The following is a 69,929-nucleotide window of genomic DNA, read 5'->3' as shown; positions in this document are numbered from 1 at the left end:
CTGATGCACTCTTCTGGTGTGTCTGAAGACAGCTACAATGTGCTCACATAAATAAAATTAAATAAATCTTTTTTAAAAGATGCAGACTCAGCAGGTTGTGTGTGTTTATACACCATATTATATATTAATATAAATTGTATAATATATATTTGTTCATACACCTACTTGCACACATATATACATAACAATAAAAAAGAAATAGCACCTTGAGAGTGGGAGACATGGGAGTGACTGGAAGAAAGGATAAGTGATGGAATTTTATTTCAATTCAAAATGTATTTAAGGAGGCTGGAGAGATGGCTCAGCGGTTAAGTGTACTGATTGCTCTTTCAGAGGTCCTGAGTTCAATTCCCAGCAACCACATGGTGGCTCACAACCATCTGTAACGGGATCCGATGGCCTCTTCAGGCTACAGTGTACTCATATAAATAAAATAAATAAAAATTCAAAACAAAAGGATTAAAATCTCAAAAAAGGAAAAAATATTAAAATTAAAATTAAAATAATAAAAATAAAAATGCACGTGGAAAGCTAAGACCAAGGGAGGGGAACTCTAACCATGGTGGCAGTGACAGTTCCTGGGAGATACCAAGGCTCGAAGGCCAAGCCTCCTGATATCTGAGATCGACAATTCCTAAGCTGGTCAGTACAAACCCTGAGATTCTCAGAGCTTGGATAGTTAAGATTCTAAGTCCATCGATGACCTCACAGATGCCTTTATACTCAAGAGCCCAGGTCTCCCTGTCCCAGAGGAGCTTAATCAAGGTTGCCGTCTGAAAGCGGTAGAAGATCCCAGACCAGTGCATTAGCAGAGATGCTTCATTCACCTCCCTGGGAAGCCCCGTGTCTTTTAAAACAGAGTTGAGGTGTGTCTTTGAGGTCAGAGCCACACTTGTTTTCAGGAAAGCAGAGTGGCAGGTGCTGGTAGGTGTAATTAGGAGAGAAAGTTGTTAGAGTCAATTACAGAAACAGGTGCATGCGAGGCTCCTTGGTTCTGCTATGTATAGGAGTGTTGGTTTCGTCTCTAATTGAGGCTGACAACCTAAATGATGGCTCCACCTTAAGTGAGGCAGTAAGTGGATTTGGCCCACTGTGTGTTAAGCTGGGCTCCCAGTATCCCAAAGAGAAGACGAGAGACAGAATTGCAAGGTCATTTCCAACTGTGAGGAGCCCATTACAGCTTCTAGTCATCATATCACATTCCAGCCTCGGAAGCTCTTGGGACTTGCACTTTCCAAATACATACAAGGCTGAGTGTCCGAAGCCAAGCATACCTGGCTGTGTTACACCTGCAGGAGCAAAGGCCTCTGGACTGGGTGAGGGATGAGGTTGCTGGTTATAAATTGCAAAAGCCTGATTCTGATTGGATGAGCTGGGTCATGTGCTGGGCTTTAAATCTATCACTGGGGCCCAGAGAATTTCAGGTGCTCACTGGGTGAGCATCCCTCAAAGGGGTTGCATTCCTGATGAACTTCTGAGACCTGAGGTGGATGTGCAGATGTATATGTTTATGTATATGTGTAATATAAGTATGTATATACACACACACATATATACGTATATGTGTATATACATGTGTATGTATACACACACACACACACACACACACACACGTATGTATGTGGGTCCCTGTTCCAGAGGGCATCCCATGACGATCTCCGGCCTGGCCGGGGGGGGAGGGGGGAAGGGGGGCAGGGTCTGGGCCAAAGGGAGAGAGTAGGAGCAGAGAGGGAAGATTGCCTCCACTGCTGCCTCTTCTCACATCTAGGGTCCTGAAGGCGCTTCGGGAGAGCAGATCTCTTCCAAGTGTTACAGCTTCTGTGACAGAAACTCTCGCACAACCGGATGATTCTCGTACACCTTTACTTCTCCCGAATAGGGCTCTTATATACAGTTGTGGGGTGGGTCAGGGTCTGGCAGCAATAGCACCTATTGGCTTGGTCTGAGAGCTTGGAGACACCTCATCTACATGTGGGAGAGTCTGAGGCACTGTTCCTCATGACTGATGGCCTTAGACTTCTCTGTGGGAGGGGCTGTGGAGGGCTGAAGCTAAGTGAGGAAACTAGGGCCTGGGAGCAGAGCTGAACACCTGCTGTCTGATTAGGGTCTGGGGTTCGAGGCCTGCGATCGACTGGGTGCCCAGCTGCCTACCGCCCCACATATGTATATATTTGTTTATATATATGTATATGCATATGTATATATTTGTTTATATATATGTATATGCATATGTATATAGCCATTTCTTCTAAGAGGAAGGCACATTTGCAAACTAATGAAACAAATACGCTCACTTGTTTTTACATAAAGAATGAAGCCTTGCTCAGATATTTTAATAGTGCAGAATGTTGAGGCCCCTCCAACGTTTTTTTTTTTTTTTTTTTTCAGCGTTGACTGATAATTTGGCCTTATAATCACAAACGCCGAGAGCACCATTTTGCATAAATAGTATCCTGTTTGGGGCTATTTCCAAAACTGTTGGAATCCTGTTCTAATCCCAAACTAAAATTCATTTAGTGGTTCTGTTTGTTTATTTTTTCTTGTAAAACTCAAGCCAGCCATGCAGACAGCAGTTTTTAAGATCATATAGTCTAACACAATCTAAAACAGCAGCATACTAATTTGATACTCACATCCCGATGAAGGATGGGAGGAAAAGATTAAAAATTTAAAAAAAATTAAAAGTCTGATTCTATAAGAGCAAAAAAAGCTGTGTATGTATGGAATAACATGACATGCATTACATACAGTATTTAAAATCTGAGTCCAGGAGCTTCTGGCTGTGTTCAGTCGTGTTGTAGGAGGGATAGCATGCATAGTGTCTGTGTCCGGTCATGTGTTAAGAAATGAGGCTTCAATAGACAATCCACAGAAACAAGAGCAGGGGCATCAGCCAGGTGGCTGCAGAGGCAGAAGCATTATTAGCAGCTGTACCAGTAATGTCAGTAGTACTGAGAAGGTGTCTTAGGAGTGAAACAGTGGCTGAGGGCAGATGTTCAAGGGAAGGGACTGGAACCTGGGTGCCTCATGCCTGGGGTTTTGAGTTGATTTTTGGCTGTTGCATAGTCAGAAATCTCAACTGCGCACTAGCCTTCTGCAAACCCACATTCAATCCCATGATCCCATGTAGGGTCACAAGCATCTCTTTAGAAAGATGTACTCTACCATACCCTCCTCAAGCCAACATTTGGATGGCAAGGTGGCAGGTGGTTCTGGGGGCTTCTGGTATGTAAGAAAATAGAGGTTGTTTCTGGTTCCCAAGGAGCTGGAAGCCAGTGAAACTTGCTTGTGTGAAAGACTGTGTTCTACCTAGGGAGCTGGGAAATGCATGTCCTTGCTTGAGACTTTGGTTTAAAGAGTTGCTTTGGGTGCTGGGAGGCTGGTGGGATGTTCACAGTCATTAACTGTAATGTCTTTCTAACTTTCTGCCAGCACATTAGAATCACATTGGATTGTAACAAAGTGGCCTTTGCAAGCTAACCTTAGTAAATTTAGTCATGTTAAAATGAGATGAATACTTTATCAAAAAAGAACAAATCATGGTATAATCTCTCTTGGTGTGATTTTATAAGTATCTCTTTAGAATATCTTAGGCTGGGCATGGTGGTACCTTTAATCCCATCATTTGGGAGGCAGAGACAGGTGGGTCTCTGTGAGTTCAAGGTTGGCTTGGTGCACAAAGAGAGACCCTGTCTCAAAACAATGAGACACCAGCCCATTAACAAAAAGCCAAGGGACAAAATAATAATAATAATAATAATAATAATAATTAGTTTTTCAGTTTATTTTTTAATTATGTGTATTTCGCTTTCTGTATGTGCACCACGTGGGTGCAGTGCCACCAGAGGCCAGAAGAGGGAGTCTGATCTCCCAGAACTGGAGTTAAAGAAAGTTACAGGGCACTATGAGTGTGTTAGGAACCAAAGCTGGCTAGTAGCCAGTGTTCTTAACACTGAACCACCTCTCCAGCCCCTAAAAAGCATTGTTTTGATATCCACATCACTGTCCACAGAAGCGTATCTCAACTTGTGGGTCATGTGCAACACCCTTGGCAAATATTCAAACATATTTCCATTTTGATTCATAACAGTAGTAAGATTCCCGCTAGGAAGTAGCAACAAAATAATTTTATGGTTGGGGATTGTCACAGCATGAGGGACCGTATGAAAGGGTGAGAACCACTGCATTACAATGATAGCTTAGCAGAAAAAAGGTGAGACTGTGGTTCTTTATTGAGACTCTATTTGAAGTACTTTAGTGAGACTCTGCTTCTCGCTCTGTGTTGCTAATGACAAAAATGTGTTTTGAAAAAAAATGTGGTTGCAGTCAGATATGCCCTTGAGAACATGCAACCATCTTTAGCTGTATTAATATATCAGCTGATATAATCGATATAATACATATCTATGTCTATACCTGTACATATGTCTGTCTATCTATATCTCTACCTAATCTATTTATATCATCTTTATCATCTCTATAGCTTTATCTCTACTTCTACCTGTATATCTTGACCTTATTTATATCATTTATATTCTCTCTCTCTCTCTCTCTCTCTATATATATATATATATATATATATATATATATATATATGCTGATATTTCATTTCTAGTATGTATGGGAACTCACAGAATGTCCAGAATCAAGGACCCAATGCAAACATTGAGACTTAAGCCTCTATAATAAAGTGTGATATTATGATTTAACACCCTGATACACCAACACTTCACACAACCCACTTAAGTTAATGAGAATTATCACATTCCTGTCTTGTTTCTAGCTTTAGACCACTAAGAATTAGGTGTTTATAAACATAGAATAGGTAATTTTATATGAAAAATTGTCATTGTCATCTTTTGGTTAAATAAGGAATCATCCCATGGTCTGTAAAAAAAAAAAAAAAAAAAAAACAATGTTTGTATTTTCTTTCTCTTTAGTTTTTAGAGCTGTTTTGAGAAGAAAATGAGCAAAAAAAAAAAAAAAAAAAGAAAGAAAGAAAGAAAAGTCCACACACCTCCTGTTCTCACAGATATATACCCTCTTCATGTTAATGTCCCTTACCAGAAACTCATCTGAGTTATGACTGACTACATATATGTATAATTACCACCAAGGGGAGCAATTCACAATGGTGTCATTGTGGTGCTGTATTGTTTTGGGGGTTGGGACTTGGATGATGACAAGTTCACACCATTGCACTGCCAACATGTTTCTATTGCTATAGCTTGCTTTATGTCTGTCTGTCTCTCCTCTCTCTCTCTCTCTCTCTCTCTCTCTCTCTCTCTCTCTCCCTCTCTCCCCGCTCGTGTGTCCTGGTGTTTATGCACTTCTGTGTGCACACAGTGGAGACTGTGGTGGTTTGGATAGGAACAGCCCCCATAAGCTCATATATTTGAATGCTTGGTCATTAGCGGGTGGCGCTACTGGACAGAGATTAGAAGATGTGGCCTTGTTTGAGGAAATGTTTCACTAGAGGTCTGCTTTGACATGTCAGAAGTCCAAGCCAGGCCCAGTGGCTCCCTCTGCCCGCTGCCTGTGGATCAGCTGTAGAACTCTCAGCTACCTCTCCAGCTCCATGTCTGACGGCATGCCACCACGCTTCCCACCATGATGATAATGGACTAAATTTCTGAAACTAAGCGAGCCCCAATTAATGCTGCCCTTTAAAAGAGTTGCTGTGGCTATGGTGTCTCTTCACAGCAATAGAACACTGACTAAGACAGAGACCATAGGTCACCCTTGGGTCTCATTCCTTAAAAGGCAGCCCCAGGCATCTGCCTGTGTCTACCATCCTGGTGCTGTGATTACCAGCTCTCATCATCACATCTGGCTTATTAACTGTGAGTGCTGGGGTGCAACTCAGGCCCTCATGTTTGCCCAGCAGCTACTTTATTGACTGAATCATCTGCCCGGCCCCTGCCATAAAGCTTTCTATGTGTGATCTATTCCTTCCTCCCACACATCCTAGAATGACACCCATCTACTTACCATTTCCCCTGCCTTGCCTTTTCCAGATGCTTCCTTGCTGAAGCCATAGCCTTTCAGACTGTCTTCTTTTACTAAATAATAGTCAAGCTTCTTCCACGCTTGGGTTTGACAGCTCATTTCCTCCCAGCATTCAGTGTTCCATCGTCTGGAGGCACGGCCCTCTCTCCATTCACCTACTAAAAAATATCTCTGCGATTTGCAAGTTCTGATGGTTGTGAACAAAACAGCTCTAAGTCCCCCCCACCCCCTTTCAGGTTCTCGTGTGGACATAAATGTTTAATTTCTTTTTGTAAATTCTATAATCATTTTTGCTGGGCAGAGCACTAAGACTGTTTGGTTTCGTAAGAAGCAGCAGTACTGTCTACAGTGTTGACTGGGCCATATGAGTACCAATGGACACTGACTGGACTGGGGTGTCCTTTTGGCGTACACCCCCCTCCATCTTTTGGCATTCCCAGAATTCTTTTTTGCCCGTGTGATGGGTGTATAGCTGTATTTCGTTGAGTCCCTGATGACAGGTGACATGAAGCACCTCCTCAGAAGCTCATTACCTTGGGTAACTTGGAAAGTTTCTGAGTAAGTTCTGTACCAGCAAACTGTTAAAAGTCCACTATAGGCTCCCAGAGGGTACGCACACATCTCTGCACTTGCCCATGAGTTCTGGATTCACGAATGAAAGACATGCACATGCAACCTTTTTATTTTAATGTCTTAACTAGCTCAGTGGCTGGACCACTCCTGAACCTCCACGTGGCTAGCACACTCTCCCCTCCAATATTCTTGTGTTATTACTTTCTAAAATATATACTTTATCTCTGACCAGACCCAATGGGAGAGTGGTCTCTGGGCTGCTTTTCCTGATTCTTACATGGTTGGTTCTACGTTTTCCACAGCTCTCATATTTATATCTTCTTCCTTCCTTCCACCCTGGTGATTATTATTCTCCCTCCCCTGTGTTCCCTTCCTGGGAATCCTCAATGTCCCACCTCTGTCCTCCCACCTAGCCATTGGCTGCTGGCTCTTTATTGACCATTCAAAAAGCCAACTGTTGGCAGGGACCTGAAGCGGACATGCGAATTCCCATGTAAGCACAAATCAAATCCCCAACAGAGTTCTGCATTAATTAAACCTTATTTGAATGACGAGCACATGCTATTTATTTTCTTGGAGAGCTGCTCTGAGGATAGAAGCAAGGCTCCTCCTGCAGGAAGCCTGATGGCTCTGGGCCTACATCCCATCACTCGGAGGAGGAAAGAGAAGGCGAGGGTGCTATTTTAAACTCCTTGTTATTGCAGGGAACGCCCCTAACTGGAACACCGTGGAGCAGCTGTCATCTGTTCCAATGAGAAAAGGCCTCGGGTCAGCCTAGCATTTCTCCATCCCCTGCAATACTGCTCTTGCTGTGCATGTAAGATGGTTGAAAATCTGCCCATCTCATCTCTCCAAATCATGTGCTCTTGCTTTGTTGTGAAGCCAGGCAGAACGGAGAAACTTGGATTGTGTGGCTCTCTTACTAGGTCAGGGGGGACTCCATAGTGGGAGGCGTGGGTGCTCTTACTCACAAAACACCCATACCTGCCTGATGTCATCCCGGGTGTTGAAAAGTCTTGGTATTTACAATTAGTTTTGGGGATTTGGATCTTAGGAGGCTTCACCGACCAGGCTGAGGAAAGGTACTCTGCATGTGTATATTCTGTGCGAGCTTGTGCAGGTGGCTGTGTGCACAGTGGCTCCATCTCTCTCACATGGGATATGAAAAACTCGACCAGATTCCCATAGTTCTTCATTCCTATACAACCAAGGCTTTCTTCAACAAAAGCACACACACTACCATCCGGATCAGATCTCTGATGATTCGGGGTATAAAGGAAGGTGCTGACCCATTTTGCTGTGTTTGGGCCATGAGAAAACTCACCAATCAAACAAGCTAAAGAAATTAAAAATCATCTCTGGGAAGGGAGGGAGGCAGGGTTACCCTCTGATTCTCCAATGGTGCTGTTATAATTTTTGAAGTTTTATGTTTTCTGAATCTGTATGTAACCAAGCACATCTTCTCTAGCTTATCAGAGGTTGGAATTTAACTTTAGAGTACACTTCTGTAGGACCCTACATGCTACCTTGGGTTAGCTACTAAGTATCAAATAGCATCCAGGAAAAAAAAAAAAACTGTAGTAAGGAGGTCGTGTTACATGTCTAAAAGCCCCATGACATGCTGTCTTGGGGTTGGCACAGGTTCTCTCATGTCTCTATGGATATAGACTTTCCCCCCTTTACAGCCTGGGCTCATGAGATCACCTCCATCCCTTGCTCCTGACAGACTCACACTATTCCTTAGCTCTCTGACAGATCCAGCTCTGGCAGGTGGAAGAGAAAATACTGCTGTGTGAAGGAGGAGGTTGAGGTGTTGCTTTTCTATCTCTGGTCCAAAGAGAAGAAATAAGGGAAATGATGTTTGACCCCTGTGTCCCCGTGAGATGAATCCTTGAGTCTCCATCACCCTATGAAACATTCTCATGAGTGCTATTTATAGATGAGGAGACTGAGGTGTGGAGAGGTTGGACCACATTTATTCTTTAATAAGGAGCCCTAATTCTGACTGTGTAGTTTTTCAAGCTATCAAGTCCTGTGGGAGGGGCCATTCCAGACTATCATAAAGAACATCTGATTCTGGCCTATGAGATGTGAGCATGGCTGAGCTGGGCTAGGAGCCCTGTGCCCCAACAGCTCTGCTTTCAGGACAGTAGGGGCAGCAGGCATATGAGATCAGGGAGTCTGTACTGTCTGATCTAGTCTGGCACCTGCTTCCTCCAGAGCTTTCCCATCCACAAAGGTGCCATAGTCTCACCTTGTAATTTTGATGAACCAGGCAATGAAATAGGCAGTGACATCAGTAGAGCAGGGCTCCATCAGCACTGGGAGATGGATCCTCCTCTCTCTAGACACATCACCTATTTGTGGTTCCAAATTCCATCAACCCATCGGTTCAGTCGTCTTGATAGTATGTTCATGGGCCACAGAGGGGCCACAGTATAAGTTCATCAACTAAGTATTTGGGAGGATGATCCCAATTAGCTGTATAAACAGGAGTAAAATAGAAGAAGATGAGGGGCTGAAGGGATGGCTCAATTGTTAAGAGCACTGGATGTTCATGAAAAGGACTTGGGTTTGAGTTCCAGCACCTGCATGGTGGCTCACAACCACTTGTAGTGCCAGTTTCTGAGGATCTGCTGCCCCCTTCTGGCTTCCATGGGCACTTCACACCTCAGGTGGGCTTACATACATGCAGGCAAAACACCCCCACAAGTAAAATAAAATAGATCTTTTAAAAAGAGTAAAAAGAATGGCAACGTCTTAGGAGAAAAAAAATGTTCAAGGAAACATTAAAAACACAACCTTGTTTATATTAACCCTGAAGGATAATGATGGCAAACTCTTATTAACATTTGAAAGGGTGACTTTTAAATGTACAACCTTGTCCCACTTCATTTTTATTTCTATGGTAAAATCATGTTCATTTCATAATTTAATTTAAACTTGACAGTCTTCAATTCTTCTTAATTAGTCAGCATTAAAAGGATTGAACTGAACTTTTGAGCACCCGGCGATGTTTTCTTTGTAAAGTAGATATGGGGTCTTTGCAAAGAGAATTACCACATCTATCCTTATGAACTGACCGGCACCTGTCACCTGGCTCAGAAGGATACATTATCTCTCTTTTAAAGGAAATCTTTGATGTTAAAATAGCAGAAGGCACTTACTATCATAGTCTGATCAGACTCCTGTGATAAAATGCTGTCCTAGTTAGGATACTATTGCTGTGATAATCCCCATGACCAAAAGCAACTCGGGGAGGAAGTTACAACTTACATTGTTCATCACTGAGAGAAGCCAGGGCAAGAACTCAAGGCAGGAACTGAAGCAGAGGTCATGAAGGAATGGTCATTATTGACAACCCCCCATGACTTTCTCAGCTTGCCTTCTTATAGAATCTAGGTCTAGTACCCCAGTGGTGGTACTACATACAGTACTCTGGGCTCTCTCATTGACCAAGAAAAGGCACCAGAGGACAATCTGAGATAGGACTTTGCTCAATTGAAGTTTCTTCTTTCCAAATGACTCTAGTTTGTGTCAAGTTGACAAAAACAAGCCAAAAATGTAAAACTAACCAGTACATTCACTGTTAACAACATAGCTTAAACACACACAAAAAAATATGTTACCTGCAATTCTGGAAGCTGGGCATCTGAGATGCAGCCTGTTGAAGGGTTAATGAGAACTATTTCCCACTCATGGGTGTAAATTCCTTCACTACAGCCTCACAAAATAGAAGGGACTCTCCAATGTCTCATTTAAAACCACTAAACTCATCACACCCTTTTTTGGTATTCCACCCAGAATGAAGACTTCTTAAATTCTTATTTCCACCCATGGTTCTGTATGTGAAGCCAGTTCTGTTTGATTCAAAGAAGGTCTAGTAAATGTGTGAGAGGAAATATTTTCTGTCTTCACAATGAGCCATTCCCCTTTGCTGTAATGGAAAGGACTGGAACATAATTGAAAGGGGAATACAATTTCTCACTCTGTGATTGTATGCACTAATGTCCTGTCTGGCATAGCCTAAAATCATACTGCACACCCATCCCATGATGCCTACATTTAGGTAAGCACTGCCAGAGTATAGGGAGGGGAACTGACATTTTCATGATACTGAATATTTTAATTGAAGAAGATGAAGATTTCATAAGGCTGTGCAGAGCTGTAGCCTTAGTGAAAAAGACCTGCACATGAATCACACACAAAAGTTCACACAGCACATGGCTTCTGATAGTTTAATGCATTTTAACACATACTTTATATGTATTTATTTACTTTGTGTGTGAATAGATGTGTGCACATATCAAGGTCAGGGAACCAATGCAGGAGGTGCTTTCTTTTCCTCCACTGTGTGGATTCTGGGATTCAAACTCAAGTCATATGACTTATGCCCAAGCACCTAAGCTGTGCAATCTTCCCATCCCTCTTCTGCTCTTCAATGTCAATCTTTTTTTAAGTCAAGAAATAATTCAGTCATGATTCTTACTGTCTTTACTCATTTCAGAAACCAAGACAATACAAAATCAATCAGCTGGAGTCCATGAACAATGCCAAGGTTGTATTACAAGAATGTTGAACAATTAGTATTAACCAAAAATCCCATCACAGCTATGAGTTTTGTTGGCAGAGCTATAGTGAGAATATCTTCTCATTAATAAGGTGTTGCTTAGTCTCTCTTAATTATACAATGCTGATATTTTCCTTCCTTGTCATAACGTGTATAGCACTATTTATTAAAATGTCTCTTTTAATTAAATATAAATACATGTGTTTTAGAACACGACTGAAAAAAATGCCATGCAGGGGGAGAAATGTTTCATCCGAAACTGAGTGAAAAGCAGGTCAGTCTACACAGTGCTTGTCATGTGTTTCAGTTTGCTTTCTCAGCATCTGTGATAGAGTGCTGATACCTAACAATTCATGGTCCATCAATTTGGGGGAAATCAGAGTGAGAACTCAAGGCAGGAACCTGCAGGCAGGAACCGAAACAGAGAACATGGAGGAATGTTGCTTCCTGGCTCTCCATATGTTTTTCAGCCTGCTATCTCATGCTACCCAAGACCACCTGCCCAGGGATGGTCCCACAGTGAGCTTGGCCCTCCCACATCAATCACCAATAAAGTAAACGCTCTATAGATAGATCTGATGAAGGCATTTTCTTAATCAAGGTTCTCTCTTCCCCGATGACTCAAATTCATATCAATTTGATAAAAACTAACCAGAGAACTATTCCAACCTGAAGACTCAAGTTCAGCCCCCAGGACCCATATCACAAAGTCTAAACAGCAAGCATGGTGATGCATGTGTTATAACCTCAGTGTTGGTAAGGTCTCTATAGACAGAAAGATCCCTTGGGATCAAAGACCAGCAGTGTACCTACCCTATTGAGTGAGCTCACTGAAATTCAATGACAGACCTTATCCTCAGAAAAACAATGTAAATGATATCTGAAGAACAATAGGTAAAGTTAATCTCTGGCCTTCAAATGTACCTACACACACATATGCATATGATACACATATGTACTTGCATGCACAAAGGGATATGACACACAAGTGTGCTCGTATACAAGAAAAAAAAAAGGAAATAAACTCAACAAAAGGAAACCACTCCCTTACACCTGGCACCTGCATCCTGCTTCCTATTGCTTATGAAGGAGGCTAAGAAGGACCAAGGGAGTGAAGAAGATGGTGGTGATGCTCTGCTTGCTGTCACTGAAGATGTCTAATGAGTTTCAGACAGGAACTGCACACAACTGCATCGGATGCTAATCCACGTGCAGCTGCATCTTCTGAAGATTGTCCAAGCAATTCTAGAACTATGCACCATCACTCCTTTGCCACTAGGTACTGGCAGAGGTGGGGTGATGTCAGCTGAGATAATACTCTGTCGAGGCAGCTGATTCATCCTCCTGAGACAGTGGTTGGTCGAGGCAAGGGACAAGGACCTATTTCTATTTCTGGCTCACTATCCTCCTGCTATACACAATAATGCTACAGGAATCACAGGCTTCTTTGGTCAATTCATGTGCTAAAGATGGAGGACCAGGAAGATGGGAGGGTTCTGAGACCTTTGTGACCTTCTCTGAGTTTCTTGGCTGAGCTCACATCCAAATATCTCACTGAGTATCAGTCATGTTTATGGTTTAAGAAAACTTTGGTTATAATGTGTTGCTTGCTTGCCACTGAAGGTGCATACAGCCGTGCAGCTTTAAGCCCTACATAGCTGCCTAGATCAGGTATATTAAATCCAGGACTCTCTCTTTCTGTAGAACTGATGTTCAACAAAGGGGCATGAAATACAGCAGACAATTAAAATAATTGAAAAAGGCAAAGGGAAAAAAATAACTTTCCCTAGCTTTTTTTACTTTCTTAGTTACTAATGTTTGATGTTTAAGTCAATAGATTTTAAGACACAGATGGGGCTGGAGAGATGGTTCAGGGGTTAAGAGCACTGGCTATTCTTCCAGAGGATCTGAGTTTGATTCTCAGCACCCATATAGTGGCTCACAACCATCTGCAACTCCAACTTCAGGGAATCTATGCCCTCTGCTGGCCTCCAAGGGTACTGCATTCATGTGACACACACACACATGCAGGCAAACACTCATACATATAAAATAAATTCAGAAAAATAAAATATGCAGAGTTATTTTGAAAAATGAACTATAAATTTTTTACCCTGAAGAGGGAATATAACAAACCTTTTGATTTTTTTTAAAGGCCGGTAAATGGAATGGTTTTCATGCCCCCTTCATGTGGGCTCACTGACTCATATAAGCTGTCTGCTTCCTTCTCTCCAAATTATCACCTCTAGCTGGAGAGGGGTGAGGCCATGGTACATGCTAGAACCTCTCACCAGGGGAAATGCAATGAGGGATGTTTTATAGCTAACCCATGTCTGATGGCTTTCTGCTTAGAAAGGCAAGGCAAGGGGGAGCTCATATCTGGAGTAAGCTCACATTACTAAAAGAACTGAAGTCAGGGAAGGAGTGCAGTAGAGACGGAGGAAATATGGGGCTGTGTCTTTCAGTGCTGTGGGCACCTCAGGCTTGCTCATGTCATCCCCATTGTGAGAGCAGGTGGGCTAGCCCACAGCATAGATAGAAAGCACATACAACTGGGAGGGCAGTGTTCCTCAGTGAATCCCAGGCTACTGAATGACATGAGATATTGTGGTAAGTCTTCAATTGGAGGACTCTGAGCCACCTTCTATTTCTCTGCCATTCCCATGCTAAGTAGACACAAGTAGGTCCAAACTAGGACAAATGTATGTTTGTGTGTGTATATGTGTATGTGTGTGTGTGTGTGTGTGTGTGTGTGTGTGTGTGTGTGTGTGTGTGTGTGTGTGTGTGTATTTTTTTCTTGTAAAACTGTATAGGTTTGAGCAGTGCGACTCAAGAACACCTGACTAGGAAGCAGAAGAGACAGAAACAAGCTTGTTGCTCAGTTGAAAGCAATCTCAGGGAGGTTTTCTTAGGAGGTTTCTGAAGTCTTCATTGGTGTCTTGTGTCTGGAAGGACACATTTAAACAAAAAGGCAGGGGAGAGGAATCAGACATGGATTTGGGCACATGTGCTCCCTCCCCTAGAACATCTTACCCTGGAGGTTTTGATCTTCACTCCATCACGACAGTGCACTGGTCGTATCTAAACATAGACCATTCTCTCCAGTGTTGCTGGATTCTTGGTGAGTCCTTCTACACTCCAGGAGCCTCATACAACACCCTCAGGATGATACCAAAATAGTCTCGATTCTGGTGTGCTTTAGCTTTAGAAAGGATGGGTTCTCCTCCACAGGCCCCTGGTGATGCATCCTGGTTGCCAGGCACCCGTCTATATGTGAAATAGAACACTCTGTGGGGTTCTACCCCATCTGTTCTACCCAGAAGGACACTGACAGCTAGGGTGCTATGACAGCCAAGCTTGGGCCCCGTGGTGGGCTCCTTTCCTGCTACACACCAGTGCCTGTTTTCCCTGAGGAAGAAAGGTCTTCTGTGGTGTCTGAGGGCTCCAGTCAGGCCTGGGATACTGGGGTCTCTCTAGGAGATTGGCTAAGTGTTGCTGTTATAGTTGTCAGAGTAAGTCAGTTGACTGTAAGGAGGAAACTGGGATTAACATGTTTTAATTAGTATTATTTCCCAAATTAATGGAGTCTGTGACAAACACTGTTGATCTCAAGCATCTAGAGATGATTGAAATTACCCCTGGCCTTTTGGCCTTTTGAACAACGTGAAAACAATAAATTTGCAGCAAACAATCAGACCATCTTATGTCTTCTTCTTCTTCTTCTTCTTCTTCTTCTTCTTCTTCTTCTTCTTCTTCTTCCTCTTCCTCTTCCTCTTCCTCTTCCTCTTCCTCTTCCTCTTCCTCTTTACTAAAAAGACTAAGCCTAATGCTGTGATACTCGTCTGTAATTCTAGCACTCGGGATGTGGAGGCAGGAGCTCCAGGGGTTTGTGGCCCTTCTTAACTGTATGAGTTCAAACCCAGTCTGGCTTATATGAGATCCTGTCTCAAGCAAAGAAACAAGCAAAACAAACAAAAGCACTAAAGATGGAGAGAAAGAAATGGAGAACCTCATGGACTTTCAATCAAAGTATATTTGTGGCTCACAGGTAAACGTGGCTGTAGCCGTCAGAATGTGTCAGAATCCTCCTCCTTGCACCTCCATGAGTCAAACATGAGGCTCCTGAAAACTCAGCTCTAAAGACGGAAGAACTTGAAACTGTGGTGACAGATGGTGGAGTTTTACTGCAGCTCGGTAACAGTTGGAGCCCGCGTCCATCACCCGCTCACAGGCTGAAGGAAAACTTGTCAGTTGAGAGCAACCATGTTCACAGGGCTGAGACACATTCCGCTGACAGACAATGGCAGCCCCGGGGTTGGGGGTCAGCTGCCTGCAGCATGTGGTGCTTTCCGCTGGACTTCTCCGTGATGGTGGTGTGGCTTAGATATAAAGGGTATGAGTACAGAAAAGGCTGCTGGCCTGGATGCTCATTTCCAGAGTGACCAAGCACTCCACAGTTAGAGCTTAGTAGGGGCAGGGAGGAATGGAATTCACAGGGTATGAAAGCAGAAGGGGGAAGTGTTGGGGACCCAGAAGAGTACCAGAAAGGGGGAAGGGAGGGAGGTAACAGAGGGCAGCGAAGGAGGGGGCAGAAGTAAATAAAAGTAATCAAATACAATGGTACAGATGTGCAAGAAAACAGCGTAGCAGCAGCCCTTTATATTTTTACGAAGTTAAAAAGAATCCACGACAAAACGCATGAATCTGAGCCAGGCTGGAGGTCTAAGTCTGTTCCCCACCCCACCCCACCCCACCCCTGCACTTGCGCAGTGATGACTTGCGGGGTGAGGGCAGCAGGCAGGTGAAGGATTGAAGCAAGCTCTAGCTACAAGGAGAGACACTGTATTGAGAATACAATAGAAATAAATAAAGGACAAGAAGCAAATGCACAGCGGGGACCCAGATGTTCAGCAGAATCTCCACAGGCCTCCTGCACCAGCTTGAGGCTCCCTACGGTGACAATCACAAGTTTCAGTTTGTTCTGACCTGTGTCCTCTGCCAAGGGATTTCCCCGTGTGGAATCCTGTCGTTCTAACACAGCCTTTGTGCAAAGGGACAACTCATTGTTGATGAAGCCAAGAGCCTGATAGACACAGAAGTGTAGCAGAAGGTGAGGTGCGTGAGGAAATAGACTCCCATCCGCACAGGAATACAGAGAGGAAGCTGCCGGCTGCCGAGCCGTGACAGGAAGCTGGGCAAGAAGCAAACCCTATGGGTACAGTTTAGAGGACCAACAAGCTACAGGGGCTCGATGACCACCCGCTCCCAAAACAGTTCCCTTAGATGGGAGTGTTGGGAATAAGATAGACTGAGACACAAAGAATGGGAAAGTCAGACCGGAAGTGCTGCTGTCTATAACTTGTTACTGACATAAGCAAGAGGCTTAGAGGTGAAGCCCCAGGACCCAGGGTTTTAGTTACTTTTCTGTTGCTACGATCTCACACAAGGATCAAGGCAACTTACAGAACAAAATGGTTATTTGGGCTTATGGTTCCAGAGTCCGTCATGGCAGGAAGGCGTGGCAGCCAGCAGCGGGCATGGTGACTTGAGTGGAAAGCTGAAAGCTTCTGCCCTCAGCTGCAAGCATGAAGGAGAGAACGAATTGAAAGTTGTGTACAGCCCTAAACTCTCAAAGCCCAGCTCCAGCACAGCACTTCCTACCACAAGGCTACACCTCCCTATGACCTCTCCAGTCAGCTCTATCAACTGGGCACCAAGTACTTAAATACCCAAGCCTATGGGGCAATAGTCCTCATTCATACCACCGCCCCTAAGTAAAGAAACAAAAGTTAAAATCTAAGTGTAGTGCCTTGGTTATAATTATAATCCTAGATCTGGAGATGATAACCAGGGGGCTGCTTAGAGATCATTGGTCAGCCCAATTAACCTAAATTGGTAAGCCCCAGGTACAAGTGAGAGACCCTACCTCCTGAGGAAGGACACCTGTCTTCACTTGGGTGCACATACATGTGAGCATGCATACGCACAAACACACACACACACACACACACACACGCACGCACACGCACACGCGCACACACACACACACACACACACACACGCACAGGAGTATAAAAGTCTGAGTCTCTGCATAAGAAAAACAAACGGCCGCCACTGTACCCAGAATCCTCCTCCCAGGCTCTCTCGCTGGCTCTTTTATTGGTAAAACCATCAGTCTTGTTAGCTTTGGCAACACGGTCCTGATGACCGGGCGTGTTTTCAGTGTTGTTATTATTCTAACATAATCACTATTGGAGGCATCTGTTGTTAAACACAGTACTGTGTGCACAGTCTTGGTTGATTGGTTTCTGTTAATTGCATCTATAAATTATGCATTAAAGCGGAGGCTGAAGCAGAGGGAGTGTAGCAGGCACCGGGGAATACTGAGCCAGCCATCTCCCTAGGAAGTGGCTAGAACTCAGACCCTTCATTTTTCTCTTTCTCTAACTGATTCCCTCTCCTTTCATTTGTGTGTTCTTTATATTTCTATAACTGGTAGAAAATATAGAAAATAAATGTCTCACTGGGGATCCAGGATAGACCCCCTGAGCTCCCCAGGATAGGTTCTACAGGTAGAGTCTTGGTTCATGCTTATGACTCTGCTAATAGTAACCAGCTGGCTCCAAAATCATTAGCCACAGATAGGTTTCCTTGCCTGGGCAAGGCCAACCTCAGCAGGGAGCTCCACGCAAAACATCTCCTGGGACTTGGAAGGAGACTGAAAACACAAGTGCCTCCATTCTTCCTTCTAGAACATCTTCACTTCAGTGGCTCCTCCTCCAGCACCGTGTGTCCCTCCAGACTCTGAAGCTAATGTCAACAGGTAGGCAAGAACCTGGACATCCTCTAGTAAAAATTATTCAATTCCTGGCTTGGGGCTTCTTCCCACCTTTGACCATTTATGTTCCCAGATGAAACACACACACAGCCTTTATAGTTTTAATATCCCTTAGCCGGCACAATAGCTGCGCAGCCACTATTAGAATCTGCTTTTATATCGATAACCCCAAGTTATCACTTACTATTTACTGTGTTCCATCTGGGCAGCTCTGAAACCAATTGAGCCACCCTCTGGGCCATGTTCTCTTAGCCCTGAGCCCATGGTGGCTCTCCTTCTCCATCTTGCACGTTCTTTTTCCATGATGCCTTCTCTCTCCCCCTTCTTATGGTCCTCTCCCTCCAAGCCTAGGAAACCTCAACCCTACCTGTTTCTTCTGCCCAGTTATGGGCTGTCAGCATCTTTATTCACCAATCAGAATTAACTTGGGGGCAGGGTCCCAGGGGCTACTTGCAGATTCCAGGTCTTGGGGGCCCACACTTAGCAATACAATAGACAGTAAAAGACAAAAACCTCAACAACATCCCCATGTCCAGTATGCAATTCACCTGTTTCCCAGGAGCGTTGGTTGAAGTAGCCATTCCTCTTCTGGAAGCTTCCTTTCTTGTGGCCTTGGGTTCTCCTGTAATGGTGTCACTTTAGAGCTCTTCATAGACCACCACTGGACATAGGCCATGGGTTCTCAGGGTCCCCATTTTTCTCACTGTCTCTGTATTGTCCAATACAGAGGTGTGGGCATTGCATGAGTCCTCTTACCCTCCACTTCTCCACCAGTGAGTAGGAGATGCAATGGACTTGTGTTGACACACTGAGGAGTGAGTGACTGAAAACTCAGAGTAGTGCTCAGAGAAGATTATCACCATCAAGATCAGGGTGATGGGCTCCTTGGGCTTTGACCCCACAGGTTGCTAATGATTACCATGTTTTTCCTGGTGGAGGGTGTTTTTTTTTTTTTTTTTTCTTCTCCCAGGACATGAACATCTTTTTCACTTGAGCCCTCAGAATGAGCCTAGGTCCTTCACTTACAAGATTGTCTTTTTCCTTTGTGTGTACCTGGAGGCTAAAGTCCTTCATATTAGATTATCTTTGTATCACCATGACATAGAAATGAAAGTTTTCATTAAGGTTCATGGTTTCAGGAGGTTTGGTTCACAGTTGGTAATCCCTATGCACTCAGATTTATCACACTGGAGGATGGAGAGACAGGGATGGAGTTGTTTGGTCACCTTTCTCTACAGCCCACATGAAGCTACCACTCGAATGCAGGGCAGGACCTAACCTATTACCTAACCCTCTCCAGAATCACTCTCACAGGAAAGCCTACAGTCTCCTGGGTAGTTCTAAGGCAAGCCACATCAACAATGGAGATTAAACATCTCACCTTATCTCAAAGATCTGCTTGGCATCAGTAGCCATTCACCTAAGAGAGTGGGTGTAACACCTACTGTGTTTCAGGGCTCTGTCAGACCTGCTTCTGACCACTCCTCCACCCCTGTGCACCCCTGCCCACCTCTATTCCCTGTAGTATCTGCCTGAGTGCTACCTTCCAATTCATTTGAGTCTCCCCTCTCTCACCAGCTCCACAAGACCTCACACTGAAGCAAAGACTGGGATGTAACAGATTACATCACCCTCCATATGTGTCCTTTCCCAGCCCCTCAGCATGTGTCCGAGAGTAAAGTCCCTTCCAGATCTGTCCCCAAATCTTACTCCTAAATTTTCTTTCTGCCCAGACTGGAGTTTTCTGACCTTCACATAAGATTTTTTTTTTTTTTTTTTTTTTTTTTTTTATCATTCCAGTCTCCAAATTTCCTCAGCAATTTCTCGTCTTGTTTATATTTCATCTTAGACAAATTCTCCTGACATGGAAACTGTCCCTGTTACCCTATGCTATATCATCACTACCACCACCAACACCACATGTGTACATGTACACACACACACACACACACACACACACACTGTTGGGATAACATGATACTCTGAGTATGACTAAAACAACTTAAGTCTGTCTGCCTTATGACTTATTTAGCAACTTTTGGGTCCTCAAAAAGTAGTGGCTGGATAGTTTCTCTAGCAAGTGTTCTATCTCTCCCATGTATATAATCCTGAAAAAAAAAAAAAAAAAAAAAAAAAAAAAACCTCAGAGAATCTGTATCTTTTTTTCTTGTTAAATCTGCAGAGCAATAGGTAAAAACTGAGTCTTTCTGAAATAGTTTGTTTTTTTCTTTAACCATCCTTGTGTAGTTAGTTGATACCAAATTAGACTGTACACTGAATTATTTCTCTATTTGTGTATTCCTTATATGTGATTAAGCACACCACTCTCATGAAACAATCTGGTGATCTTTCTGCAGATCTGAGCTGAAGTTTCAGATACTCAAATATTTGGAATTGTTGGCCGGAAGATTCTTAACTGGTTATCTCATAACTGTCAAGTCCATTTTCCTGGAATCAACGTTGATAACAAAGTCAAGCTTAATCCTGGTATAATGTCACTGAAGGCTGGCTTCTTTGCTTCACAACTACTCTGATATTATAAACAACAACTAACTGTATATAACAAATCGGGTTTTAAAATATGTCAGAAGAAAGTCTGTTAGATTTTCTTAAGTAGTGTGAGCTCTGAACACAGAAGTGATTTGGGAAGGCTTACAAATAATTTGATCTCTAGTAGATTCTCTTGTTATTATAACAAATTTATGCTCAGTTCCAATGACTTTCATTGAGATGCAGCTTCCATGCCTGAATTAACTTTTCCATAACCTACACTCTGAAAAAAGTAGAAATATCTCTTTATAGAAATCACCACTTAAGTGGAAGTGCATTCCTGTTTATAATTCCAGCTTTCATGAGGCTGAAGCAGGATTGCCATGAGTCTGATGACTATTGGAGTTACTATTGAGGAACAATTTTTCTCCCAGATGAAACATTCCACACTGCAAGGAAGCTCATTAAGGCCAAGAAACTAGACAACTCAAAAAGTCTCAGGAAGACCCTGAAACTGACAAGTTGTGCAAGGCTCTTCCTTCCATTCGGTTATGCCAAAAGCAAAAACTACTGAGGAGAGGAGACTTTCCTAAATGTTTAGCTGCCTCCAAATTGCTTCAGATTTTGTGTGTTGTCATTCATAGCGGGGTGAGCTTTGATGCAACCACCTTCAAGCCCTTTTGGATTGGATCGTGACTATATTTTTGTGCAGCCACCACCATTGGCCAATTCAGGGAAGTACTTCAGTCTGCAAGCCTAAATCTTTGCCTGAAAAGATTATGATATAAGCCAAATTACCCAAGAGCAAGGAGCTTGAATGTATATGTACCAGGAACTTCTTACTTTCTTTATGGGAGGCAAGACACCTTTACCATCTAAAACAAAGGAGAGAGCAGTTAAGGGTAGAGTTGAGGATGAGAGACAAAGAGACAGAGACAGAGAGACATACAGACAGAACAAGAGTCACATTAGATCTGGAAAACTTGATGAAAGCAAGGCTCATCCCATTACTCTGCATAGCAGGTGATGCCCCTGTAGTTAATGACTGGGGAATAACTACGACAGTAAATCTTAAGTACCACCCCTATGACCCAGAGGTTAATGGTGACTTGTGTTCTCTGGCATTTGGATTGTTAGTTTCAGAGGTGGCCAGGCAGCAGATGCACAGCCTGACATTCCCAGCATGAAGTGTGGTTTCATCCTGGTTAAAGCAGTTATTCCCACTTTGCTCATTATTAATTAAACTGTTTCTCGGTACTGAGCAGAAAGCAGATGGCTATAGAGGGAAAAAACCCTACCTTGTTGTGAGAGCAGCAACCTCACTGATTTTACTACAGAGGTCTGCCTGCATCTACGCAACATCACAGAGGCTGCGATGCTGGGTATGACCTGTAGGGGTCATGAGAATATAGAGATCCATGTGCATTCTGTATGAGTGTGAACAACACAAGGTATTACTCTTACTAATTGGAATCCAAGCTGTATGGGCAGTTCGCTGAGTGGTTCAAACGCAGAGAGGCTGAAGGATATGACTTCAAGAGGTATGGACAAGGGCTCCAGGAAGCTGGAAATACTAGGAAACCATCCCAATACCTAGTGTTTCAGATGTGTCATGACAGCCATTCCATCTTCAGTTTTTAATATTTCTAAGTCTGAAGACCACCTCTCCCAAGTGAAAGGAAACAGTAAATTGGCTTATAGTATTTCTGAGTCACTCTTTTTAAAATCAAACCTGTGGCTCAAAGCAATGACTCAGTGCTGGGCCATTTTTTCTCCTGGGTTCTGCTCTAGGATACAGCTGCAGGGTTGGATGTTCTAGATTGTCCAAGACCTTCTTGTTCCTATGTCAGGATAACCAGTCTGCTGTTAGCAGAAGCACCTAAAGTTTCCCCTGCTGGGCACTTCATCTTCTCATTAGCTGGGTGTGCCCCATGAGTGGGATTCCCATCTTTGGCATTCAAGAATGGTGGAGATGGAAACAATGAGGTCTTTGTCACTTCTGATGCAGGGCCGATGGTGCTCGAATTCAGCAACTGGAGAATCGATTCTTTCCCTGGGTGGTAAAACTGCAAAATTACAAGGTAAAGAAGTGAGTAGCCAGAAAGACAGATGGCCATCCCACCAATGAACACATGTAGTGAGCATTACACTATTATGGGGGAGTTTCTCTTAGGTGTGAGTTTCATCTGGGCACATCCATTTACTTCCTGGTTACAGGAACGTGTATGGGTCATATTACATCTTGTATTGGAATGCATGGGCGACTCCTTGGATTATGTCAGAGTCTAAGTGTAGTGGGTTGGCCTGGTGCTGTTTATATTCTGATGCTAATTTGGGCCCCCAAAACTGGTTGTCCCAGAGATGAGAGAGTCCACTAGCTACGTGACTCTTCCCCCAGTTAATTGTGATTGGTAAATAAAGATCCCAACAGCCACTAGTTGGGCAGAAGACACAAAAGTGTGGTTTAGGTTTCCTGGGGCTTGGGACCATGAGGGGAAGAAGAACCTATAGGAGAAGAGAAAGGAGAAGCTGTCATGAGTTAGCGGAGTCATAACAACCTGTTCCTGAGGGCTGCCCAATTGGGGTTAAGAGCAGCCCTGATGGAACATAACAAATAGTAAGTGATAACTTAGGGTTATCGATGGGAAAGTAGATTCTAACAGCATGGAGGGCAGGCAGTGCCCAGCTACTGTGCTGCTTAAGATATATTTTAAATATAAAGGCTGTGAGTGTATCTTTCATCTGGGAACAAAATAAGCAAAGGCAGGGTGGGGATCCTAGGCCAGGATTTTAAATATTAAATACTACATGCAAGTAATTTCTTTGTATCAATGGTGACCTGGAAATGTCAGCATGGTGCGCGCGCGCGCGCACACACACACACACACACACACACACACACACACACACAATCAGACCCAGGTTAACTGCAAACATCAAAAACTCATTTTTTGAAATTGTTTATTTAAGAGTGGGACTCTACTATCCTTTGAGTCAAAGATAGTTTGTGAATGTGGGCTGTTTTGGGGTGTGTGTGTGTGTGTGTGTGTGTGTGTGTGTGTACATTTGCTTGGGAAGTTTCTTTACCCTTTTATATATGTTTTTTCTGGATATATAACTTAAATATAGAAAATAAGCATACCAAATATAAGATATGCTAAATTCTCAGCAAGGAAGCGCTGTCTTTCCATTAGCTCTGAAATAGAAAACCAGACCTGGAGCCTCCCCCAGTTTTCTTTCCATCCACAAATGAACCCCTCAAGTACCTACTAATTTTAATTTTAACAAAATAGATTAGTTTGGGTTATGGTAAGTCACAAAGAAGTAGGCCCCCCAAATGGCAGTCCTATTCAACCTAATCTTGGTTTTCATAGGGAATAAAAACTTAAAGCATTTCCCATTTTAGTGTCTATGCTGCCTCCCCTCACTGCCCCCATAGACCCCTACAAAACCCAATAAGCTTTTGCAGCTAGGCACTGTCCTCCACTATCAAAGGTGGCCAGTGGTTTTTCATTAAAAACTGTTCTATTTTCATGGAGATTGGCTGTATTCAATGGTCTCTTGTTGCGCCTACTTACAGCCTGGTGCAGAACTTTCGTCAGTGAAACAATACAGCTATATCTATGGTGTATTGATTTCTGTGACACAATGTGATTTTTTTTACAGAATCCACTCACAATGCTTGTTACTCATGGCTTATATTTCACTCGTTTCTCATTATGAGAAAATGTCTCTGCATCTCTGGCCATTATATGCTTAGAAAACATTTATATGGTTTTTATCTTGTAAAATACTCTTAAACATAAACCCTGCTGGACTCAGGAATGTATGGTTCACTATGCTTTTTTTTCCTGAATATTAAATATTTATTTGGATCCCTCACATCTGGGTCTACAGCATAAATAAATACATAATTCTTCTTGAGCAATGCACATTCCCCGGTCTACACTATTTCTGAGCACTTAAGGCTAATAATGTATTCATTAGATTGCAATTTTTGAGCATCACATATGCCGTTGGTAGATGTCCCTTTCAGGAAGCAGAAGTATATCTGTGAATGCAAATGAATATTCCTGTGTATATAATCTTAAGTATGGGTTCAGTTTTGAGCAGTAGTTAAGCTGAGGGTGAAGGCAGCTTTCAGAGTCCATGACTTCCAGACTTGAAGCTTACCAGGGCAGACAGGCAAGACTCTGAATGACCTTGAGGTCACATAGTTGACCACTGGAAATCACCGGTAGTGCCTGTCTCTTGGATTCACCCTCTACAGCTTTGTGCTCATGGGATTCATTCTTGCAGGTAGTTTCCCATCTCCCCACAATGATGTTTCCTTGCTAAATGCCTTCCTCCCTGTTTGGTCAGCACAGCAGATGTCATCTCATGAAGAACTGACACTCGGTAGAAGAATAAATTTCACCACATACCTTGTTCTCCCTCATCCATGGGAAGATGGTCATGGTGAGGGATAGGAGGAAGAGAAATGAATGTTTCTTTGACTAAGGGACCCAAACTTGAGGTGCTTAGAGAAAGCTTAAGGAGACATGTGTTGGAAAGTCACTGTTTGTTGTTATTGTTGGTAATGCTGCCACAGATGCTGCTGGCATTGTGTTGGTTACCTTTGTAATGATGGAGATGGTACTGATGACGGTGGTGATCATGATGACAGTGATGATTATGATGTTGGTGATGATTATGATGGTGATGATGATGGTGGTGGTGGTGGTGTTGACAGATGTGATGACGACAGTGATGACGGCCGTCATGATGATCATCCTACTTGTATTGGAACTCTTCCTCATGTTTGACAATAGACAAGTCACACAGAGCAGCTGGGATGGTGATTGTATTTTACTAAGGAAGAAATGAACTCATTACTTCTAGATAAAGACCATCTCCCTAGTGCTTCTCTTAAGTATGTTCCAGACACTGGGCAGGATCTAAGTTCATTCCCCATTTCTTAATTCCCATTTTACCAACACTGACTTAACCCATACTGCAGAATACCTTGTGTCTTGTGATTCGCACCACTGAACCATCCAGGAACCCTTCCCGGTAATGAGTTATCTGATGGTGAGCATCCCATTCATTTCAACACTCTCTCCTGACTGGTATAACCAGAAACCTAGCTGTCAGCCTTTACTCCGGCACTATCAGGAGTCAACTGCAGCACGAACAGTCCTTTACCTTAGGTCTTAGGCATCTCAGTGGTAAATTCCTTTCCTGATGATAGGAAAGATGCCACAGATCTGGGACTAGACTTGGACCCTGAGCTCTGCCTCCAACTTGCTGTGTGACTTCACGCATTCCTTAGCCCCTCTCTGGGCTTCAGTGTGCATCTGACGATGTGTTTGGTTTCTAGTACCCCACAGAACTGCTCTCATTGCATTCTTTAAACCCTGAAGTTAACACTCACCCTGCTTCCCCATTTGGCTTATGGAATCACAGCCTCTCCTGGATCCCCATCTAGGTCTCTGTGTTTTTGGTTTTTTTGTTTTGTTTTGTTTTGTTTTCTCATGTATTCTACACTATTGGCTTTCCTCAGTAGTTCTGTATGTGAACTCACTAAGCCCCCAGTTTCCTTAAATGCACGGTTTTACAGTGCTCCATGCAGTCATCATCCTGTTTTACTCATGACTCATGAAACCTTCATCTCTATTCTGAGTTCTTGATGCAGCCAAATGACCACATTTTAGACCCATTAAACACTTCATCCAGTAGTTATGGCTCCTGGCTCCTCCTTACCATCCAAGTCCAAGGCTTACCCACCAACCGTCTTCTTTAAGTCGCTCCCACCCACCCCTGACAATACCGGGAACTCGGTAAACTCCGCGGTAACCCCTCACTGTCCTGATTCACTTCTCTGCATCTCTCTCCTGCTCTGAGATATCACCTCCCTAAGGGTCACAGGTGCTTACTCTCAGTTGCCTTCAAAAGCTGGACTGGTGATTTTCCAATTCACAGTTTGGAAGATGCCACTCTTTCATAAACTCTCTATGTACTTCCACCTCACTCGGGATAACAAACAAAGTCTGCCAACCATCTGTCTCCTCTTTTCCTGGTTTGTTTTCTTCCCTTCTGCCTCTCTCCCATTTATGCACCACACTTTCACTAATGCTGCTTTTATTGCTTTTCCTTTATCTTGCCCTGCAAACCTCCCTACCCAGGGCAAGTGCCCTCCGCCACCCCCAGCCCCGCCCCCAAGTACTTTCTATATGCAAATTCTGCAGCTCCTCCCTAGGAATGCCTAGTGATGCTGCTTGCAATCAATCCCCCTTTATCACAGGAAGCACACACACCTGGAGCCAGTGGGGGAGCACACCCCATCATCTGCTCACCTGAGAAACTGCCCTGCATCTGTGAAGCATCATTTCCTACAGACTTTGATGCTACTTTTGGCTAGAAACACTGTGGGCATTAAATTCTGGCTCGCTGCACTTCCTTTCAATTCCACCCACTCGGCCATTTATGCGCTAATTGTTTAGGGAATGTGTCATTGTTCACAGGCATTAGAGATCAAGACGGACACATCTGCTGGGAAGCATTGAAGATGAGAAGACCCAAGACCAGACCCAAAAGAGGCACCAGGGACCCTGGCTTAAAAAACGTCGGTGAGAGCCAAAGCTGGGGCTATGAGAGCAAATGCAGACTTCTGTGTTGGAAAATAGCGTTCATATTTCCAGCCTGCTAAAGGGACTTTGAGAGTTCTTCACAGCCGTTGATCAGGCCGAATGAAGTTTCATTACTTATCTGTTTTTCACGGTTGATTTTTTTCTAGAAGATTTGGGGGGTTGGTGACTGTCTCTCTTCTGAGAAATAGTTATAAAACCAGTGAGGGTTAGCTCAGCTCTGTCATTCAAGCTTGCATCTCTGTGGTTTGACTATGTTTGGCTTTCTTATGTTGTTGGCTACATCTCCACTATAATTCTTGGTCAATTCTCTGAACTAGAGGCTTTGATGGTATGGGCCCTCTTATTGGTATGTCTCTTACAGAGGACCCCAAGTTCAGTTTTTACTACCCAAGTTGGGTTGTTCACAACTGCCTGCCATTCCAGATCCTAGGAATAAGATGTGTGTGTGTGTGTGTGTGTGTGTGTGTGTGTGTGTGTGTTGCAGGTACATTCAATGGAGACAAGAAGAACCAATGTAAAATGAGTGGCACTACTAAACACTGTGCTACAATAATGACACCAGTCACAAAGACGACCTACAATGTCAGCCTATTAATGTGAACTCACCAGAACAGGTGTACCAGTCATCTTTAACCATCAGTTTGGCACAGACTAGAGACTCTGAAAGTCTCTCTATCAAGGGAAGCCTCAACAGATAAATTGCCTAGATTAGACTGGCCTATGGACCTGTCTTTGGGAGACTGTCTTGATCTTGATTGGTGATTAATATATGTGGGCCCAGTCCACCGTGGGCAGTACCATCTCTCGGTATGTGTGTGTGCACGTATGTATATAAAAGCTATGCATTAGCCTGTCTGTGTGCCAATAACCAGTGTCCTTCATGGTTCCTACTGTGCTCTCAGGCTGTTTCTTGGTGAGAAGTAATGTTGTATGGAACACCAAGCATGCTTGTGTTCATATTCCTGCCTCCTCAGTGATGGACTGTGACCCGAGAGAGAATAAACCAAATGAACCTCTTCCTCCTCTAAGTTGTTTCTGGTTGGAGTGTTTTATTACAGCCACAGAAAGAAAGAAAAAAAAAATTGAACAGGAAGGTCCATAATGACAGAAACCAGGTCTGTGATTGACAAGCTGGGAGAACCGGGGCATAGTCAGTAAAGAGCAGGAATGTGTAGAACATAACAGAAGGTTCTAGAACTATTTCACAGTGATGGTTACATAGCATAGCAAGTGCGTTTAGCGTTTCTTGGTTATCTTGTTGACAGTGTTACAGCTGGCAGTACGCTGTGTGGATCTGATGGTTTAAAAAGGGAAGGAAATTAGATTTAACATATTTATTTATTTACTTACTTAGTGTCTGTTTCAGGTGTGTGCACAGTATAGTGTGTGTGTGTGGAAGTCAGGAGACAACTCTCAAGACTTGATGCTCTCCCTCCCCGTTATGGAATCTTGGGATCAGGCTTATCCTTGGGCCTGTGTACAAATGCCTCCACCCACTGGCTTATCTCACCAGGCCTGACTTTGGACCCTGGCCACTGGTTTTGTCTTTTCCCTTCATTTTAGAGTATCAGGGTCCACTGGCAGCAAGCTCTCTGCCCCAGCACACTTGCTGTGCTGAGAGGCTTGGTTTTTCACCATCAGGACCAAATGCTGGGTGATGCTGAGAAACCACTGGGTGTGCTTTGATGGAGGGAAGCCGTTTCCCCGCACCTTCCAAGCTGAACGGCAGAAATCGGATCCGAGCATTTCTCTGTGTCAATGAAGGGAAGTAAATACAAATTTTGAGCAGGTTTTCAAAATTGCTTTGACAGCTTTTCTATTATAGTTCAGCGACTCTGGGAGTGAAGATCTATATTTTGTTTGGATTAAATTGTCGGAGGGGTAAGCTTCTCAGCCGACAATCCTCCAGCTTTCAAAAAAGGTTGGCAACCCAATGGATTTGTGTTACCTAAGATTTTTCATATATATATATATATATATATATATATATATATATATATATATATCTTTGAGAAATTCATGACACAACAATTGGGGAGAGATACATGAGAGCAAAGTAAGCATCCATAAAAATTGCCGAGGTGGGAGGCTCTGCCATTGTGTGATTTTTTTTTTTAAACAGAAATGTTACCATTCTTTTGCTTCCGTGATTTGTCAGGTGAAATAAACAGGTGAGCAGAGCAATGCCTGAAGATGTTTTCCTTATTTTTCTCCCATTTTCTCCCAACTGCTATAGATCTCCTGCCACTCAAAGTTAGAGATAAATAACCCACCAACAGGAAAACAAAAGCAGGCTATGAACAGAAAGCGTTCTGGCCTCAGAACAATAACTCTAGACTCAGGAAAATGTGTTTAGCTCAGAGAGAAAGCTGTCCAATTGCTTGATGCTTGGCTCATGGTACAGCATGGACCAAGAGGACTGGGCTCAAGCTGGGGGTCCCGCTTAACGATGGTAAGAGAGGTCCAGGATGGAGGAACTTAGCTCCAGGGACTTAGTTGTAAGGATCTGTGCCCCCCAGGGGTGTTAACAAATTGAAATATATTTACATTTCCTGTCCCTAAGAGAGAAGGCATCTCAAGTCCTGAAGTTAATTTGTAAGCAATGGTAAAAAGCAGACTTCGGTCACTTTCTACTCTGGGGTTGTAAAGCTAGTGACTAAGTCGATATGTGCTCCCAGAGGGCCATTTTGGTGATGTTTGCCCAGCATATAAACACTGCCAGTAAGGATTCCTGTCTTCAACTGAATGTAGTTTCCAAGAAGAGGCAGCCTCATGTCTGTCTGAGGACATTCATTCAACCGTAATGGCCCCCCTGTTTGGCTAACAGACACAAACCCGTAATAGCAAATTAAATTTAATTCGATTTTACCCAAGAACAAGCTGATGTGGAAAGTCCATGAAAGGAATGGGTAAAATGGCATACCTAGGGTCTCGTGAGGTGCAAAGAACAGAAGGTAGGACCTGTGAGACACAGATTAGCAAAAAGAATCCTTTACAGAGCACCAGCTTGTTGTGCACAAAGCCCATTTCTCCGTCTGCACCAAGGGGAGCTATTTTTGATTTCCAGTACAAGGTGGTTCTTTTTTTCAGTGTCTTAACTAACAGGTCCAGGCTGGGACTAGAAGTTGAGTTTTACTAAATATACTAGGTTCTTAACTGAGGCACAGATCTCATTCTCAAGGGCTGGACTCTGGTCTAAGATCCTATCAGTGTCTCCACCTCTGAATACCAATGAGATTCAGAATTAGGCAGCTCTCTTGTGATGTCAGATGCACCTGTTTGTCTCTGGGTTGTCCCGCACGGAATCTGAGCATCTCTGACAACCCTAGAGACATTACAACAACGCAGGAATCAAAGAGGATGGGGTTCAATGGCCATGTTTGTGAAAAAGATGCCTATGTATGAGATCCCTGGGAAGCGGGAGACTATAGAGTCACTGGGAGTTGTCAATATCATGCTGAAAGAATGTATGAATGGGGTCATGCTTGAAGCATTTCTATTTCTACAGCTAAAAATCGCTAAAACAAAGGTCAAAAGTCTGAGCACATTACTGAAGGTTTGAGTGTATTACACAAGATGTATACAAGATACGACTGAAATAATGTGACTCATAATTACAATTGTTCAGATTTGCTCATACACCAAACACCAACTTACAGGATTTTTTAGGTAATTATTTAAGGATATGACAACGTTTTGGGCACCCACATGCCTTCCTGGCCACTGTAGCAATTTCAGTCATTGACCCCTGTATAAACTTGGATATAGTATGAAGCCTAGAGGGACGGGAGGGTATTTATGACTCTCCATTCTACAATGGATGACATAAGGTCCCAGAGTCAAGCCAAGCTTGATGGTGACCCTATTTTTGTCCTCCAAGTCCCTTCATACTTCAGTGAAGTAAATAGAAGTTTCTTTTGCAATGCATTTTCTTTGGCTGGATTTTGAGATAATCAAATAGCCAAGGAGCACATTTGTAACCGAACCTCACAGCTTGCTGAGTTTGGCCAAGCCAGCATGTCCTTTGTCTCAACATTTTCAGTGGATATTCAGTGGAGTTGTATTGTTTGAGCTGAAGCCTTTACTTGGCAATATTTACTGATGAACATTAAATGGGGGAAGATAAAATTAAAGTTGTGTGAAAGATTAAAGCTGCTTTGAGCTGAGAGACATCTTTTACTGCTTCCAGTCAGTGTTTGCACTCTGTAGACCAAGTGTAAAAACAAATTTAAATTAAAGGAAGGAGTCACAGGTCTGAACAAAGTTGCTGTCCTTGGCGGGACCTGATGATGTCTTATTATTCTGAAGATAGTTGCAGATCAAGACATCCAAATTTCTATTCTGTAGGTATATGTCACAAGACTCACAGTCTTTCTTTGACCCATACAATTAATATCCTCAGTGGGTGCCTACCCTTACAGTGTTCTGTGTGAGGTACAAAGAAAGCCATGGAGAGCTGGTCCCTTCTGCCGGTGACTCAGGACCTGAGACATAGTCTCATTAACTAGAAGCAATGACCACATGTACCTTTAGATGCATGGAATTTTTTTTCTTTATTCTTATTCTTTAATCTTATTTTCCTTTAAAACATTTAGAGTGGGGGGAGAGCTAAGGAGACAACTCAGTTAGTGAGGTACTTAGCATGCACGCATGACTACTTGAGTTCAAAGCCCAGACCTCGTCTAAAAGAAGTCATGCTCACACTTGTAATTCCAGTACTGGGAAGGGGAGACAGGCAGATTCCAGGCACCGAGCTTCAGGCCAAAGACAGACATTGTTTTAAAGAAAAACAAGGTGGGTCTGTATAATGTTGCTTGTGTGTGTGTGCTTTCAGGGCTGACCGTTTGGCATTGGATAACCAATTGGTGTGTGTGTTTCCTGGTAAAGATTATTTCTCCCACTCTCAGCATTCCATATTTGCCCTCCATTTTCCGGGCAGGGAGACAATGGATTTGGGGTTAATTTGGTTGGGTGATATAGTGAGATTTCATCTCAAAAGGAACAGAGGAATATGCTTTTTAATCAAAGAAATTTGTGGACTTATTTTTTTGTCATTAAGGAAATAAGATATGTGTGTAAATGTGTGGATATGTTTTCTAGTAAACCCATAAGATATTTGAAATAATGTAAGTATTGCAGAGTGGACAATGAAGTGATTGTCGGATGTATCATCAAACTAAAGCAAGAGCTGTGGAAGGAGGAGCCATTATCACAAAGAAAGCATGCAATCAATTTGCCCTATAATGTCTCTCCTTCTCTCCCCCTCTTCTTCTCTTCTCCCTTCCTTTCATTTTCTCTCTTTCCCCCTCTCTCTCCTTATTCTTCTCTCCTGTCTTCCTCTTCATCTCTCTGCCAACCCCTGCTTCTGTAACTTGACTTGCCCTCTCATCTTTACCACATATGAGTCTTCTTGCTCAGTCACCAGCTTTAAATCTCATCAAGCAGGTCCACATACACATCCCTGGCCTTGAGACACAGGGCCAAGTCTGACCTCAAGGGAGGTTGGGAATTCAATTCTACTTCCAGAGACTTTTTACCTCTTAACAGATGCCTTCTTTTCCCATTCAAGGGCAGGTAGGGTGACATCACGTCCTCAGCATCTGTCTGTGCTTATCCTCTGCACAGCCATCATTTTTGTTTGGTTATAATCCTCCCTTCTCACAGCGATTTAGACATCTGAGGGACTTGTCTTTGTATCAATCATTTTGTTAATATAATTCCTTTATGCAGATAGTCAAAAATACTTTTTTTTGTTTTACAGGATAAGAATATCAGACATATATCTTTTCACTCAAAACTTCACAAATTGGATTTTGAAAGCCTTGAATGGATTGCCCATTATTTCTATGAGAATTTTAAGTCTTATCTTCCATTATCAGTTTTTAAAGCACTAAAGGCACATTTGGATGCTTTCATTTATCTCCAGCAGATCCCTCCAGCACTCGGTAGTGTCTATATTTCAATCTCGAGAACAGGACTCAATTTCTCCACCCTCTCAATGCCTAGGAGCCCATATAACCTGCACAGATGTCTCTGTGAGCTGAAGCAGTGGAGGGGATGCGCCTCCTCCACACTTGTTCTCTCTTCCATCGACAGGTTTCCATAGAGGAGGGATCCTAAGCACAAGGCAGATATGCAGGATGCCAAGAGCTGGGGTCCCTAGTAGGTCTGAGAAGCAACCAGGACAGAGACATAACAGCCGGAGGCTGGTCCCTGCAGGACTCAAGAGCTGTCAGGACTTGTGTCTTACTGCTTTAATCCCTACTTGTGTCTAGAATGGTCGGAGGCAGAAGTTGCTCAGAAGTCTGGCTGAGCCCCCAAACTGGACCTAGATAATAAATGTTTGGTTTATTCTTCACTTCTCTAACAATCCTAGAAGTTTTCTGTAATCAACTTTCCTGATTCTCTTCATGACTGGCAGAAATATAGCTGAGGGTAAGAACCAGAGTTTCCATGCCTGACGAGGCCCTGAGTACACCTCTATCTGTAGTCCAACCTTGGAACAAGTATCGAAGGAAGAAGAGAGCTGTGAGAGGGTCAGTGGGGCAGGGAGGAGACATTTAGATTTATTCTAAACCTCAACCTGAGAGGAAGAGAACGTGGGCTCACATCAGACTCATCCTATAAGCTGATGTGTCATGGGGTTTGCCCCTGAATGTTCTCCTTAAGAGTTCCCGTGGTACCAAAAACTAGTCTTAGTTAGATTTCAGAGTGATTGGATCTGTGGATTTTGATAAGCAAACGTGTTCTGAACTTATGTGCCAGCAAAAAACAGGGCTGAAGATAATTAAAAGTGAACTGTTGGATAACATATTTTGATAATATCTGACCCTCCCCCATCTCTACCTTCTCCAAGACCAGAAAACACACCCTGCCCCAGTGCCAAGTTCCTATCTTTTTAAACCCAATTAGTGCAGCACCTATACACATGGGTGTGGGACCATCCATGGAGCATAGGCAACCTACCAGAAGAAGTAAATTGCTTATTCTGCATTGAAAGGACCTCCCCCCCCCCTCCAACCACCCTGTGGAGAATTCACTCACATGCAGGTGGCTTGAATGTATAATCCCAGCAAGGAAGACCTACCCCATTGTTGCCCAGCCCCAGATTTTGGTCCTCTAAGAACATACACAGTAAGAATGAATGACAGTATCTGAGACTGAATCAAATCAGAACATCATACAGGAAAGTTTAGATGTTTACACTGCCTTTGCTTTGGAAAGAGGTATTGTGAAGAAAAGCAGCATGAGATAGGAGGGTGCATGTGTATTTTGCAAACCTAACAATTTTAAAGGCTTCTTACACCTTGAGAAAAGGGGATGGGGTGCTTTTTTCTTTGACTCGCTTAGAAACACCAACTGGATCATTTTGGGGGGTAAAGTCCCAAGTTGGACGATCTGATAGGCTGCAGAAATGACAACAGGCAGGGGAGGCCTCAGCCTGGAGGATACATGGTTCACTGGGGATTGAACTCATAGCTTCATACTTGATAACAGCTCTACAAACCAAGCTGTGTCCCCATGTGTCAATGGCAATAATTTTATGTTACCTATTCTTTCATTAAAAGTACCATAAATGTAGTACTAAAACACCCATTTAAAAAAAAATAGTCTTCCTGTGCCTGCTTTGGAAAAATCTCCAGAGTTCTCTGTGTAGGGTCTCATGCATAAAATAACAAATATTTCCATTGTCTATAAGGAATCTCCTTTTTTGTTTGTTTGTTTGTTTTTGTTTTTGTTTTGTTTTTCGAGACAGGGTTTCTCTGTGTAGTCCTGGCTGTCCTGGAACTCACTCTGTAGACCAGGCTGGCCTCAAACTCAGAAATCCACCTGCCTCTGCCTCCCAAGTGCTGGGATTAAAGGCGTGTGCCACCACCGCCCAGCTTATAAGGAATCTCCTTAGAGGGAAAATATAATGTAAATCATGTGTGAAAGCACCTAACTGCAGTAAGTAATCATTTTCCTACTCCAAAGTCACTGAGCAAATTAGATAAGTATTCTTTTTAAAAAAAATTAGATGCCACAGGGGTGCAAAGAACCTATAAGAGGCTATACCACTCTCCTAGAAAAATCCAGTTCCTTCTGAGCTCATACCCAGGTGGAACAGCCTACAAACATCTGTAAATCCTGCTCCCAGGAATCCTATGCCCTCTTCTGGTCTCCAAGGACAGTGCATGCACACAAGTACACAAAATACGTCTATACATACATAAAAATACATCTTTTAAAATATTTGAACAAACAGATGAGCTGCCATGATGGGGTGTTATGAAGATGAAGGGGAACAATATTGTGTGCTTTCAGCATTATTAAAGTTCGGGTTTCATATAGTAAAAGTGCAAACCTGTACATTCCTGACTTCACAAAGGCCTGTCACAAGGGAGTTCCAGCCTAATGTGCCTCTTGAGACTGCAGGATAATGTCCTGAGTATGGTCACACTGACTGTTGGCCACTCCTCTGTGTCCAGCAGGAATGTAATGACCATTGTTGAAGGTCTCAGTCCCAGCTCACGTGTCCCTGAGTTAAATGACATTTATCTTTGAAATCTCCCTGTCCTGGTTCATTTTCACTGTCTAATTGACAGGTTAGAGTCACCCAAGAAGAGAGCCCATTCCTAATGGAGGATTTAACTGAATTAGATTGGCCTGTGGGCAAGTCTTGGGGGAGGTGTTTCTTCATTATTCATTGATGTGGGAGAGTCCACTGTGGGTGGCACCATCCCTAGGCAGGTGGGCTTCAGCTGTAAATAAAAGTGATGAGACAGAAACAGAAACAGAAAGCAGCACAAGAACCCCTATGGTTCCTGATTCTTTCTTGAGTACCTGCCATGACTTTCCTCACTGATGAACCGTTACTTGCGAGTTGAAATAAAGCCTGTGTTTTATCACAGCAATAGAAATGAATCGGAACGGTCCCCCTTCACTTCAGCTTGTTCTTATTTTTAACTGATAAATATTTTATGTATTATGAAGTATTATGTGATGTTTCTGTGTACCTTAATATATAGATAGACATACATAATATGTATAACATACACATGCATAATACATACAGGCACATACAGTGTGTGTGTGTGTGTGTTTAATATGTCATTGTTACAGGAGTCTAGGGCCAGTTGCCTGATGCTGGGGAAGGGGATTCTCAGTAATTCAAGTCTAGCCACAGGCCATGTAAACCAAACAGAGAAAGCAACAATAAGCCTATGACAAATCTTTGATCAGAATAGGAAAGACATGGAGACACAGACCCTTAGCTCTCCCTTTGGAGGTGCAAGCGTCCATGATTTGCTAAAGAATGATATCCTGGACTCAAGTAGTGTGTAAATGCAAAGAGTGTTTTATTTTGCAGAAGTCCAGCATGCTGGGGTCTTCCATTACCAAGATAGAGGAGCACTAAGAGAGCTCAAAGGCCTGATTTAAAGCACATTAGGGGAATTCTGGGGTAAATGACCTTTATCTTGCTTCATCTCTAGGGACATCCCAGAACCACTACTGGGGTGTGGGGGCTGAAAACTGTTGCTGGGGAGGTCTGGAAGCTGTTGTTCAGGAAGTCTGGAAACTGATACTGACCCATTGTCCTTGCCTCAGGCCGGGTGGGCTGGGCAGCTTCTGAGGCCTGGACTAGCTCAGTTCTTGGAAACAGAGATTTAAGCCTAGTCTCCTGAACTGCCAATTTGAAGCCTGTCCTGGAGTCAGCCTAGCTTTCTCATTGGCATATCTGTGAGTTCCCAGATTCTATAAGGAAGGAATAGATGGGGGGGGGGGGTGTAGATGGGGAACCGGGAGGCTTGTGCAATTAATTAAGTCTTGATCAAATCGATGTGGGATGATAGTTATCTCAAGATTGATCCAGGAGGCTCTGTCAGGATAAGAACAATGCTGTTTTCTGAGGCAGTCTAGACTCTTGTCACAAGATGCTTATTGATCAGACCCACACTATTCTGGGAACCCAAGGTGACTTTGGAGGCAAAGGAGATGGCCAGGAAGCATGGGCAGAGACCCCCTCAGTTATCCTCAGGTATCTTTGAACCTCTCAGCTATGAACCTCTCACCTTTGGTTTTCCAGAGACTGGAGAGATGGGAGATGTAGGTCAAGGGCACAGAAAGTCCCTTAGACAGGAGGAATATGCTTTTAGCTCAGTCACACAGCATTCTGGTTACTGTCTATAAGGATGCCTATTTCCTCTCTGTTACCTGCTTCCCTGGGACAACTGTTTCCAGAACTTTTGACTTGCTTCCCTTGTCTAAGCTTGTGCCTAAGTAACCTCCACCCTCTACCTCTAAGCTTTCTCAATTAAGAGACCTTATTCCTCTAACAATGAGTTGCTATAGCACCCGGATGCTTTAATTGACTCATAAGTGATTGTTGAATGAGCAGGTGAATGTAAAGTAGGAGTTCCTTCTAGTAATTCACGGGTTTTTTGTTTGTTTGTTTGTTTTGTTTTTTTCATCACTTGAAGCACAAAGTCTAAGGAACAGAGAAGATAGGTCTACCTGGGATTTAAGAAGCTTTAAAATTGTCTATTGAGGGGCTAGAGGGATGGTTTAGCATTAAGAATACTTGCCGCTCTTGCAGAGAACCCCAGTTCAATTCCCAGCACCCACAAGGCTGACTCAGAACCTTGGGTAATTTCAGCTTCAGGATCTCTCTCTCTCTCTCTCTCTCTCTCTCTCACACACACACACACACACACGATAGACATGTTGCCAGGCACACACATGCATGATAGACATACATTCATACAGGTAAAACAACCATACACAAACCACAAGTGAATAAATCTTTTTTTAAAATATTGGTGTCTTCGGCTCTCACCAGGGGCGGCATATCCTGGACTCTATCACTTGGTTGTGTGACTTCGCTTTCCTTTTTATCTTCCCCATCTAAGCAATTATATGCAGGCTTGCATTGTCAGTCCTCAGGAGGGAGACTCACCAAGATCTGCTGCCCAAAGCTGTTGTGTTTCAAACTTCATACTAGGAAGGAAAGCTTTCATTAGCATGCGCACTGTGCCAGGAGCATGCGCACCACAGGCTTGCGCTCCGTGCTTCCTGCTGGCTTGGTGTTGTTGCTGTGTTTTCATCTTCAATTTTGTCTTTGTGCAGGACTTGACTTTAGCAACCATTATCACATTTAAAAACCTTTAGTACTTAGTATAACATAATCGCAGCGTAATTGCAGAGTGTCTTAATTGCGGCTGGTTGCATCTATTCAGATTTCCCTAAATAAACACAACCTTTTTGTTTCCTTCGTGGTAACCGCCGCCTGAGGCTGAGTTAGGACTTCATTGTTCCCTCTTGCAGAGTGTCCAATTTCAGCACAATTGTGCTCAGTTTAAAACAACGCCTAAGAACAGTTGGGAGAGTCACAGGCTCGACTTCCTGCTCTTCTGTTTGTGTTTTTTTGTTGCCTGACACATTGGGCTCAGAGTCCGAGTCGGAAAGAGTGAGTGATATTTTGTTCCACTCCGTAAGCTCAGAGTTTGCAATAAAGAAGAACAGCGTGAAAACTTTACATTTCTAATTTTTCATTTATAGACACTTAGGTTTGAGTCGTCATGCTCTCTAAGACAATAGACCAACCTCACTCCTAAGAAGTCTATGCACTGGATAGTGGTGGCACACACCTTTAATCCCAGTACTCCAGAGGCAGGTGAGTCTCCGTGAGTTCAAGGCCAACCTGGTCTACAGAGTTGCAAGACAGCCAGAGCTACGGAGACCCTGTTTCACTACCCACCTCATCGCCAAAATGTACCTATGCTGGTCCTTTTGTCTTGAGATCAGCTGGCAATTTTTTAAAAAAAGCTCTTACTGATGAGTGTTGCATCTGCATGCATGCCTCCATGCCAGAAGAGGGCGTCAGATCCCAGTATAGACAGGAGCCACCAATTCCCTTGGTATTGAACTCGGGACCTCTGGGAGAGCAGACAGTGAGTGCTCTTAACTGCTGAGCCAGCTCTCCGGCACTTAGCTAGTGCTTTATCCTAAGCTTTTAATATCAATCCGTAGTAAAGCTTGTCTACATAGTTTCAGGGGCTTTATTCACCAAGAATTGGTCATCTTAGGGAAAGTCCCACTGTGTCTCATGTAAACGTTTCCTATTATATTTGAAAAGCTGGAGTTGAGTCTCTTTGCCTTCTGTGTCCACAGTGAGGTTCATCATAAAAAGAATTAAGGAAATTCCAGAATCCGTGCTTTTCTTTCCACAAACCATGCGTGGCTTATCTTTACACTTTGATTCCTCAATCTGTGATAGAGTTGCCTCCTCCGGTCAAGCACCATGACGTGGGAATTGGAATATACACTGGTCTGATCATTTATTGGAATATACAGTGGTATGATCACTGTTGTATTTATCTTTAAGGTTTCTCTGTTGTTCTTTCTTAGCTGGGATTGTTTCACTTAATTGTTATTTTAAAGATGTATTTATTTATTTATTTATTTATTTATGGTTTTTCGAGACAGGGTTTCTCTGTATAGCCTCAGCTGTCCTGGAACTCACTCTGTAGACCAGGCTGGCCTTGAACTCAGAAATCCACCTGCCTCTGCCTCCCAAGTGCTGGGATTAAAGGCCTGTGCCACCACTGCCCAGCTAAGATGTATTTATTTTTAATTAGGTGTACGTTTAGAGCAGGGATGTGCAGTGCCCATAGAGGCCAAAAGGGGGCGTTGGATTTCCCCTGGAGCTGTATATACAGGTGCAGGGAATTGAACCTGGATCCTCTGCAAAAGCAGTATGTGTTCTTTACCACAAAGACATCTCTCCAGTCCCTCTCACATCATTTTGGAAAAATAAGGATATTATTTCCATGGCCTAAAGAATCACTGGGGGGCATTTATCCAATTGCTCCTGAACATGGGCATGTTTTGTGAACCTGCAGAGTTGTTTGACTGAGACTTTGCTACTCTCAACTATTTTTTTGTCCAGTGCTTTTAGTAGCTGGACAATGTTTCTCTTGAGAAGCTATCCCAGTTGTTAACATTTTATCCTCTACAGAGGAATATGGCTTTGAATGTCAGGGTTTTAAAAAAGGGGGAAGAAAAACCTTGTTAAGGTCTCTGAAGCTTAAATAATTTGTTCTCCTTTGAGTTCACAAGGACACTCTTTTTTTTTTTTTTTCCTGTTTGGAAACATATATCCAGGTACCTCTGAGGAGGCAAGATACTCCGGGAGAGCCACCTGCTTCCTTTAACTGCACTTAATAAATCACTGCTTAGACTGTAGAGGCAGGATTGAAGCCAGTATACCCCCACATATTTGAAACCTACTCTAGAAATTTACAGCATTCAAGGTTCCCAGGGCTTTCAATTTACCTAGCTGAATGACTGACATAAATCCCAATCTTCGACCCAAGTGTCATTCTAGGTCATAGGCCTCCAACAATCATAAAGTTTAAACCAGCATCCTCTGGTTTAGGCATGCAAGGTGAATCCCCTTTGCCATTTTCTGTTACTCAGAAACGCACAGTTGTTTGTCTAGATGTTGCTCTGACTTCCCAGAAGGTGTCTTTAAAGGAGCTGCTGGGGGAGCCGGGTGATGGCTTAGCAGTTAAGAGAACTTACAGTTCTTGCAGAGGAGTTAGGTTCAGTTCCCACTGGCCACATTAGACTTAACAGTTTCTTGTATCTCCAGCTCCAGGGAGGATCTGCTGCTCTCTTCTGGCCTCTGTGGGCACTGCACCCATGTGCGCTCACACCTGTATAAACATAAATTAAAATAGAAACAAAAAGAACTGCAGGCAAAGTCTAACCCTTGAGAAGAACTCTGTGTGTATGTGTGTGTGTGTGTGTGTGTGTGTGTGTGTGTGTGTGTGTAGAAAACTTTCCCGTTTTACCAAATCAAAGACTAATGGTATCCATAGGAAATAATATTGTGAACTATGGATTATTTGCAAGAAGCAGTACAAAATTAGCCACTGGGCCTGCTTCCAGAGTTGGAGTGAAGTTATGACAAACTGGATATTGATCAGTGAGTTAGCACAGCCTATAGGTAAGGACTTGTTAGGCCAAATAAATTAAGTTGTAATGAAATAGATTAATCATTGATGAAAATTTAAAATGTGTAAGATCTGCTCATTGCAAGTTTAAATTTGAAACCTCTGCTTTATGGAGATAGTTACTCCAGAATAAAAAAAAAAACACTTAAAAAATAATGCTTTTATTGGTTCTTTGAGAGTTTTTTATAATATGGTTTGATCTCAGGCTTTCCTCTCCTGCAACTCCTCTCACATCCTCCCCCCTCCCTACCTGCCTAACTTCATGTTCTCCCCATCTCTTTTAAAACAAAACAATAAAAAAGTCCAGTTTGTGTTAGCCAGTTACTCCTTGATATGGAGCCTGCCCAGGAGTATGGTTGGCACACCCAGTGTCACTCAATGAAAAATACTATCTTTCCCTTTCTAAGCAGCTATCAAAAGTCAATAGCCCCCTGGCTAGGGGTAAAATGTGGAGCTCACCTTCTCCTCTCCATGCTAGGCTGTGTAATGGTTTATATATGCTCAGCCCAAGGAGTGACACTATTTAAGGGGTGGCCTTGTTGGAGTAGGTGTGGACTTGTTGGAGTAGGTGTGACCTTGTTGGAGTGGGTGTGTCACTGTGAGCATGGGCTTTAATACCCTAGTCCTAGCTGCCTGGAAGTCAGTCTTCCTCTAGTCAACTTCAGATGAAAATGTAGAACTCTCAGCTCTTCCTGAACCATGCCTGCCTGGACACAGCCATACTCCTCCCACTTTGATAATGGACTGAACCTCTGAACCTGTAAGCCACCCCCAATTAAATGTTGTTCTTTATAAGACTTGCCTTAGTCATGGTGTCTCCTCACAGCAGTAAAACCCTAAGACAGCTTGTTTTTCTGGCTTGAGCTTGTGCTCGTCTTGTGCATGCTGTCATAGTCTCTGAGTTCATATGTGTGTGTACTCTGTTGTGTCTGGAAAAGAAGAATTTCACATGTGTGCTTGGAGGTCAGTTGGCAATTAAGAGGATATCATACTTATACTTCAAGAAATAGGTAGTTCCTGGGGTGGAGAGCTGGTTCAGTAGTTAAGATCACCCAAAAGGGGGCTCTCAGCCACCTGTAACTCCAGTTCCAGGGATTATAATATCCTCTGCCTACCTCCTCAAATGCCACACACACAATGTGCACAGCCATGCACATGGGCGAAATATTCATACACATAACACTTTTAAATTAAAATAAAAATTAGATGATTTCTCAGTGAACCTATGCTGAGCGGCATAAATAAGATGACTGTGCCATCAGAGCCTATATTTCTATACATTACCCAGAGGACATTCTCTGATCAAATAGAGAACATCTGTAAAGCATTCATTAAGATGGGCTTTGTGATGACACATCTTGTCAACATGTCAGACAGAGTCTACCATCCTCTGTGTGCACACCTGTGGGCAATTTCTTTGATTAGGATGATTGAGGTGGGAAGACCTGACCACTATAGGTGACATCATTTTCTAGGCTAAGAGAAAATGATCTGAGCACAGACACCCAACTCACAACCCTTCTCTCCTTACTTCCTGATTGCTTACGTGATGTTACCTGCTGCCTCAAGGTCTTGATGCTTTGACTGACTCACCATGATGGATTGTACCTGGAACTGTGAACCAAAATGAACCCCTCTTTCTTTCTTAAGTTGCTATAGATGAGTGTTTTAACACAGCACCAGGAAAAGTAACAATGTCAGCTTGTATCCTCTATCTACCTACAAAAGCCAATTCTATTGCCTAGAAAGTTATTTCACACATACCAAAAAAGGTGATCATCTTCTAGACTATATCAAAAGCAGCCATTGGTTGTCAGACATAAAAACAGCCTTCTAGGCATAGATAATGAAAGGTTAGAAGTAAGTTAGTCTGACACACACCTCCTCTGGGTTTGTGTCATTTAAGTGAACTGTGATTTCCACATACATCACACATGACCAGAAAATGGGGGGGTCTCAGCTGAGCATGATTAGACCTTACAATTACAGTTGCTTTCTTTTATCAACTTCAAGATTGCAAGAAAGGATGAAGCTAAATGTGGAAGATGATGCTTTGTGGAACAGCTGGGGCAGATGTGTACTTTCTGAACTCATATTTGGATGCAAACTCTTGTGTCAAGCTTTAAAAAAAGAACAGCAACAACAACAACATGTTCCAAACTTGTTACCATGGGACTTTTCTTCTGAATGCAAATACTAAATTAAATGCACGGCCAAGTCAAAGGCTGCTTCAGTAAACACAAAATGAGGTGATTTGAGTGAGGAATGTCCCCCACAGGTGCAGGTGTATGAACACTCAATACCCAGCAGGTGGCGCTGTTTGGGGGGAGTTTCTGGAACCTTTAGGAGGTGGAGGCTTGCTGGAGGAAGTACATCATTTGGGGTGGGTTTTGGGAGTTGATAGCCTTACTCTACTTCCTGTTCTTGCTATTTCCTATGTGTGGATCGGATGAAATGTGATTGGCAAGCCTCCCGCTCTTGCCTTTCCTCCCCTGATGGACCTCCTCCCTCTGGAACCTTAAGCCATAACACATCTTAACTTTTGGAACTTTGCTTCTCTTCATAGTATATTAGTGACAGAAAAGCAACTAATACAAAACATAATTTGAAATCTTATTTTAATATCATTTTATTGTAACCCACTAATATGTATTACTGCTTTAAGAAGTGGGTGACTCTATTTAAAATGGAACAAAGTAGTTGACTTGTTCAGTGTAACTTATTGGTTATAGGTTAACATTCAAAATGGATTGCTTGTTGCTGAACAAATCCCACTGTAATGCTCTAAAGCTAAGTTGAAATTTCATAATTGAGGGGCCAGGGAGATCGGTCGCTCATGTGGTTAAAGCACTTGCCACACGAGCATGAGGACCACAGTTCAGACCATCAGAAACCCACCTACATGGTGGGTGGGTATGGTGGCCTGGCTGTAATTTTAGTCTAGAAAGGTAGAGACAAGAAAATATGCAAAATATGCTGGCCAGGAAGACCAGCTCTATCAGTGAGCTCTGGGTTTGATTGAGCAACCCTGCCTCAATAAATAAGGCAGAGTAATGATGAAGGATGATTCGTGACACCAACCTTAGGCTTACACATGCATGTGCAAACACATGCAGAAACATGCACACATACATACATTCATAACACACACATACAAAATAGAAGAAAGAAAAACAATGAAAATGAATACATCAATTCTCTTATTTGGTCTTCCAATGACCCTAATATAAAGGATCAACCAGCCACTCTAGCATCAAAACCAGCAGTTGGAATCCTTCCTACTACCTTCCCCAGGATGCAGGATGAGATGGTCACACTGTGCAGGGGGTTTGGCCTGAGATGTGCTTATCATCCTGCCTTCCCCTGCAAGACATCTGTTCTGTCCCCTCACTGCTTGGTGAGAAAGCCGAGAGACCCAACCTGGAGATTATGTAGTGATAGCTTATTCCTGCAATGAAACTTATTTCAGAAGTACATTCAATTTAAATCATTAAAGCACTAGCATGAGGACCACAATTCAGACCGCCAGAAACCCACCTACGTGGTGGGTGGGTAGGGTGACCTGACGGTAATTTTAGTCTAGAAAGGTAGAGACAAGAACATCTGCAAAATACGACGGCCATCAACCTTAGGGTTACACATGCATGTGCAAACACATATGCAGAAACATGCACACATACATATATCCATATCACACACATACAAAATTATAGGGCAGCAGTTCCACTAAACCCCCTGACTCCACCACTGCTACTACCTCAGAGTCCTGTCATCCACTCAGAGATATCGGTACTGATATCTCCGGCACCAACTGCCTGCTGTCAAGCAAAACAGTCCACCGTTCTCCTGATTAGGAATTTGCAAACCTAGACACAGAGCATCTCTCCAAGAAAGGCTATAAATTCCTGGAGCAGGCAACTTCTTGCTTTGTAGCTCTCCAGGTTTACAAAGACTAATTTTTCTGCATCTGCTTCTATCTTTTCACTGTCTCCATTTTTTAAAAACTGAATCTTGTTTTTACAAGGAAAAAGAATTTAGACGATAAAGATAGCCCAGGGTCCAGCTGAGGAAAACTACCATGATTCCACAAAGTGAAACCGTGATCCACCCTTACTTGTAATTTTCCACAAGTCGTCGTCTATGTAGACATACTATTTTTTAAAAGGAAGTGCATTCATTGGGTTTTTTTTTTTTTGCTCATTTGCTTTCTGGTAGACGGCTCATGGATTTATAAGTAAAACTTCCTGGGAGAGAGGCAGAGGGGAGCACGGGCGAACTTGCACGTTAGCAGTTTTGTTCAAAAGCTGAAGTGTGAGGAATGAAAGCCTGGCAGGGCAGATATTAACTGGAATAAACTGCAGCCAGCTGCTTGCTACTTTCAGAAGAAGGTGGTTTTTGTGAGGTGTGAGTTAATCTATTTGGATAAGAGTTGCCGCTGCAGCCATCTTGCCAGCTTAAGCTCTGACCAGTGTCCTTCACTGCGCCTCTGGCTTTGTCCACACCCTACGGGTGAGATGCAAGAGGTCATCTGCAGGGGATGAGCTTTTGGGGTTCAAAGTATATTGAGGAATCCAGAGAACCTGTGTGCTGATGGAGCATAGTTTTCAATGCAGGGTTGTTTGCTGGGTGTTGAGTTTTCAGAGGGCAAATGATTGTAGAGCAGCAGATGAAACAAAGGTGGGGAGGGGCCAGGATGCAGCAAGTCCTGTCTATAAGGCTGCCCCCATCCAAGCACCTAAGGAGAGTACCACAAAAACAGCCCTGTGGGAGGAAACCCAATTATCACATCAATTGAAGGGGCTGGTCAACTGGGAAACAGAACCATAGCTCCTGGCTTTGTAGTCTTTGGTTTTTACAGACATATTTTTATGTGTATAGTGTTTTGCTTGCCTGCATGCCTGTGCATGCAATAGGAAGCCAGAGAGGGTCTGGGATGTCCTAGAACTGGAATTATAGATGGTTTTGAGTGACCTCGAGGGTCCCTGGGATTGAATTTAGGAGGACATGCTTGACAGCAGGTGCTTTACCTGCAGAGCTGTCTCACCAGCTCAGTTTTGTAGTTTTGATACTATTGTGGAAATGCTGTTTGTATCATTCTCTGGGAATGGAGGACACGTCATCTCGAGCACACACAACTAAACTTTTTTTATATGCACTTGGAAACAGTCACCAATATATGATAAAGGTTTTCTTCTTGGATCATAAGAGATTAATGATGCTAAGTGTCTTGACAAATCTGTATTCTCTGCCTTACTCTTTTATAAATGAGCATTTTATAGTAAAATATGCTAAAGTGGATGGGAAAAAGCCAAGGACGCCTCAACTCTACCCAAAGAACTGCAGGCAACTGAGGAATGCTGGGAGCAGGAGAGGGCGGGAGAGATAGTCTTCCCCAGGGGAGAGCACTCTAGTTGGTTATCCAATTCCAAATGGTCATCCCCGAAAACATACATACAAGTGACATTATACAGACTGAGCAGGTTGTATTTATGTGTTTAGGAAGTGGCATGGTTTTGTTTTTTTTTTTTTGTTTGTTTTGTTTTGTTTTTTTTTTTTTTTCAGAAAATGGAAAGAACTTTAGATCAGTATAGTCTAGACTCAGAGAGACAAATACACAACATGGTCCTTATATGAAGGATTTAGATTTGTGTGTTTGTGTTGTGAGTGTTGTGTTGTGTGTGTTGTGGTATGTGTATTGTGGCATGCTATGTGTTTGTATTGTGTGTGTGTTGTGTTGTGTGTGTTGTGTTGTGTGTGTATGTTGTGGTGTGTGCATGTGTTGTACTGTGTGGTTGAGTTGTGTATGTGTGTGTGTGTGTGTGTGTGTGTGAGAGAGAGAGAGAGAGAGAGAGAGAGAGAGAGAGAGAGAGAGAGAAATAAAAAGGAAGGAAGGGAGCTTAAATGAGAGGATATCAAGAGAGTGTCATTGAATGTGTGACATTAAGGTAGCAGCGTTCTTTGGGGGATGGGAAGGGAACCAGCAAGAAGGGAAGAGGGGCAAAGGCAGTAAGACAGTGGGCAGTTCATTAGAATGAAGTATAATGGTACATATATGCGAAAATGTCATAATAAAACCCATTATTTAGTATGTGTTCTAGCTTGCTTTCTGTTGCTGTGATAAAACACCATGATCAAAAGCAGCTTAGGGGAGGAGAGGGTTAATTTTGCCTATACTCAGCAGGTCAGAGCTCATCACCTATGGAAGTCAGGGCAGGAACTCAAGCAGAAGCCATGGGGGAGGATGCTTGCTGGCTCACTTACAAGCGCATGCTCGGCTAGTTCTCTTCTACAACCCTGGACCACCTGCCTAGGGAATGGTGCTGCCCACAGGTGTGCCCGGTGTCAAACAAGACAGCCCATTGCAGACATATACACAGGCTAATCTGATTTAGGCAATTTATCTATGAAGACCTTCCTCTCAGATGACTCTAGGCTATGTCACTTTGATGATTAAAGCAGATTGGGCAGTATAGTAGCTTAAAAATTAAGGGGCTGTAGAGATTAAGAGCATTGGCTGCTCCTGTAGAGGGCTCAGGTTCCATTCTCACCACCCACATGGTGACTTACAAACCTCTGTGACTCCACTTCTAGGAGATTTGACACCCTCTTCTGGCCTCCACGAGCACTACATGCATGTGGTATACAGACAGATACAATAGCAAAACACCCAAACACATAAGTGAAAACAATTTGGGCCAGGCATATTGGCGACCTCCTTAATCGGAGGCATTGGGAGACAGAGGCAGATGCAAATGGGTCTCTGTGAATTAAAGGCCAGCCAGGGTTACATAGAGAAATTCCTCTTCAAAAAGCACATGTGCATAGTCGGTGAAGGTTGGGGGGTGTGTGTGTGGAGGAAGGCAGGAGGATGGGAGAAACAGAGACAGAGAGAGAGACAGACTTATTTTCGAAGGAGAAGTGAAGTTTGGCAAGTTGTACTTTACATTCCATAATGTGTGTGCATGTGTGCCTTCACCTACGTTGGGCCTGCACATCTGAAGAAGCAGCCTTCATCCACTCTCAGCATCCCCACCTGGTGTCATGACATCACTACTTATCCTACTCTGAAAAGTTTCAGCTCCATGAATCACCGGGCCAGCTCTGCATCTGCGGCAGGGATGTCTGAATGAGTCTGATGATTTATTTCCTGATGTGCTCCTCAGAGATCCTGCTATTCATGTCACCAAATGAGCTTACTGAAGCTGGATCTCATGGGGACGACACCCACGTCACATCTGACTCAGACATGATGAACGGATGTAGAAAATTAGCGACTCCACCGCGCATCCACTTTGCATGTCATTTGGAGAAAGTATTTGGCACAATTGTCAAACTTACAATAGTGGCTATAAGCCCGGTTCAAAGAGCCACTGTGAAATACGGTCTGCCCTGAAATAATCAGACAGCATCTGGAAAATGCCAGTGAACAGATAATTAAGTTATGCTCCCAGTCTGCTTGTTTTTATTAACAAAGAAAAGTCCTTCTTTTGACCCATGGAACTTTCTAGAGTCTTCATTATCCCTCCCTTCCCCCCTCCCCCACTCAGGAAATCTTTAAATAAATCTATGTACCTGTACTTCAAAATATCAAAATTAAGCTTAAACAAAACCAACCAACCAACCAAACAAACAAAAACCCCCTAAGATCCTACTGTTTTAAAATTAAAACTTTTCTTTGTCCATTAATGGATAGATATGACTATATATTATTTATTAGAAACTGGGTTTTAATTGTTTTTTATTTACTTACTTATTATTCTTAGGTTGAACATGAATATAAAGGAAGGTAACCCTCATGAAAATTCAAGTTTAATGATTTAAGAAAGTCATTAAATTTTATGTGTCATCTTTCTCGTCTAGGATGAGGGTGGTCAAAACTATTTTCTTTATATGTTAATTAGTCTTTCTTAATTTTTTTTTGAGAGTCACCATCACCACACCTCAATATTTTCCATTGTTATGCCCAGTGAGAAACTAAATTGTGCTTAAAATCACTTAAAGTTATTATGGCCAGTGGTAGATTAGCAGTGTCCCAACCCAGAGGAACTGGTCTGTTCCCGTGACTGTTAAAAGCACACAGTGCTCTTACATCAAGAGATGTAAGCGTGGCTCCCAGCACCCGCATGAGGCAGCTCACAACTATAGTTCCAAAGGAATCCCACCGACTCCCTCTTCTGGCCTCCATTAGCATCTGTACTCAGGTGGACATACACAGGTAGATAACACACATACACATACGTAAACATTGTAAATCCTCAAAAATAGGAAGGTAATTCTTAAAAAGTAGACATTGGTGAACATGTTCACATGGCCTCAAATGACCAAGTTTTCACTCCCACCCTACAGGAAATGTATTTTCCTCTTTTTCTACATGCAGGCAAATGAGCATATGTTCATATGTGCACATGTGTCAAAAAAATTAAAAAAAAATAAGGCTATAGTGTATGTATACATATGTCAGAGTGTGCTTATATAATGATAAATATATAAATATAATGATATATATATATAAATCATCAGGGTGGACTTTTCTTTTCTTGATCTTAAGGGGGTCCTGTACATTTTTTTTGCATAAGGGATATTCATTTATGTACTGACATGTAATGAGTCTGTAAGTTAATTGGCTCTGATACTCAGTATATATTACAATGATAAAGTTAGGGACACCGATATGTTCATCTTCTGAAATACTTACCTGCCACTGGCAACAACTATCTGTGATGGTTTCAATGCAGTTTGAGCATTGGTCTCCAGTTGGTGGGGTGGTTTGGGGAAGGGAAGTGGTTTAGCCTTGAGGAAGGAAGTATGTCACTGGGGCAGGCTTTGAGAATTGTCTACATGGAGGTTGCTCTCTCTGCTTCCTGTTCATGATCAGGATCTGAGCCCTCAGCTTCCTGTTCCTACTGCTCTGCTTCCCACCATGGTGGACTTTTACCCTTCTGGAACCATAAGTTCAATTAAAAGTTTTTTGTTTTTGTTTTTGTTTTTGTCTCCCCTGTAAGTTGCCTTGGTCATGGTGCTTTATCCTAGCAACAAAAAGTAACTGATATATGGTCTTATTTTGAAATATTCAATTTATTGTGGCTAAATACAGTTATCCTGCTGCAAACAAACCACAAACCTGCTCTCCTTTCTGCAAATCTTTTTTTTAGACACTCAGCAAGCCTGTTGCTGTATCTCCCTCCCTCTACACAGGGTATCTCACACTGGGAACTGGAACGTCTTTATCCCAGGTTTTTCTTGAGGGACACCAAGGGTGATTCTTGATCTTGGTCTTTGTGAATAGTGGATTAATAAAGAGAGAGTGGAGTCGTCTCCACAGCACATTAACTTCATTTTCTCTAGGCATACACGGAGGATCGCTGGTCCTCATGGTAGCTATATTTTTAATTTTCCATAACAGTTGCTCTAATTGGCTTTCCCGATAGCATATGAAAATCCTCATTTATTCAAGTCCTCCCTAGTATTTTTTTTTTTTTAATTTTCATTCTAACTGGGATAAGCTGATGTTGGTCATGCATGAGACTGCTCTGTCTCTGGTGAGGAAGAGTGGCAACTGCACACATGTTAAATGCATTGTATTTCATTTTTATTCAGTTCAAGACATTTTACAATTTCTGAGATGTTCTAGGCTGAGCTCTTTTCTTCTTTCTTTCTTTTTTTTTCTTTTCTTCTTTTCCTATATCTTTCTATGTCAATGATTGGATTCTGATTTAATCCTGTTTTTCTTTTCTGGATCTTAAAAAAAAAATTCTTGATGCTATTCTTAGGACAGAGAACATGGTCCGTAGTAGTGAAGTAGCCCTTTAGAACAACAGTGTCTGTGGGGTATTCTGTAAACACTTCTCAAGTCATTCGATGCTGTTATCCAGACACCTGCATACTGATCCCATCTCATTCTCTTGGTACCAGTCACTGACAGAATCATACTCTGCATTCTGCCTTCAGGCTGTAGCTCATACACAGACCTATTACTGAAGGGCCACTGTACTTGAGGTTCTGGCTGGGGCAGCAGTGACTCCACAAAGACCTTTCATAATGAAAGCCAATAGCTAGACACAAATCTCCAGATCTGGCTGCTCAGCAAGCCTCCCTTATCTTTCTCTTCTTCCTAACTGACCACCATGACACTGAATTGAATGAAAGATTGCATTATTTATTTTTAGATTAGGGGGCAGTTTTAGGTTACTGATCTTAATTATAGGAACCAACAGGAGGGAACGATTATACTTCGCCCAGCATATATGATTATTTAATTTGATTTTTAGTTATGAGTTCTATAACCACAGCCTTCATGGGTAATTATCTATAAGAGGGGGAAATGGTCTCCCACCTCACCACTAAGTTGCGAAATTCTCATTTATTAATAATCATCACTTATATTAATAATAATTACCAAATTAAATATGCCAGCCCTTAACAGATCATACTCTGTTGTAGAGAGATTATTGCCTCCCAGAACAAGGAGTTTAGCGGAATCCATCAAATGGACCTATAGTTTCTAATTTTATTCTGGTTCTAAAGGCCGTCCTTTGTTCTGTCTGAGATGCCTGTGTTATATGCTGGCAGGAGTCAGCTCTTTGGGGTATATCCCTGTGTTAACTTTAATATTCTCACTCACCCATCTCATCCCGTGCTTGGTGCCAGGTGACATTCTCATTTGCAACACCCGACCTCACACAGACACTTGCTCAGCATCCCGACCATCTCCTATCTATCAGGGGGTTCATAGACACAGGCTCCTCGGCTCGCCTTAGCTCACTCAATGGAAGGCGTGCTGAGTTCCATACTCAGTCTTCTCTAAAGGTTGTTCCATCCCTGCTCTCCTTTGCCTTTTGTTGTTGTCCTAAACACTGTAACCAAAAGCAATCTGGGAAGGAAAGGGTTCATTTCTGCTTACAGCTTACTGCATTTCTTGAAGGGAACTCAAGGCAGGAACTTGGATGTAGGAGCTGAAGTAGAGGTCATAGAGGAACTGACCCCATGACTTGCTCAGCCTGCTTTATTATACAACCCAGGATTACTTGCCTAGGGTTGGCACCTCCCACAGTGGACTGACCTTCCTACATCAGTCATTAATCAAGAAAATGCAGCACAGGATTGCCTGTAGGCTAATCTGATGGAGTTCTTTTTTCCAGTTGTGGTTTCTTCTTTCTAGAAGACCATAGACTGTTGACTTGACTTGACTTGACTTGACAAAACAAAACAAACAAAACTAACCAGCACAATACCAAGAGCACCAGCCGGTGTTTCAGATTTACTTGGCAGTCCAGGACCACACACAAAGTGTAGCATTTACTCTGTGTTCCAAGGCCATGGCCACTCATATTTGGGTCCATAGTAAACTATTTCTGCACCCTCTTTGAAGTGTGAGGTTTTGTATGGACAGTTGTCTGTGGATCGTGCACATGTTTGTGGGATGCAGGTGGAGACAATCAACTTCTCCAGGATCCTTACTAACACTTGCTTCTTTCCAGAATCATCTTCTCCATTCACCCCTCCTCCTCCATCCTCTTCCTTCTCTTCCTCTTTTTCCTTCTTTTCTTCCTTTTCCTTTTCTTCCTCCCCTCCCTTCTCATCTTCCTCTTCCTCCCCTCCCTTCTCATCTTCTTCTTCCTCTTCCTCCTCCTCTTCCTCCTCCTCTTCCTCCTCCTCTTCCTCTGTCCCTCCTCCTCCTCTTCCTCTGCCCCTTCCTCCTCCTCTTCCTCTGCCCCTTCCTCCTCCTCTTCCTCTGCCCCTTCCTCCTCCTCTTCCTCCTCCTCCTCTTCCTCCCCCTCCTCCTCCTCCTCCTCCTCCTCCTCCTCCTCCTCCTCCTCCTCCTCCTCTTCTTCTTCTTCTTCTTCTTCTTCTTCTTCTTCTTCTTCTTCTTCTCACTAATTGCAATTTTTGTTTTCCATATACACATGGATCATAAATGTAGAACCACCCATTGGATCATGAGAACCCAATGGTGGCCTCATACTAAAAAAATAAATAAAAAATTCTCCCTGCTCCCATCAACTGCCAATAGTTCTTCAGTTTGGAGTATGGCCTCAGGACCTCCAATCTGTGTAGGGATTTTGACTGGCTGGATCTTTAATGGGCAACCATAGCTACTGTGAGTTCTGTGAGTTCTTACGAGCAATAGCCACGTCATTTATAGAAGAAAACATTAGTAGCATCACAGGATCATGGTTCTAAATATAAATATTTAGAAGGCAACACGACAGCTTAGTAAAGCAAAAAGAGCAGATTCCCGACTACGGGTCTAAGTTCTCCCTGTCCATGAGATTTCAGATTTTTTTAAAAATGAAGTTGGCAGCAGCTTTAAGAACTTAAGAGCCTCATCTGTGTTATCTCTTGTCTACTGAGGTCAGAGATGACAACATTAGGCTCTTGATGTCTGCATCTGAAGTAGGAAGAACCAGCCACATCAGTCTGAGTCACGTCAGGCAGAGAACACAGTGCCAGGGAGAGTCCTACCTTGAAGGTTTACAACTGGAAACCAACAACAGGATTGATGCTTTAGCTTCTCAGGCAGAGAAGCCATGCTTAATTATACACACACACACACACACGTACATGTATACATATATGATTTCTCTTCCTTTTCAGGCTCCCAATTTGCCGTCATCTGCCTTGTTGTGATGCAACAAGAAGGCCCTCAGTACAGCCAAGCAGATGTCAAGGACATGGCCTTACACCTTAAAAACTGTGACCTTGAACCTTAAACCTACTCTCTCTCTCTCTCTATATATATATATATCCAACATCTGGAAGTTCTCAACAACAGTTGCTAGTATCAATCACTCAATGTTAATTGGCTCTAAAGACACCCCTCAAACTGCAGGCCAAAGAGGACAGTAGGTTGGACGTGCCATGCAGAGAGATTGTAGAGAGACAGCATTGCACTTGCTTATTGTCATTTGCTGCTTTGGTTGAAAGAACTAAGAGGCTTGAGCTCTGCCTGACTTCATTGTGCAAGGCTATCACATGACCCGAGGCTGATAGTTCTCGATGGGCTAGAGGGAGAGCACTGTATTTCTGAGTAGCATCCAGAGCACAAAATGAGTATGTTCAAGGCTCAAGGTCACAGTTTTTAAGGTGTAAGGCCATGTCCTTGACATCTGCTTGGCTCTACTGAGGGCCTTCTGGTTACATCACAACAGGGCAGATGACATCAAAGTGGGAGCCCTAAAAGGAGGAGAAATCACAGGTGGGACAGTGATCAAGGGTCCTCAGGGCTCAGACTTAGTTCATCACGACTGTTTTCAGGGGAAACCAGGGTCTTAAGGAAACACAGTAATCCCTTCTGAGGATTACACCGCAAATGGCCTAATCGCTGCCACTAGGCATGACTGCCTTAAAGATGGTATTGTCCCTTAGCTCCACAGCACACCTGACCTAGAGCTGCCCTATGTCCACTGCTCTCTTGGGGTAGCCAGGCTGATTGAACACTGAGCTGGACTAGAAAGAGGAAAGCTTAGCCCTGCTCAGGTGAGTGTAGTGCAGGGTCTCAGTTGTCAGTACACACACCCAGGAACAGCTTTGGAGAACTGGTTCATTTATTGGGGGTGGTGGGGAAGAGGAAAGGGTATTTATGCTCCTGGGGAGGTGGCCAGGGTCTCTAGGGCAACATTTATGTGGCCATGTACCATTGGCCAGGCCAGGAGGATACTTCATCTCCATACTAAGGAGCTGTAGGGTTTTGAGGGGAAAGCCTTCTAAGGTCAAACAAGGACTGAAGACTGATTACTGTTAGGTAACAAATTCTTGCTAGGGCTATTGGTGAGGGAGCCAGCTTTGTGGTGCCTGGTTGGGATCGGGGAGGTAAACAACTCCTGCCATCCTCGTGTTTGAGGTATCCAGGGTTGAAGTTCCGTCAGCCCTTCTCTAAGCCTGGGACATTACGGTCCCACAACAGCTTCTTCAGAGTCCTCCAGTCAACTATATCCAAAAAACCAACCAACCAAACAAACAAAAACAGGTTCCAATTCACAACCTTACAGAAGAACCATGAACAGATACTTATGGTAACAGTTTGTTGTTGTGTCCGTCTGTCTATGCAGACAGTGCCTGCATTTTCACTTAACAATGACTTTCTCCTGTTTTCCAGTTGGTTTCTGTGTTTAAAAAAAAAAAAGGCAACTAGGGACTAGAGAGATGGCTCAGTGGTTTATCGTACGTACTGCTACAGAGGACTCAAGTTAGGGCCTCAGCACTCAGATCCTGCGCCTCACAATTGACTGTAACCCCAGCCCCAAGGGATCCAGAAGCCTCCACAGGCACCTGTAAACACACACACACACACACACACACACACACACACACACACACACACACTTTTCAAAATGTCTTCTTGTGGTGGAATACTAGCCTTTGTCTTTGTTTTATTTTTTAAATCTTCAGCTAAATATCTCAGAAGACAGATACCTGTAGCTCCAAATTCGTGTACGGTCAGCTAAGAAAACAAACAAAAAATAAGGGGGTGGGGCAACTTTCTCTCCGGGACCTCATTGGCTGATACACTTGCCCCCATATTACTCCCTGTGAGGTATGAAGGAATGATTGGCAGGCTGGGGTCAGGTGACTCACTTCCGCAGTCAGTCCCAAACAAACCAGATGTAGGGGAAAAGCCCGGACTGGGATAGAAGAGAAGAGACTATATGCACAGAAGAAATCAGACATCGACATCAGAATGTAGGGTTTGATTGTAGGAAAAGAAAACTATAAACATAAAACCCAAACACACAGCAGCGAGACTGGGAGCCATTAAGCCACAGGATGCAGTCAGTGTTTGGGTGCAGTGGAATTTTTCCAAACGGAAGGCACTGAGTCAGTTAGCAGAATTAGGAAGCTCTTAAGGGAGGGAACAGAACGAGGGGGGCCAGGTAAATGGTTCTGCAGTCTGTCTGTGAGTTTGGTTTTGTTTGCTTGCTTCTACCAAAATAACACATTGAACTATTTACAAAACTCGCCATGATTCCTCCTTGGAGGGGAACAGTAGCTGGACGCAGAAAACTTTGTTTTATGCAAACCCACTGTTTACAACACTGTCAAGATATAAAAGGGGCATAGGGAAGTAGAAGAGAACTTTTTAAACGGCAACCGAAGAGCTTAAAAATAGTTGTAAGATGAATATACCATTTTGTGTGCCAAGGACTCACCCACACTTAAAAACAAAAAACCAGAATGGATATGTGACAGGTGTTGGGATTATTTCATCCATTTTTTTGGGGGGGGGGGTGGTGTCTGTCTTTGGAGCAATGCAGATACAAATCATGAGCCATCAGAGGGACAATCTTAAGAAAGTTGGCCCTGGGTTTATTTATTTATTTTTTTTTTTAACAATCATAAGTAACTTGCTTTCAGGTTTATGTAACATGGGTCTGAGACCCATGCTCATCACCATGGGTTAGAAGGTTCTATGGACCCATCTCATGAGGGTTTTTTTTCCTGTATAAGAAAGACTTAGGGGACTGGAGATTTGGCTCAGCAGTTAGAACACTTGCTGCTCTTGCAGGGGGCTTGAGTTCAATTCCCAGCACCCACATTGTGGTTCACAACTATCTATAACTCAAGTTCCAGGAGATGTAATACCATTTTCTGGCCTCAATGGTCACTGTACACATGTGGTACATAGTACATATGGGTGAAACACCCATACACATAAAATAAAATTAAATTAAAATTAAATAAAAATCTAAAAAAAAGACATTGAGTCTTTGTTCTTATTTGATATTGTTCTGGCTATGAATAAACACAAAGCAAATAGACTTTCCCACACTGTCTGTGCCCACTGCTACTTTGCACATATGATGAGCCAAACCTTTTATTACGGTGACACTGTTAACAATTTTGGGGTTACAGTCTGCAACTAAAGAATCTAGGTTCAGTTACCCATTCTTAAAAAGCCAATTAAAATAGCCAAATTCATAGTAAAAACACCAAACCCAGACACTATTGCTGATGCCAAGAAGTGCTTGCTGACAGGAACCTGGTATTGATGTTCCCTGAGAGGCTCTGAGAGAGCCTGGGCAATACAGATGCAGACGCAAGCAGCCAACCATTGGACTGAGCAGACTGAGTGCTGGAGGAGTTAGGGGAAGGACTGAGGAGCTGAAGGGGTTTACAACCACAGAGGAAGAACAACAATGTCAACCAGTCAGACCCTCCAAAGCTCCCAGGGACTAAACCACCAACCAAAAAGTTCACATGGAGGGACCCATGGCTCCAGCTGTATATGTAGGAGAGGATGGCCTTAATGGGCATCAAAGGGAGGGGAGGCCCTTGGGCCTGTGGCAGCTGGATGACCCAGAGTAGGGGAATGCTAGGGCATTGAGGCGAGAAAGGGGGATGGGGAAGCACCCTCACAGAAGCAGGGGGAGTGTATAGGGGTTTGTTGAGGGGAAATAGGGAAGGGTGATAACATTTGAAATGTAAATAGATAAAATAATCAATTTAAAAAACAAAATAAAACAAAAGACCCCCCAAAAGGTAGAAAATGAAGATTCATTCAATGAGGCTACATGAGACAAAGGGACAAAGAGATCCAGTGAACACCCCCCCCCCCAGTCTGTCTTTGGGGTCCTTAGGTGTGGAAAAAGTGTGGATTGTCTGGGCTTCAGTCTCCTCCTCTAAGGTGGGCTGACACATTGCTAGAACTATGCAATCCCTTTCTGGGAGACAAGTTCTCCCTCTTCCTGGTGCCTTTTCCTTCTCCCAGGATGTGACTTCTGGGAAGATTCACATTTCTTTGGAGTCTGTTCAATAGTCTGATGGTTAGGCTGAGAGACCTGGGTGTCTGGTGGTGGATTTTCTGAGCTTCTTTATTGGGCTCATATGTCTCTCATCTTAATCTCTTCTAACCACCCCCCCCCCAGCCCCCTGGAATGCCAGGTAGGAGAAAGAAAGATTAGAGGAAAAAGAGAGTGTAAAGCCTCCACAGACTACTTGCTGATGATTGGAGTCATCAGGTTCCCTGGGGGCAAGTCCAATCTTTGTTGTCAGGGTATCTCCAACTTCTTTGTCTCATCAAACTTCAACAAGCAGAAGGATGGTGATGGTGATGGTGATGGTGATGGTGATGGTGATGGTGGTGGTGGTGGTGGTGGTGGTGGTGGTGGTGGTGGTGGTGATGATGGTGATGGTGGTGATAGTGGTGATGGTGATGGTGGTGGTGGTGGTGGTGATGGTGGTGGTGATGATGGTGATGGTGATGGTGGTGATAGTGGTGATGGTGATGGTGGTGGTGGTGGTCGTGATGGTGGTGGTGATGATGATGGTGGTGGTGGTGATGGTGATGGTGATGGTGATGAAGAAGAATGCTGGTGCTCAGCTCACTTTCTCCATTATATGCAGTCTAGAATCCCAGCCTATGCTGCCCACATTTAGAACTGGCGCTCTCACTTCAATTCTCATATCAAACCAGAAGCAGAAGGGGAATGATGATGATGATGATGAGGAGGAGGAGGAGGAGGAGGAGGAGGAGGAGGGAGGGTGGAGGAGGAAGGGTGGGGAAAGAGGGGGAGAAAGAGGAAGAAGAAAGCACTCTTCCTCCTCTTCCTCTTCCTCCTCCTCTTTCTTCAGAGTGCCTCCAGTCCTTCTCAGGGCTCTGGCATTTATACACCTCTCCAGAGTTACTCAAAATTGCAGCTGGAAAAAAAAAAACCACCGCCATACCCCTCATAGAGCAGGAGACACTCATAGTTAGCAGCTGTAGACAAATCGAAGCAGTCCCATATCCCACACCTGGGATTACAACAAAAACACATTCACATAGCGTAACTGGGTTTTTAAAAAACCAAAACTCCCACTACAGGTGTCTCTTTAGAATATTATCATTTCTGCCAGGCTGGTTTCAAAACGGGGTACTCAGACTTCACCCCCTTAAGAGACAACCCTGTACCCATCGTGTAAATCAGGCTTAATAAGGGGGCATAATCCATACATTGGTTACCAGTTTACTTTCTTCATCTTGGCCTGCTTTCAATATCGGACAACTTTCCTTGGGACAAATAAGTGTAGGCTTTTCACTGCCTACTGTGTATGCTCATGGTTCCTTGAGACTCTGGCTTTCATTGGGAGCAAATATCAACATATTGGTATATCACCTACTGGGAGTGTTGAAGAGTATCTAATGGGAAGCCCATCAAGGGTTTCATTTCTTTTCTTGGAGGTTGTAATTGGCAGTTACATTGGTGAGATCATACATCTGAGGTCAATTTGATGACATGTAAAATCAAATAAAGACAGGTGGTATATTAGCACCTTTCTTGTTGCTGTGACAAAACGGCCAACAAGGAGAAGCTCAGGGGAGAAAGGACTGATTTCACTGACAGTTCTAGGGTCAGTCGAGCATGGTGGCAGGAGCACGAGGTGGCTGGTCACACTGCATCCATGGTCAGATGCGGAGAGGTCAATGCTGGGGTTCAGCTTACTTCTTCCATTATATGCAGTCTAGGACCCCAGCCGATGCTGCTCACATCTAGAACTGGCATTCTCGCTTAAATTAGCCTCATCTAGAATCTCATAGTCATGCCCAGAGGTGTGCCCCCTAGTGATATGTTCAAATTGACACCAATATTAGCCATCATGGGTCATATTATATGTTGCAAGGCACGCAAAACTGTGTACTTTAAATGCTCTCAAATGTTCAGATTTTTCTAAATTTACTTATTCTTTGAGGATTTCAGATTTTATACAATATATTTTGGTCGCCCACCCTCACTTTCTATTCTTCACAGACCCACCCACCTCCACCAAATCTCCTTCTCAACTTCCTGTCTTCTCTCTTCACCCATCTCAGGCCATCTGAGCTACATGGCCACTTGCCCAAACACACACCATGAACACCACCAACAATAATAATTTTAAACATACACACATACATATGTATATAAATTATATTTCAACTAATTTTTAAATAACTAAAATGAATTGGCCATAAAGGTAAGTTCCTCCTGGGCCAGCTGGTTTTGCCCATGACCTCCCAGCCTGGCTCCTCAGCTTGCCTTGCAGAAGCTGAGTTCCCAGCTGGGGTTTCCAGGGCCCTGTCAGTGAGGACACTACCAAAATTGCTTTCAGGACCATGGAGAGTGTTGGACTGTTTAGGCTGTGTGTGTGTGTGTGTGTGTGTGTGTGTGTGTGTGTGTGTGTCTTCCTCCACCAAGTGTTTTTACATAATGTTCCTTAACAGCAGGAAACAGGCCTTCATTACTGCAAACAGCTTTGGAAGATGATGGCAGCCATTTCTGGGTTAGAGGAGATTCATTTTTCTGAGGAAAATCAGAGGTGTGAATTATTTAAAAAGTCTATAGTCTTAGGATATAGCTGAGCCCACACTGCTGAGGGATAAAGTCTCATAGGATCACACATTCTTATAGGAGTACACACATGTACGTGCATGCATGCTCACAGGAGTACATACATGTACACACTCATTCATCCATGTGTATATGCACATATATACATTCATTCACACAGGAGTGTGTACATGCACACACATACATGCAGGAGTATACACATGGATGCAGGAGTACAGACATGTACACAGGAGGACACACATGTACATGCCCACAGGAGTACATGCACACAGTGCTCACAGGAGCACATACGTGTGCAAGCACACATGTACACAGGCACATGCTTACAGAGGAATGAAAATCAACCTTACAGCCAACTGCAGGTCACAGAAGGTCCTCTAGTAAAATTAAACTAGCTTTTCTCCTTTATGCAGAAGCTCCTGTATGACAGCTAAGTTGGGTTTTTTTTTTTTTCAAACTGAGAAGGATATAGAATATCACCTCATTTTTGTGGTTTTCTTATGACTTGAAAATCTCACCCAATATTTAATCAAGCTTTAAAAAAAGCAAGCTACAGTATTATCTGAGCTCTCTGTATTTCTGTTTCCCTCCCCTTTCATTATGGTGTGCTGCTCAGAAACCCAATGGAAACCAGTTCCTCTTCTGTCTTCAAGAACCAATTACATAATTTCTACTTTGTGAGAAAAGCCATGAACTTGTCTGTAATTCGGGTACATTCCGCCTGGAGCTGGTTATTAGATTTGAAGCCACTGAGCTTACTGTGAGAGAACGTACCCTGTAGTTCACCTCGTGCTGACTGCAGACTGCAGAGGGGATAAAAATAACACAGCCAGCCAGTACTTACTTCTGCAGCTCCTTGTGAGAAATGTTGGAGGTGTGTTGTCCCAGAGTCTTGATTTTCCTGTTTGAAGGTTTGGGGTGGGGCAAGGGGAAGCTCAGGAGCTTGAACTGCTAAAGGGTAACTTATGACTTCTCTTTGAACCCAGCCAGCCTGAGATCTAATCTCACACCCCTATGAAAGGGTTTCAGTTGATATTTAGGAACAACGTCATTCAAGTTCCCAGTTCCTGTGTTTTAGAGTCAGTTGAGAGGTGTCAGTCTCTGATACAAACACAAGCAGGCAGATGCTTGATTTACCCATGGGATGTGGATGAGGAGGCTGCAAGCGTCTGGTAAGCTTTGAAATGGTAACTCTGCCACTGGGCTGGAAGAGGAATCGAAACAGGGAGCCCAGAGACATGGAACCGTGAGACTGATGTGGATTTTGCAGTGCAACACTGAGCATAGCACACATAGGCTGCTTTATACTGTTCTGTTATTGCCCCAAGTTTCTCTGCAGCAAGGAAACTGAAGAGGGATGGAAGGGAGAGGGAGGCAGCACACAGGAACGATGGCTCAAGCACCACCAGTGGGGTTTTTAACAAGAAGAAAGGGAGTAGAGCTCAAGTGATTTTCTTTTTAGAGGTTTATTTATTTTATGTACGTGAGTAGTCTGTCGCTTTCTTCAGACACACCAGAAGTGGGCATCAGATCCCATTACAGATGGTTGTGAGCCACCATGTGGTTGTTGGGAATTGAACTCAGGACCTTTGGAAGAGCAGTTAGTGCTCTTAACTACTGAACCATCTCTCTCCAGCCCCTCAAGTGATTTTTACTGCCTTTAATTCTTTGTCCCACAAACCTACAGCTGTGATAAGTACCACAACTAAGGGCAACTTGGGGAGAAAAGAGTTCATTTTATTTACAGCCCACAGCTCATCATGAAAGGACGTCAGATCGAGATCTCAAGGCAGGAACCTGGAGGCAAGAACTGAAGCAGAGACCATGGAGGGGTACGGCTTACTGCCTTGCTCCCCATGGCTTGCTCAGTCAGCTTTCTAATAGCACCTGGGACCTCCAACCCAGAGGTGAATCCACAAGACTCTTGGAGAGCCCAGAATATGCAACTAAACAGGGTTTCATGATTTTCTCAATTCAAAGTCATGAAAGTTTTTGAGATACAAACATTCTTAGGTTGGGGAAAGTGGGTATTGGATTTAATATAATCCAATAGATTGCATCTGTCTCATTCATCAAAACCAAACCAATGGGTGTGCCAGGAGGTTCCCTGCTTGTGTATATCTCAAGAGGATTTTTTTCCCCAAGTATCTTCGTTTTTTTTTTTTCTTCATAAAAGCCACATCTGACAGCAGCAAAAAAAAAAAAAAAAACAAAAACAAAAACAAAACAAAACAAAACAAAACAAAAAAAAAACAACAAAAAAACCCCACAAACTGGGGAATTCATGAATATAATGTTTTAGTTTGAGTGCTACATTTTTTTTACTATGTAGCAAAACCAAAGAACCAACCAACAAACAAAAAACAAAAACTCCCAAATGCAAAAAAAAAAAAAAAAAAATCAAATGACAACAAAAAGCAAGGGCAAAAAATGAACTATTAATGCACAGAACAACACATAAATATCACAAATGTAAAAGGCATCAGGTGAAGCCAAATTCATGAGACTCTATAAATGTCTCTATGGGGCTTCCTAATAAGAGTTTAGATTCCTTCTCTCCAGGGAGTAGGAATAATCTGGGCATACACACTCTCATGTGCCATAACCACTCTCTGTTCTGAACTATTAAGTCTTCTAGAGGCATCTAGAATGTGCATGCATGACCCCAAATGTTCCCACACAATAGTCTCCATTATGTGTTACTATGCCAACATTATATTTCCATCAAGAGAAATTAATGGTGTCTACCTGTGCCTGTGCATTCTGCAAATGAGCTACTACGAAGTATATTATTAAAAGGTCTTGAGCTTATGATGAATGGTGGTCCTGAGAAGGATTGTTGGACATAAGAAGTTTATGAGAAGAGTAATTGATGCCATTGACAGAAGATGGGGAGAGACAACATCGAGGCAGGGGCTTTGAGAATGGTTCAAGCCACAGCACCTTAGAGAGACAGCATGATGGGGCTTTGAAGAAAAGAATCAAGTGTGAGAAGTAGAAGTGGGTGATTTCTTCTTCTTTAAAACACTATGTGTTTGGGTGTTCGCCTGCACGTATGTATGTGTACTACACGTGTGCTGGAGGAGGCTGGAAGAGGACATCCAATCCCTTGGGACTGGAGTTACAGACGATTGTGAGCTACTCTGTGTGTGTGTGTGTGTCTGTGTTGGGAATCGAATCTGGTTCTCTGGAAGAGCAGAGACATCCCTTCAGCCCAAGGGTGGTTTTTTTTTTTTTTTTTCCTTTATAGCTCTCCAAGAACTGGGTTTCACAACAGGGACTTGCAGCCAGGATCTCTGATTCCTAGACAAGAAGCAGGGAAAGGGTTCAAAGCAGGGAGTGTATGCCCTTTGATATAAATGCATCTCTCCGGATGAAAACTCTGGGCCATAAAAGTGTGTTAGCTATAGACTCATAGGCAATGTTCTCCAGAGGGGACGAGCTGCTGGGATGTTGTAGCTTGAGCAGCAGTGAGCTCTGGCTTCTAACATTACAGTTGTTGTTGTTGTTGTTGTTTTGGCTTTTTGTTTGTGTTTTCTCTTGTATTGTGGGTTGATTTCCCCATGACTTAGTGGGGCTTAACCAGTTCATTCAGAAAAGAAAATACATCTTCATTTCTATGAGTCCACTGCATGATAATCTCTCTTTCTAGAGGCTGAGGATGCAGCTGGCCAGCACTCCTCTAGAAAGTGACCTTAACAGAAGAGAGGCGTGGTCAAGAGCCAGATTCACCCAGGACCTTACATAACATCTGCATAGCGGCTGCTCTGCCATGTAACAAAAGAATTCAGTCCTGATTGTTCAAGAAGCTGAGAGATGAATCTCTTATACACTGTCAATTCCCAGAGAGGGGTGATCAGGAGTTATAGGAACATGCATTTGATAAGGATGATCTTCAAATACTCAGAAGTAAATGTTAAACATTCCTTGTCTCTTAGACAGTAAGTTATCCCAACAGCCCTACTGAGGCATATTGCTATGCCATCACAGAACAGCTCCAGTGCCAGGTATTCATGTGTTCTTGATGGGGTTAGAGATGGTTCAGAGGTTAAGAGCACTTGATGCTCATGCAGAGGACCCAGGTTCTATACTCCAAAACTACACAGTAACTCACAACCATCTGTGACTCCATTTCCAAGGAGATCCAATTCCTTTTTCTGGCCTTTTAGGGTACTGTAAGCATATGGTGCACACACACATATTCAGGGAAAGCACCCGTATACATACAATTAAAAAAAGAAAATTCTCCAGGTTGGTTCTTGACCCAGGGGTGGAATGATAAACCCTAGGAGAATTTGGAGATCCACAAGGGAGCTTGTGATTTTCACACCAGTCAAGGAGCATTCCTGGCCCTTCATGGATGTGATACAGGGATTCCAAACATAGCTTAGACAATTAAATCAAGTTTTGTGTGATCCAATATCTGTACTCTCAACCATAGAAACCCTGGAGCAGAAGGGATTCAGGACTCTGGTCAAGTTGATGTGTAATCATCTGGGCAGAGGTAACGATATTCTATGTAGGTATATCTATTAAGGTTTTGTTTTGTTTTATTTTGTGATAGGGTCTCAATATATATCCACAACTATCCTAGAACTTACTTTGCAGACCAGGGTGGGCTTGAACTCACAAAAATTCTTCCTGCCTCTACCTCTATAGTACTGGAGTTCAAGGTGTACACTATTATGCCCAGCCAAAGACATTCTAAAGAAGCATTAATACCACTTTGGCCATCTGACTATAGAAACAAGGGACCCCAAGAAATTGGAATTATTTCAGAACTCTCAGGCTGGGAAAACAGAAAGCCTTCTGTCTGGATCAGACAGAGGGCAAACCTTTCTCCTAGACAGAGATTTACAATGTATCATACCATGTAACAGCAGATACAATGTTGTGTCTATGTAAGCAAGACCATGCCTTGACTACCTAGATAAGCTTGGCTCTGGCCTCTGCTTCTCCCTGCCTTACTTCAGGACTCTGAAGATAAACTTAAGTGGTCCCTGGATCTCTTTGTCTTGCTTCCCAACTTGGGCATATTGAACAAAACTACATTTTATTTCACTATTAATTTGGCTGCTCTAATTGGCTTACTAAAGAAGATGACTGAACCTGGCTTGCTTGTGACCCTAAACCCAGTAATAATATTTGTCATTTTTGCTCCACTTACCCATCTTCTTAAAATGCCCCCATTGCATACCCGGTTTTTCACTATCTGACCATCTGTTTATTATCCCTTTCTCCAGCTCCCAACTGAGCATCACCACAGGCTTGCTGAGTGCTTTCTCTTTATCTCCTAGTTAGCTGCCTCAACCAATGGCTTCTTCATACTGTCACTGCAGAGAATTAAGAGGGAAAAAACTAAGAGAGGGCAGTGATAATATGCATCAAAGGTTGGAAAAGAGGATAATTTTTGAAGCATTTGAGAACAGAAGCAGTACTGCAGCAGCTGTAGAAGGTACTAGAAGAAGGCTCAGGGTCTTCCAAACATCAAAGTCACCAAGTCTAGTCTTTGCCTGGACCACTCAGTATTTACATGCATGAAGGAAAAGCTTCAGGAGGTGCTACAAATGAGATCACTCCACCTTTTGTTCTCACCTCTTCTGTTAGGGTGGGCTCTTTCATGTGCTGATGAGAAGAGTCTATATCTGATCCTGTGACACATGGCACAATGTAGCCTTTTAAATCTCATGATCACTGTCAGTCAATCTCATGGAAGTCGTTGTAGAGAACAGAGTCTCTCTCTCTCTCTCTCTCTCTCTCTCTCTCTCTCTCTCTCTCCTTTCTGATTTTGGCTTCAGTGTATAGATGAGGAAGGCAATAAGTGATTTGTGTGCCTTATTGAACAGCAGCAAGGACACAGGTAATATTTTCCAAGCTCACACTATACCAGGCATGTATTTAATTTATGGTGTCAGTGACAGGACCCGTCCTGACATGTTTTTCCTTCTGACAGCATTGGTTACTATGGAGACATAAATGCCACCATTTCAGCCAATGCATAAGAAGATTTACCAGTAAAGGACATTTTTTTCTGTGTGTGTAGCTTTGACTTTTCCCATGCCCATGGTTAAGTCTCAGAAGATAGTAGCCTCCTCATGAAAGTCACATGGTTATGCCCCATGGGTGTAGTTGCTACACACATGCCCTAGAATTTCAATGACCAGGCAATTAAAAGTAAATGACTTGTGCTGTTATTCAATATGGATTTCTCCTAAGAAGCCAACGTCTGAATTGATATATTTCTGGGTCCCCACTTCCTCAGCAGCTAAGTGTCTGAACTGCTTCATGCCTCAGCCTTTCAATAGCTATAAAATATTTCCAGCCTCAGGAGTCTGAAATGGACCATAAATTCTTGTTTGTGTTGCCATGGTGATTGATATTGTCAGCCTTTTAATAACCACATCAAATGCAGGCATTAAGTAGCAATATAACACCTCTACATAATTTAGCACCAGCCATTTATAACAACTCCTGGCATGATTTGAAACATTACATGAGGAAATTAAAAGTAAATAGAGATAAATCACCTCAAGCCTGAAACACATAAATATTGGATCTGTGTGTTCGTCAGTTTTACATCACTGTAACAAATACCCAAGGTAATCAACTTATAAAGAGAAAAGGTTTATTTTGGCTCTGTTTGAGTAGGGTTCTAGTCCATGATGGATGGTCTGCCTCACTGCTTTTGGACCTGTGGTGAGACGGTTTAATACAACAGGACATGAAGGAAGAAGGAAGGAAGGAGAGGGGAATGAAGGGAAGAGGAGAGGGAAGATGAGGAAGGGGAGAAGGAGAGGAGGAGAGGAGACCAGGGTTTCATAATTCCACTGAAAGGCAAACACTTAACTGACCCATGGACATCCAACTAGACCCCTCCTCTGAAAACTACCCTCTTATAGCAACGGTAGTTGGGGGACCATACCTTTAACAACACAGGCAACTCAAGGATTATGGTTAAGGTCAAAATGATAGCAAGTTATGAACACTGAATTAAAAAATTGTGTCACTAAACAATTTCACTTAAAAAGAATACCAAATAAACCTGGAGTTACTCACTGGGAATTATACTCAAATTATTCTTCTTCCTAGCTTTTAAAAATGTTATTGATTGATTGATTGATTGATTGATTGCCACAGCATGCATGAAGGTCAGAGGACAACTCACAGGAGTCATTCTCCGATTCCACCAAAGGTGTCCTGTTCCACCTAAAGGAACCACTGATGTTGCAGAACCAGGTTCCTCCCACCTTCAGTGACTCAGCAACATGACAACTCCATGTCATCACTAAAGGCTAACATGACACATCATCACCAGCAGCCCATGAGATACATGTCCAATGTCACCATCATAATGTATGTGCATTCTCCTACCCCTCTTTAAAGTCCACCCATGGTGGATCTTGCTTTCTGTTCTCTCTCTCTCTCTCTCTCTCTCTCTCTCTCTCTCTCTCTCTCTCTCATCCTCACTCAGAGGCAGCCTGTGACCCTGTCCCCTCCATAATTCTCTGTGTGAGGTCTGTTGTATGGTGTGATCTTTGTGGCATTCCTTGGCCTTCTGATCACCACAAAGAACCTTATAGGTCCCAGGGGTTGAACTCAGGTCCTCAGGGTTGATGGCAAGCACCTATGTACTCTGAGCCATCTTGGCAGCCCTCCTTTGCAGATAGGAAGCCCACAATTTGACATTACTGGAATTCAGGGCTCCGGATGCCTTTTAAAATGAGTTTTGGTGAAGAGTTTACAGTCACACGCTATGGAACCATGCAGGATTACTTTTGAGAAACTAATGAGAGACTGAAGCTGTATTCAACATGTTTCCACTGGGTTAAACTTTACATGGTGTTACTCCTTATTTTCTTCATCAGGGTTTATCTTCTCCTATCTGATGAAAGGGTGTGGCCACTGCTTCACAGATGATTGGTTTTGCAGGTGGTTGGGTAAAGGGTCCTGGGAGATAAAATACAGAGTGTTTGAGCCAATGCAGAATGAATGGGTGCTGAAGCAAAAAAGGACCCAGGAGGGACTGAGGAGAGGAACTGTGATTTCCTGAACAACAGATAGATGGTCCCTTTCTCATGCTTCAGATAATGCAAATCTGGGTTAATTGTCCATCTACTATCTTTTCCTCTTCTTTCCCTTTTTTCTTTCCTCCTCTTTCTTCTCTTCTTCTCCTCCTCCTTTTGCTTTCACTGTCCAGTTATGTTGGCATTTTTTAAAAAACTATTTTATTGGGTTCTTATATTGTTCACCCTTCCAACATTTTTTTCCTTTTCTTTTTGAAACAAAATATGGGAAGACAAAAAAGTAAAAACAGAAAATCCCCTTTAGCAGCGAGAGAGACCCCAGTGGCAGCAGCCTCAATAAACATTTTGCTCACTTCTTGAAACAGTATATTCATTCTTTCATGCCCTGCCATCTCCTCTACAGCATTAGAAACCAAGTTTCCCATTTTGTGTTGCCCTGGCTGGACTCCCCTTATTGGCATTTTAAAAAACATCTTCTTTATTGTGTTCTTATATCTCTCACCCTTCAACTTTTATTCCACCCTAATCTCTTCCAATTCCCCAATACTAGGTAGGCAACAAAAAAGGTTAGAGGGGAAAGGGGGTGTAGACCTCTTTAGCTACTTTCTGCTGGTTAGGGTCATTGGATTCCTTGGGGGGAAAGTCCAATCTTCGTAGTCAGGGCATCTCCAACTTCTTTTTGTCAAACTTCAACAACAGCAACCAGAAGCAGTAGGAACTAGCCTCCTCCTCCTCCTCCTCCTCCTCCTCCTCCTCCTCCTCCTCCTCCTCCTCCTCCTCCTCCTCCTCCTCCTCCTCTTCTTCTTCTTCTTCTTCTTCTTCTTCTTCTTCTTCTTCTTCTTCTTCCTCCCCCAGAACATCCCTTGCCCCTCTTGGAGCTCTGTTATTTATAACCTCTCCAGCATTTCTGTAATTAAACTATCCGCAGCTGGCAAAAATCATGTCCCTGTGAGAGCAAGAGACAATCATAGTTAGCAACTGTGGACAAACTGAAGCAGCCTCATATCCCACACCGGGGATTAAAATACAAGCATATTCATATAACATAACTGGGCTTTTAAAGAAAACAAAACTCTCATTAAACAGTGACACTTCTTTTGTTTTGCTTTTAGATTCTCTTATGTGCATACTGTTTTTCCATCCTTCCCACCCCTCCTGGAGCTCCTCTCGCCCCTCCCATTCATTCCCTCTCAGATATATGACTCCTTCTTTAATTACTATTGTTATAAACACACAGATAACCCTATCTGGATGCTCATCTCTGGAGAAGACTGAGCTTCCCTCTCTCAGAAACCATTGTTTGCTTATAGCTCTTTATATATGGATTGAGCCTTGCGTTTCCCCATCCGTGGTGGGATGTTGACTGGCGTTTAGTTTATGTTTATGAGACAATACTGCTGAGAATTCATGGCACAACTTCTCTGTAGGAAGATAGATGCTATTCTTACCTTCGATGATGCATAAGCCATTCAGGACTCCACATCCTACTGATGAC

The 69,929-nt window shown here is 43.1% G+C and overlaps 1 protein-coding gene across 1 annotated transcript; it reads right to left on the bottom strand.

Annotated features, from left to right (window-relative positions):
• Window positions 1–20,125: 20,125 nt before the first annotated feature.
• LOC143437466 (uncharacterized) lies at window positions 20,126–38,201 on the bottom strand. The gene is made up of 3 exons (XM_076922258.1): window positions 38,046–38,201; window positions 25,097–25,331; window positions 20,126–22,546 (listed from the first exon to the last, which is right to left on the bottom strand). The coding sequence occupies exons 2-3, from the start codon at window positions 25,277–25,279 to the stop codon at window positions 22,322–22,324; spliced, it is 408 nt and encodes a 135-aa protein (XP_076778373.1). The 5' UTR covers window positions 25,280–25,331; window positions 38,046–38,201; the 3' UTR covers window positions 20,126–22,321.
• Between the last annotated feature and the right edge of the window lie 31,728 nt (window positions 38,202–69,929).

This window comes from Arvicanthis niloticus, chromosome 24 (genome assembly GCF_011762505.2).
Source record: "Arvicanthis niloticus isolate mArvNil1 chromosome 24, mArvNil1.pat.X, whole genome shotgun sequence".
In the NCBI taxonomy this organism is placed as follows: domain Eukaryota; kingdom Metazoa; phylum Chordata; class Mammalia; order Rodentia; family Muridae; genus Arvicanthis; species Arvicanthis niloticus.
The sequence above is the reverse complement of the archived record's forward strand: the minus strand, read 5'-3'. Positions and strand labels throughout refer to the sequence as shown.

Coding starts and splice junctions, on each gene's coding strand:
- LOC143437466 (XM_076922258.1), bottom strand. CDS start 25,279: ATGAGGAAGAGTTCCAATACAAGTAGGATGATCATCATGACGGCCGTC. Junction 22,547..25,096: donor CCATCTCCATCATTACAAAG/GTAACCAACACA, acceptor GTAATTTTGCAG/TTTTACCACCCAGGGAAAGA.